This window comes from Pelobates fuscus, chromosome 5 (genome assembly GCF_036172605.1).
Source record: "Pelobates fuscus isolate aPelFus1 chromosome 5, aPelFus1.pri, whole genome shotgun sequence".
In the NCBI taxonomy this organism is placed as follows: domain Eukaryota; kingdom Metazoa; phylum Chordata; class Amphibia; order Anura; family Pelobatidae; genus Pelobates; species Pelobates fuscus.
In genome coordinates, this window is record NC_086321.1 from 192,722,610 (window position 1) to 192,794,698 (window position 72,089).

A 72,089-nucleotide genomic window follows, 5' to 3' on the forward strand; every position below is an offset into this window, starting at 1 on the left:
AGTGAACACTGAGTCCTTCTGCTTGCCTGCGGACAGCTCAAGGCCACCCCATTCCCTGAAATAGCTCCTCACTGTCACTGCCTATTGTCCTGGGCTCAGGAATGTACACAAGTGGATCCTAAATCCAGCTCTTGTAAAGTTCAGGGGGGTCAAGGAGTGGAGGGGGGTGAAATGGTGTGAATTTTTAAGAGGTCCCTGTCTGTCCTTACATGGAAAACCTGCTTTTTTTGAGTCTCTGTCATCTCTGCACAATCTGTCCTGTGTCATTCAAGGGTTGTGTTACACACACGCACCAACATACGCACACAATCCCCCCTCCCTAAAGGCAGAGACAATGCCCTGTAGGTGAATGGTGAGGGGTGTATAATGGGTTTATAGAGGGGGGGGGTGGAGGGCGGTTGAGCTGACAATAGAATTAGACAGAGGATATGCTCCAAATAAGGTAGAGAGGTTTGGATATAAAAGAACAAAAGGGGGCACAGCTCCTATTGTCACCAACACAGAGAGAACATCCAGCCCTGGGGTAAGTTAAATGAAGGATCTTGGTAGGGACATGCTTAGTATATGTAGGCTTCAGAACTTCCTTAAGACCTGAAATAGCGGATACTTACATTACTTCCTATAATGATAAAGACTGGGCTTACATTTTATTAATTATACAAAGCCTCACAATATTTCACATTCACTAGGTAATATAGCCATTTGCATTAAAATAAAAAGTGCATAAGGGTCAAGGTCATATCAGGCCAGACTTGCAGAGCCTCAAGGTCACAAAGGCAGATAGGATAGGAAAAGTGTGAGGATAATGGGATCTAGAATAAATCTTAGCACAGGATAAGTTTCATGTCCACTTCTTGCTGCCAAATAACTAGGCTTGATTTTATTCCCTGTAAATCCCTGAGTCATGTCAGCGTGCTTGACTCCTGGCACTGACCTCACAATGCTGCCTAATTTTTTATAGGGCTTGCAGCATCCCATTCACGAGACATGAGCACTTTTTTTTAAAATGTATTATTACTTTTGTGCTTTGTATTGAAAAACAAATGGCTTTTTCATTTTTTTTATAGTTTAAGAATAATACCTGATAATTGGAGATTTTCTAAAATCCTTTTGTTTTTATTTTTTTATATATATATCTTTATATATATAGTGCCACCAAGACGAGTAGTTAATTAATACATATTATACATACATTTATTTATTTTTTTTACAGTTTATTTATGACCTATCATATTTCTTCCTTTTCTAGCTTATTCTGCATCTTTGCAACAATGTGATTAGTGCACCTGGATTTAATTTCTTATGTATTATAATTTGCAGACATGCTTGTCAGCATAATTTTGGTTATAATGTTTTATATATATATATCTGCATTAATGATTATAGTTTAATAGGCTATCAGGTTATAGATTTACAACTGGAGCACAGTTTATTGGGATATCTTTGGTAAAATAAGCCCAGTTTAAACGTTGCGGTAATTAAAATTAACTACTCATCTTGTTGGCACTTTATAAATATTAATAGTAATAATAACGAGAGCATAAACTCCCACTACCTACAAGCAGATTGCATATGTGCATAAATCTTTATTAAAATGTGTAATTTGTACATTAGCTGTTGAGATCCCTGTTAGGTCAATATTAGATCACTATGTAAAATAGCAGTTAGGGACGATTCTGTGGATTGTGACTCCTATTTGAATTATGGGAATTACAGTTCACAGTAATGTCACAAGGGCTATTCACTACAGAGATCATTTAAAGGGCATTTCAAATGTAATGTCAAAATAGACAAACGGGAAACATTCTCCAAGCCTGCTAAGTTTTCAGTTTGGCTCATGAGGCCTTAAATTTTAAATTTACTTTGAATTCTCACTTTAGTAAATAGGTAATGTAAGGTTTGGTTTTGGAGTGCACCTCTCTAACATTTTTTCTAAGGAAATTAGGTTACACTGCACTGATCTACCACACAGTGTAACAACACACATTGTACTGATGCAGCTCTCTAGAGAATGCAGCTCCATTCCAAAGGTGATGTTGTGGTTGTGCGAACATCTTGCTTTTAACCTTCACATTTTATAAACATGTTATCATTCTAACTAATGTAGCCCTAAAATATGCATTGTGCATAGACATACCTAAATGAATGTATGGTTTCTCTGCCAACATCCAGTACAGCCAGAGCAGGAGGAAGCTTTTCTATTACCCTCACCTCTATACAACCACTACCTTAACATCACTACCATCCACAGCCCTCATGTTACCCTGCTTGCTACGCACAGCCATTCTATTACCCTCACTACTATCCACAGCCCTCATCTTACTCTGCTTGCTACCCACAGCCATTCTATTACCCTCACTACTATCCACAGCCCTCATGTTACCCTTCTTACTACCCACAGCCATTCTATTACCCTCACTACTATCCACAGCCCTCATGTTACCCTGCTTGCTACCCACAGCCATTCTATTACCCTCACTACTATCCACAGCCCTCATGTTACCCTGCTTGCTACCCACAGCCCTCATGTTACCCTGCTTGCTACACACAGCCATTCTATTACCCTCACTACTATCCACAGCCCTCATGTTACCCTGCTTGCTACCCACAGCCATTCTATTACCCTCACTACTATCCACAGCCCTCATGTTACCCTGCTTGCTACCCACAGCCATTATATTACCCTCACTACTATCCACAGCCCTCATGTTACCCTGCTTGCTACCCACAGCCATTCTATTACCCTCACTACTATCCACAGCTCTCATGTTACCCTACTTGCTACCCACAGCCCTCATGTTACCCTGCTCGCTACCCACAGCCATTCTATTACCCTCACTACTATCCACAGCCCTCATGTTACCCTACTTGCTACCCACAGCCATTCTATTACCCTCACTACTATCCCAAATACTCATGTTACCCTGCTTACAATCCACAGCCATTCTATTACCCTCACTACTATCCACAACCCTCATGTTACCCTGCTTACTACCCACAGCCATTCTATTACCCTCACTTCTATTCACAGCCCTTGTGTTACTCTGCTTACTACCCACAGCCATTCTATTACCCTCACTACTATCCACAGCCCTCATGTTACCCTTCTTACTACCCACAGCCATTCTATTACCCTCACTACTATCCACAGCCCTCATGTTACCCTGCTTGCTACCCACAGCCATTCTATTACCCTCACTACTATCCACAGCCCTCATGTTACCCTGCTTGCTACCCACAGCCATTCTATTACCCTCACTACTATCCACAGCCCTCATGTTACCCTGCTTGCTACCCACAGCCCTCATGTTACCCTGCTTGCTTCCCACAGCCATTCTATTACCCTCACTACTATCCACAGCCCTCATGTTACCCTGCTTGCTACCCACAGCCATTCTATTACCCTCACTACTATCCACAGCCCTCATGTTACCCTACTTGCTACCCACAGCCCTCATGTTACCCTGCTTGCTACCCACAGCCATTCTATTACCCTCACTACTATCCACAGCCCTCATGTTACCCTGCTTGCTACCCACAGCCATTCTATTACCCTCACTACTATCCACAGCCCTCATGTTACCCTGCTTGCTACCCACAGCCATTATATTACCCTCACTACTATCCACAGCCCTCATGTTACCCTGCTTGCTACCCACAGCCATTCTATTACCCTCACTACTATCCACAGCTCTCATGTTACCCTACTTGCTACCCACAGCCCTCATGTTACCCTGCTCGCTACCCACAGCCATTCTATTACCCTCACTACTATCCACAGCCCTCATGTTACCCTACTTGCTACCCACAGCCATTCTATTACCCTCACTACTATCCCAAACCCTCATGTTACCCTGCTTACAATCCACAGCCATTCTATTACCCTCACTACTATCCACAACCCTCATGTTACCCTGCTTACTACCCACAGCCATTCTATTACCCTCACTTCTATTCACAGCCCTTGTGTTACTCTGCTTACTACCCACAGCCATTCTATTACCCTCACTACTATGCACAGCCCTCATCTTACCCTGCTTACTACCCATAGCCATTCTATTACCTTCACTACTATCCGAGCCCTCATGTTACTCTGCTTAATATCCACAGCCATTCTATTACCCTCACTACTACCCACAGCCATTCTATTACCCTCACTACTATCCACAGCCCTCATGTTACCCTGCTTACTACCCACAGCCATTCTATTACCCTCACTACTATCCACAGCCCTCATGTTACCCCGCTTACTTCCCACAGCCATTCTACTACCCTCACAACTAGCCACAGCCTTCATGTTACTCTGCTTACTATCCACAGCCATTCTATTACCCTCACTATTACCCACAGCCATTCTATTATCCTCACTACTATCCACAGCCCTCATGTTACCCTGCTTACTACCCACAGCCATTCTATTAGCCTCACTACTATCCGCAGCCCTCATCTTACTCTGCTTACTATCCACAGCCATTCTATTACCCTCACTATTACCCACAGCCATTCTATTACCCTTACTACTATCCACAGCCCTCATGTTACCCTGCTTACTATCCACAGCCATTCTATTACCCTCACTACTATCCACAGCCCTCATGATTCCCTGCTTACTATCCACAGCCATTCTATTACCCTCACTATTACCCACAGCCATTCTATTAGCCTCACTACTATCCGCAGCCCTCATGTTACCCTGCTTACTATCCACAGCCATTCTATTACCCTCACTACTATCCACAGCCCTCATGATTCCCTGCTTACTATCCACAGCCATTCTATTACCCTCACTACTATCCACAGCCCTCATGTTACCCTGCTTACTATCCACAGCCATTCTATAACCCTCACTACTATCCACAGCCCTCATCTTACTCTGCTTACTACCCACAGCCATTCTATTACCCTCACTACTACCCACAGCCATTCTATTATCCTCACTACTATCCACAGCCCTCATGTTACCCTGCTTACTATCCACAGCCCTCATGTTTCCCTGCTTACTACCCACACCCATTCTATAACCCTCACTACTATCCACAGCCCTCATCTTACTCTGCTTACTATCCACAGCCATTCTATTACCCTCACTACTATTCACAGCCCTCATCTTACCCTGCTTACTACCCACAGCCATTCTATTACCCTCACTACTATCCCAAACCCTCATGTTACCCTGCTTACTACCCACAGCCATTCTTTTACCCTCACTACTATTCACAGCCCTCATCTTACCCTGCTTACTACCCACAGCCATTCTATTACCCTCACTACTATCCCAAACCCTCATGTTACCCTGCTTACTACCCACAGCCATTCTATTACCCTCACTACTATCCACAGCCCTCATGTTACCCTGCTTACTACCCACAGCCATTCTATTACCCTCACTACTATCCCAAACCCTCATGTTACCCTGCTTACTACCCACAGCCATTCTATTACCCTCACTACTATCCCAAACCCTCATGTTACCCTGCTTACTACCCACAGCCATTCTATTACCCTCACTACTATCCACAGCCCTCATGTTACCCTGCTTACTACCCACAGCCATTCTATTACCCTCACTACTATCCACAGCCCTCATGTTACCCTTCTTACTACCCACAGCCATTCTATTACCCTCACTACTATCCACAGCCCTCATCTTACTCTGCTTACTACCCACAGCCATTCTATTACCCTCACTACTATCCACAGCCATTCTATTACTATCAACATTTTTCTTCCCTTCACTACTTATCTCCAGTCTTTGTCTTATCCTCATTACTGTCCAGTCACTATCTCCCCTCACTTAAGTAACACTTTCTATAAATATCACATATCTTTTGACTCTTCTCTTTGTCTCCATTGCACTGTCTCATGTCTCTTCCCACTTTTACCTCTCTCCTTTCTCTCTCAGTGGAACCCCTGGGCATTATCTTTCCTTTCCTCATTTATCATCTGATATGTTCTTGTTTTTATCAGAAGCTTTCCAACCCATCTTTGAATTATTTTCATTACTCGAGTGAGTCCGTATTTTTATTAATAAATTATTTTTATTTTCCATACAGAATACATCCTCTCTCTTGCTCTGCTTTTATATAGTAATAAGGTAAGAGGACGTGTTTCTGGGTGCTCTTACTCACTGGGAGCTCTTAAGTATTTAACATTTAACATTAAATCTCTTTCTTTATAGCATTCACCATGGGTGATGCAGCAATGGCAGATTTTGGGGCTGCTGCCTCATACCTTCGGAAGTCTGATAGGGAGCGTCTAGAGGCTCAGACCCGGATTTTTGACATCAAGACTGAATGTTTTGTCCCTGACCCCCAAGAAGAGTTTGTGAAAGCCAAAATTATAAGCCGTGAAGGAGGGAAAGCTACGGCTGAAACTGTAAATGGCAAGGTATGAGATAATAATTACGAGTTTGTGTTTCCGTTCTGTGTATGTGTGTGTGTAGTTGAATGTGTGAGATCTAGTTCCTAAGCTGTATTATCAAATTTTGTATATTATAAACTTGAAGTCTGCAAAGAGCAGAGATAGGTATGAGTTAATAATGATCATTTCTTGTCTACGTGGTGATATATATTGTAACAGAGAATTACATTTAAAATATGCACAAATGTTGTGCTCGTATACATTCTGTTTAAAAGTCCTGCAAAGTGATTAATTTCTGATAGCACATTGCAGGCTGTTAATTCATTGACGGGCAGCGTGTCCATCTTCATGTTTCCACATTGCATCCTTTCATGTCTTCTGATCTTTTGGTTCCAGACGGTCACTGTGAAGGATATAGACATTCACCAGCAGAACCCGCCCAAGTTTGATAAAATTGAAGACATGGCGATGCTGACTTTTCTGCACGAGCCAGCTGTGCTGTATAACCTCAAAGAGCGCTATGCAGCCTGGATGATCTATGTAAGAGTCCATAAGCTTGTGTTTATAACTTCATCTTCTAAGTGTTCCCCTAATAATTCCCTCTACCCGTTATTCACTCTTCTCTTTTTACCAATTGAACCATATATCCTTTTCTACTTAGACATACTCAGGCCTGTTCTGTGTCACCGTGAACCCTTACAAGTGGCTCCCTGTGTATAATGCAGAGGTTGTGGCTGCTTATCGTGGGAAGAAGAGGAGTGAAGCTCCACCTCATATCTTCTCCATCTCTGACAATGCATATCAGTACATGCTGACAGGTATGGGAGTTTAGTCTGTCTACCTTTTCTCTGATGCATATAGCTTTTGGGCACATTTTACTTATATTCTCATTCGTGTGAGTCATATATTCTATATTTCCCCCGTAAATACCAATTTTATTTAAGTCTGTGTTTTTTTGTGAATATGGTTTCAGTTTAATAAGCTTTCCAAATGATTCAATAACATTAGAAAAGTTTCCAAGTGATTTATCTATACAAGTCACAATTAAAGTCTTTAGGAATTTTTGTAGATAAATCATTTGGAAATGTTTCAAACAGTGTTAAATCACTTGGAAAGCTTATTAAAGCGAGGCTTTCTGTCTAACTCGTAGGTTGACCACATACCTAAATCGACTGCAAGCACAGGCGAATATTAGAGATATATAATATGCATTATGTAAAGCGTGTAGTTAGTCTGTCAAAGAGACACGTTAGATTTTGAATAATATATTGAATCTTTTTGTTTGTTTGGTCTTCAGATCGTGAAAATCAGTCAATCCTGATCACGTAAGTTTACATTTTAGATGTTCAATACTTTCTCTGTTTTATGTTGCTCTGGTTTTTATCTTGTTCACTCCATCCTCTTTTACCCTTTCTTTCTTGAACGTTCCTCCATCTCCACAGTGGAGAATCTGGTGCTGGAAAGACTGTGAACACCAAGCGTGTCATCCAGTACTTCGCTAGTATAGCAGCTATTGGAGGCAAAAAGGATGCTGCTGGTGCAAACAAGGTAAAGAATGAAAGGGGAGAGGTATCTATAGAAATTCTGACATAAGAGTCGAAGAGTAATAGAGAAGAGTATCACAAGGCTAAAAATAAAATTAGCCGTAAAAATGATGAAATAAAGTAAACGGAAGATATAATAGGGTTAAATTTCATAATGTGTGGTTCTCTTTGATGTTATGGTCAGAATTATAGTACGCTAATGTAATGAGATTAGTTTGCTTGCACTCCTTATTGACATACCTCTTACTCATCCCAGGGAACTCTGGAAGATCAAATCATCCAGGCCAACCCAGCACTTGAGGCTTTTGGAAATGCCAAAACTCTTAGAAATGACAACTCTTCTCGATTTGTAAGTACTTAACCTTCTAATATCTCTGTTAATTGCCCCCCCCCCCTGTTCTTATTTGTGAGCCCCTTTCTAGCTGCCAAATCTTGTCTGCTCTCCATTGCTGTATCTGTACTTTCCTTATCTCCATCTATTGCTCCTTTTATCTCTTACACTCTCTACCATTCAGGGTAAATTTATCCGAATCCACTTTGGTGCCTCTGGAAAATTAGCATCTGCTGACATAGAGACCTGTGAGTTGAATCCCTTCTTTCCTCTAATTTATGTTAAAATTTTCCACTTACATACCTGCAACCCACATCCTCTCTTATCTCCACAGACCTCCTGGAGAAATCTCGATGTATCTTCCAGCTGAAATCTGAAAGAAATTATCACATTTACTACCAGATCTTGTCTAACAAAAAGCCAGAGCTTTTGGGTGAGATTACATTTTTTCTTTAACCCCTTCGTGAGTGCGCCACCGGGGTTACCCCACGTGGCGCCCGGCAGTGTAGTGGCAGTGTAGCAGAGCACCCCTCCAGGACCATGGACATACCTAGGACGTCCGCGGTATTCCTATTCACTTACCCGATCGCTGCCTTTTCCCCGCCGGTGATCGGTGTTCCTCTCTGTCTGGGGGGACTGTCTGACAGCCCAGACAGTCCCCCCTCCGCAAATTAGGATCCAAGCGATCGCTCTGAAAGAGTGGTCACATGGCCGCAATAGGTGTCCATAGTGCTGACTGCACGGTGACTGCCTGAACTGGTAAAAAAGTTTTAAAATAAAAAAATAATGTTAATAAATTACAAATAAATAAATATATATATATATATATATATATATATATATATATGTTTATATATGAGATATATATGCATATATTATATCTATATATAATATGTATATATGTTTATCTTATATATAATGTCATACTAATTGTATTTTTTTATTAATACACATATATTAATATAAAAATACACTTAGAGTAAAATTACACACATATATATCATATATATATATTAACTATATATATTATTATAAAAAATAGATAAAAATTAATTAAATATAAATAAAAAAAATAAAAAAAAATTTAAATGATACGTATATATATATATATATATATGTCATTTTATTCTAACTGTATTTTGATATTAATATATATATATTTATATCAAAATACACTTAGAATGAAATTATATATATATCTATGTATATATAAATAAATAAGCAAAAATAATACGAAATATACATAATTACATAAATAATTTCATAAATATACATGTAGATTTCAAATATATAAATATGTATATTTATTTAAATTCTACGTGCATATTTATAAGTAATTTTATTGATTGCAATTTGGGGGACCTGCCTGACAACCCATGCCGAAAGTCCAGAGAATTTAACATGCTAGCACTACATTTAACCCTGTAACTTTCCAAGACACCCTAAAAGCTGTACATGGGGCATACTGTTTTACTTGGTAGACTTCAATGAAAACAAATATTAGTGTTTCAAAACAGTAAAACATATCACAGCGATGATATTGTCAGTGAAAGTGAAGTTTTTAGCATTTTTCACAAACAAACGGCACTTTCACGGATGGTATCATTGTTGTGATATGTTTTACTGTTTTGAAACACTAATATTTGTGTTCAGCGAAGTCTCCTGAGTATAACAGTATGTACAGGTTTTATAGTGTTTTTGAAAAGTTTGAAAGTTACAGGGTCAAATATAAGACTTGATTTTCTATTTTTTTCACATTGAAATTTGCCAGATTGGTTATGCTGCCTTTGAGAGCGTATGGTAGCACAGGAATGAGAATTACCCCCATGATGGCATACCATTTGCAAAAGGACCAAGGTATTGCAAATGGGGTATGTTCAACCTTTTTTAGTAAACATTGGCCAAAGTTAGCATTCATAATTGTTTTTTTGCATTTTTAACACACAAACAAATATGAATGCTAGCTTTGGCCAGTGTTTGTGACTAAATGGGTACTAAAAAAGACTGGACATAACCCATATTAAATACCCTGGGTTGTCTACTTTAAAAAATATGTACATGTGAGTTGTGATTCAAAGATTTATGACAGATAACAGTGTTACAATGTCTCTATTGATAAATTTAAAAAATATATATTTTGAAACAGCAATGTCCTACTTGTACTTATTAAAATTTGAAACTATTTAGCATGGGTGTTTTTTGGAGGTTGTACATGCGTAACAGATGTTGGGGGTCAAAGTTAGAAAACTTTTTATAGTAAATTATATGATATGATGAAAATAATGGTATCTTTAGAAAGACCATTTAATGGCGAGAAAAATATATAATATGTGCGGGTACAGTAAATGAGTACGAGCTAAACACAAACACTGCAGAAATGTAAAAACAGCCCTGGTCCTTAACAGTAAGAAAATTTAAAAACGGTCTGGTCACTAAGGGGTTGAACCATTGATCATAATTAACCAGCAACTGTTTCTTTTTTAACTGTTCCAACTTTGTAAAGTAATAAAATGTGATCAGGATATTGCTTTGCTGCAGATGGATTTAGATAGATTGGGGGATTGGGCACTAAAATGGCAGATTAAATTTAACGTAGAGAAATGCAAAGTTATGCACTTCGGGGTCAAGAATGCACAAACAGCTTACACCCTAAATGGTAGTGAATTAGGGATAACCACACATGAGCAGGGCCGGTGCAAGGATTTTTGCCGCCCTAGGCAAAAAAAAATTTGCCGCCCCCCCATATGTCCAGCCCACCATGTGACATCACAATGCCCCGCCCATATGCTCTGCCATATGGGCCAACGCCAGTCTTCACAAAGTGTCTTATCTGAAAAGACAGTGTGTTTACATTAAAAAGCCTACAGGCACAGGCTATAGACACCAGAACCCCTACATTATGCTGTAGTGCTTCTGGTGACTATAGTATCCATTTAATGTGAGGTAAATTAGAGATTAGTGCCACTTATAATATATTGGATTGCCTACTTACCACCAGATGAGGACAAGAGGCTGATGATGGGCTCAGTCTGGCTCCACAGGTCTGGTGTAGAAGAGGCTCTCTGGAGACCGTTTTTAACAGTGCTCACAACAATTAACGAACAGGAAGCAGCTCCATTTTTTAGGGCCCCTTACACAGCTCAAGGTCTGGGCCCCCAGGGGGCATACACCTACAATGCCCACCCATAAATCCACCTACATGGCCCATCCATGAGTTGGGGATGTTTTATGTGTGCAATTTGTGTAAGGGATGTAGTGTGTTTATAGGGGATGTAGTGTGTGTTTGCGTGTAAGGAATGCATTGTATGTTTCTGTGTGTGTGTGTGTGTGTGTGTAAGGGGTGCAAGGTTTGTTTCTGTGTATGTAATTGAATGCAGTGTGTGTCTGTAAGGGGTGCATTAATTATGTAAGAGAACGTAAGGGATGAATTGTGTGTTTCGGGTGTGTCTGTGTGTGAGTAGGAATGCATTGTATGTTTCTGTGTGTGTGTGGGGGGGATGCATTGTGTATGTGTGTAGTGTAAAAGAGAGGGTTTGTGGGGTAGGATAGGGACTGAGATGGGAACAGCTCTTTCTTTTTTTAAAAAAATTCATAGTGCTCTCCCCTCAATTATTGATTTCCCCTTCCCTTCTGTCCCTCTGTGTTCTCCCCTTCTGTCACTTAGTGCTCTCCCTTAGCCCCCTGTCCCTCTGCAGTCCCCCTTGGTGGTCTTCTCACTCCCCCCTCCCCCCTTAGTGGTCCTCCCTCTCCCAAACCCCTTAGTGGTCCTCCCTCTCACAAACCCCTTAGTGGTCCTTCCCCTACTCCCCCCACCCCCTTAGTGGTAATCACCCTCCTCCCCTCTCCTTAGTAGTCCTCCCTCCTTACCCCCCTTTGGTGGTCCTTCCCCCCCTTAGTGGTCCTTATCCCCCCTCCCCTAGTGGTCCTTATCCCCCCTCCCCTAGTGGTCCTTGTCCCCCCTCCCTCCCTCCCCTAGTGGTCCTTATCCCCCTCCCCTAGTGGTCCTTATCCCCCCAACCTCCCATAGTGGTCCTTATCCCCCCCAACCTCCCATAGTGGTACTTATCCCCCCCAACCTCCCATAGTGGTCCTTATCCCCCCCAACCTCCCATAGTGGTCCTTATCCCCCCTCCCTCCCATAGTGGTCCTTATCCCCCCCCCCTCCCATAGTGGTCCTTATCCCCCCCCATCCCTCCCATAGTGGTCCTTATCCCCCCCATCCCTCCCATAGTGGTCCTTATCCCCCCCATCCCTCCCATAGTGGTCCTTATCCCCCCCATCCCTCCCATAGTGGTCCTTATCCCCCCCCATCCCTCCCATAGTGGTCCTTATCCCCCCCATCCCTCCCATAGTGGTCCTTATCCCCCCCATCCCTCCCCTAGTGGTCCTTATCCCCCCCCATGCCTCCCCTAGTGGTCCTTATCCCCCCCATCCCTCCCCTAGTGGTCCTTATCCCCCCATCCCTCCCCTAGTGGTCCTTATACCCCCCCTCCCCTAGTGGTCCTTATACCCCCCCTCCCCTAGTGGTCCTTATACCCCCCCCTCCTTTAGTGGTCCTTATACCCCCCCCTCCCTTAGTGGTCCTTAACCCCCCCCTCTCCCTTAGTGGTCCTTATACCCCCCCTCTCCCTTAGTGGTCCTTATACCCCCCCCTCTCCCTTAGTGGTCCTTGTACCCCCCCCTCCCTTAGTGGTCCTTATACCCCCCTCCCTTAGTGGTCCTTAAACCACCCCTCCTCCCTTAGTGGTCCTTATACCCCCCCTCTCCCTTAGTGGTCCTTTAAACCCCCCCCTCTCCCTTAGTGGTCCTTAACCCCCCCCCCCTTGTGGTCCTTAAACCCCCTCCCTTAGTGGTCCTTAACCCCCCTCCCTTAGTGGTCCTTATACCCCCCCCCTCCCTTAGTGGTCCTTAAACCACCCCTCCTCCCTTAGTGGTCCTTATACCCCCCCCTCTCCCTTAGTGGTCCTTTAAACCCCCCCCCCCTCTCCCTTAGTGGTCCTTAACCCCCCTCCCCCTCCCCCTCCCTTAGTGGTCCTTAACCCCCCTCTCCCTTAGTGGTCCTTAACCCCCCCCTCCCTTAGTGGTCCTTAACCCCCCCCCCTCCCTTAGTGGTCCTTACCCTCCCCTCCTGCCCATGTAGCGTGGCCGGGCGGCGCGGAACGCGGGACAGGAACCTCTGTTTCCTGTACCCGGCCGCCGGCGGAATGACAGGAAATGCTCACTGAGTGAGCACTTCCTGTCATTCCGTCGGCGGCCGGGTACAGGAAACAAAGGTTCCTGTCTCGCGTTCCGCGCCGCCCGGCCACGCTACATGGAGAGACCGGCAGGAGGGAGCGCTCTGCGCTTCCCTCCTGCCGGTCACAAACCCGGCCGCCCTCCATGCAGCAGTGCTGCGCCGCCTGGGGCTTGCTAAAGCGCTCAGGCGGCGCAGCATGAGGAGGCGCAGCGGGGACAGGGATCCGGCGCCCCCTGGTAAGTTGCGCCCTAGGCGGCTGCCTAGGTCGCCTTACAGGTGGCGCCGGCCCTGCACATGAGAAGGATTTGGGAATTGTTATAGACACCAAGTTAGGCAGCAATGTCAATCTGCAGTTGCTAAGGCCAGTAAGGTTTTGTCATGTATAAATAGGGGCATAAATTCTCGGGATGAAAATGTAATTTTGCCTCTTTATAAATCACTGGTAAGACCACACCTTGAATATCAATTTTGGGCACCTGTTCTAAAGAAGGATATCATGGCACTAGAAAAAGTGCAGAGACGAGCTACAAAATTGATAAAAGGAATTGAGCATTTTAGTTACGAAGAAAGGCTAAAAAATTTAAATCTCTTTAGTTTGAAAAAAACGGCACCTCAGAGGGGATATGATAACATTATACAAATATATTCGGGGCCAGTACAAACCATTATCTTGAAAAATCTATTCATAAACAGGGCTATACATAGGACACAGGATCACGCATTTAGGCTGGAAGAAAGGAGATTTCATCTAAGGCAAAAGGTTATTTTACAGTAAGAGCAATAAGGATATGGAATTCTCTGCATGAAGAGGTGGTTTTATCAGAGTCTATACAGATGTTTAAACAGCAATTGGATAAATACTTGCAAAAACATAACATACAGGGATATAATTTCTAATTAATGGGGTAATAGCTGCTTGATCCATGGAGACATCTGACTGCTATTTTGGGGTCAAGAAGGAATTTTTTCCTAGTTTGTTGCAAAATTGGAAGCGCTTCAGACTGGGTTTTTTGCCTCCTTTTGGATCAACAGCAAAAAGATATGTGAGGAAGGCTGAACTTGATGGACGCAAGTCTCTTTTCAGCTACGTAACTACCGTATATACTCGAGTATAAGTCGAGTTTTTCAGCACATTTTTTGTGCTGAAAAACCCCAACTCGACTTATACTTGAGTCAATGTCTGTATTATGGAAATTTACATTGCCATAATACAGACAATGGGGCTGTGTGCGTTTACTTACCTCTCCTGCAGCTCCTGTCAGCTCCCTTCTCCTCCGCGCCGGTCCGGTCAGCACCTCTGTCAGCTCTGTCAGCTCGAGTATATACGGGTATATATTTCTGTGTGCTATTTGCTTGCTGAAATATCACTTATTCTATAGCCATCTGATTGCCTTGGAACCCATATCTAAAAGGAATCAATAGTGCACACGTTGTATAAGCATGCTTCTATTTACATTTGCCTATGTGCATAAAGTTCAGTGGTTTTTATTATTGTAGTATTGCATAATGTGCTATAAGTAGTACTTTTTCAGCGTTTTCCTCCATGAAAGAAATGTGAATTCATTTTAAATATAACATATCTGGCAAGCTTGCTGAGCACTTTGGATTCTGCTGGGAATAATTATGTTTTACAAAGGCCAACTCTTGCTATAAGGCACTTTAATTTTAATTACATTATCCTAAGTATTGGCGAAACTGTGGAGTCCATTATCGTTAATATTCTGATTTTGCCAGCAGTACCCCTTAAGCATTAGCTGTGAGAACAGTGTCATTCACATGTACGTACTTATTTTGATCCTAAATGTAGAGGTTTAGTGAAAATATCTATATGTTGGAAATTGGGTTTATCTGGGACATTGAGCAGCACCTAATGATTTTCATGAAGGACAAGGTAAAAATAGTTCTTTTAGACATCCCTATAAAAAAAAAAATCTGAAAACTCTGGGTTTGCCATTCTGTAATAATTTATTTGTAGAATGGAAGTAAAAAGGCCCATGTTGTGAAGAAGGGCCTTGTTTAACGTGGTGTTCTGGTTCAGTATTTCGTGTTTTTCTGTTGCAGACATGATGCTGGTCACCAACAACCCGTATGACTATTCCTTCATCTCCCAAGGAGAAGTCACTGTCGCCTCAATCGATGATGCAGATGAGCTTATGGCCACAGATGTAAGGATATAAAATGCTCTCTTTACTGGGTTCTGAAGAAATGCATATTTACAATCCAGAATAATAGATAAGAATTATGTGACTCCAGAAAGAGCTTTCAAGTCAATGAGAAATATATTTATCATAAGATTTGAAATTATATTATCTCTTTCTAAAGTCGGGAAAGTATACGTGACAAATCCTAATACGATTTATTCTGATTTAACTCTTTTTTGCTCTTTACTTACTACTGTTCATTCAACCTCTTATCTTTCCTTCTATTGAAAACATTGTTCATTCTTTAACTTCGCTAAATCTCATTTATTCTTTAACTTCGCTAATCTCAGAATGCTTTTGATGTCCTGGGCTTTACTGCTGAGGAAAAGGCTGGTATATACAAGCTGACAGGAGCCATCATGCATTCGGGGAACATGAGGTTTAAGCAGAAGCAGAGAGAGGAGCAGGCAGAGCCAGATGGAACTGAGGGTGAGTTGTGTGTGTTGTTAGATTACTGTGCATAGCATTCATGGTATGTTGGAGAACAGAAGTGATGGCATATATATGTACTATATCCTCAGTGAATGTTTAATACACAATAGTAATTTGTGCTTTTTCACAGAGGCTGATAAAGCTGCCTACCTTATGGGCTTGAATTCAGCTGACTTGCTGAAGGGCTTGTGTCATCCCAGGGTCAAAGTGGGCAATGAATATGTCACCAAGGGGCAAAATGTCCAACAGGTATAGAAAGCATAGTACATTATTGACCCATTTTTCCTACATTATTCTTCTACCATCTTTTTCTATCTTTTTCTATACCGTCTTTCTCACTTTAACTTGGTTTTATTATTTAGGTAACTTACTCTATTGGTGCACTGGCCAAGTCAGTGTACGAAAAGATGTTCATGTGGATGGTGGTCAGAATCAATGCCACGTTGGAAACCAAACAGCCAAGACAATATTTTATTGGAGTATTGGACATTGCGGGATTCGAGATCTTTGATGTAAGTACAGTAGTGTGTTAAATGTCTGAAAACATGTGTTTGTAGCTGAGTGCACACAAGCAACACTAAGCAAGAGTGTTCTAGAAGGATGGAGCATAAAGGGAAAAAAAGAAAAGTATACAACACATTGCATATGAAAGCGAGCTAATCATTTAATGAATAATACATGTAGAATAATAATGAATATAAATGTTGATTTTCTGAGAGCATTGGTTAGGCATACTGATCAGGGGCAGATCCAGAACCTAACCTTAGGAGGGGCTAGGGTAGAGTATTTGCAGTACTGTGTGTGTACATTTTTAAATTAAAAAATGTTGCTTCGTGCACATACATGCACAAAGACAAGCTACACACAAGCTCACTGATATACACACACAAAATCACACAGCTCACTACAGACAGCTTGCTGACATGAACACAATGTCACTGCACCCAAGCTCACTTACATATTCACAAGCTCACTACACACAGGTTCAGACACACAACAACTCCAGAAATATCACTACACACAGCTCACTACAGAAATCTCACTACCCACAACAAGCTCACTACAAGCAGCTAACTACACACAAACTGACAAGATTATACAGTGACACACACAATTCACCACAGAAAGTTCACTGACACACACAGGGCCAAAATGGAAATACATTTTGGCATGTGCATTTTTTAATCCCAGCAGCCCAGTGAGAAGGGGATGGAGCAAGAGATGGGAGTGTTTCGTCATAACCAATGACAAGCATGTCCTTCGCAAAGTGAGCATGTTGGTTCAATGCTCTTCCAGGGCAAACGATGTGCAGAGCCCTGTTGAAGAGTGCTCAGATAAGAAAAAGGTGCTGTGTTTGTTCTGCACAGCACAAGCATATTGATTGACACCCTTGTTTGCTTGTGACTTGTCTAAAGTGTCTCCATAAGTGGGATAACAGAGGACAAAAGGAAAGTGTATTGTGCATGTGTTTGGAGGCTGCTTGTGGCATTGTGTGTGCGTAGAGTGAGCTGATTTTGGCGTTTTGAGTAAATAGGGGGGTTTCAGTCATGTTGTGTTTGTGGTGTAAAATTTGTGGATAGTGGCTGTAAAGAGTATGTGTTTGTGTATATAGGGGCAGTGGCGGAACTACTGCGGTAGCAGCAGTGGCGTACTAAGGGGGGGGCGGGGGGGGCGGCCCGCCCCGGGTGCCACTGACTAGGGGGGTGCCATGACTTCCAGTGTCATGTGTCACCCCCCCATCATTACGCTGCGCACAGCCGCAGCACCTTTGCGGCCAAACACCGGTGGGACTTCCTTCTTTATGAGGAGGAGGGGGAGGAGCGTTGCGGGCCGCGGCGTCGCGCAACGTGATGACGTGCGCAGCGCCGTCAGTCCGCCTTCACGGATCTTCAGCGGAAGGATCCATTTCCGGGCGGTGAGGCACCCAGTGGTCGGACTCGGCGGGCAAGCAAGGCATCATCAAAATGTAAGTATAAAGTAGTTATTTATGTCTGGGGCTGAATTAATTAAAGGGGGGGGTGTATTAATTAGAGGGGGTGTATTAATTAGAGGGGGTGTATTAATTAGAGGGGGGTGTATTAATTAGAGGGGGGTGTATTAATTAGAGGGGGGTGTATTAATTAGAGGGGGTGTATTAATTAGAGGGGGGTGTATTAATTAGAGGGGGGTGTATTAATTAGAGGGGGTGTATTAATTAGAGGGGGGTGTATTAATTAGAGGGGGGTGTATTAATTAGAGGGGGTGTATTAATTATGGGGGGTGTATTAATTAGAGGGGTTGTATTAATTAGAGGGGGGTGGATTAATTAGAGGGGGTGTATTAATTAGAGGGGGGTGGATTAATTAGAGGGGGGTGTATCAATTAGAGGGGGGTGTATTAATTAGAGGGGGGTGGATTAATTAGAGGGGGGTGTATTAATTAGAGGGGGTGTATTAATTAGAGGGGGGTGTATTAATTAGAGGGGGGTGTATTAATTAGAGGGGGTGGATTAATTATGGGGGGTGTATTAATTAGAGGGGGTGTATTAATTAGAGGGGTTGTATTAATTAGAGGGGGTGTATTAATTAGAGGGGGGTGTATTAATTAGAGGGGGGTGTATTAATTAGAGGGGGTGGATTAATTAGAGGGGGGTGTATTAATTAGAGGGGGTGGATTCATTAGAGGGATGTGTATTAATTAGAGGGGGGTGGATTAATTAGAGGGGGGTGTATTAATTAGAGGGGGGTGGATTAATTAGAGGGGGGTGTATCAATTAGAGGGGGGTGTATTAATTAGAGGGGGGTGGATTAATTAGAGGGGGGTGTATTAATTAGAGGGGGTGTATTAATTAGAGGGGGGTGTATTAATTAGAGGGGTTGTATTAATTAGAGGGGGGTGGATTAATTAGAGGGGGGTGTATCAATTAGAGGGGGGTGTATTAATTAGAGGGGGGTGGATTAATTAGAGGGGGGTGTATTAATTAGAGGGGGTGTATTAATTAGAGGGGGGTGTATTAATTAGAGGGGGGTGTATTAATTAGAGGGGGTGGATTAATTAGAGGGGGTGGATTAATTAGAGGGGGGTGTATTAATTAGAGGGGTTGTATTAATTAGAGGGGGGTGGATTAATTAGAGGGGGGTGTATCAATTAGAGGGGGGTGTATTAATTAGAGGGGGGTGGATTAATTAGAGGGGGGTGTATTAATTAGAGGGGGTGTATTAATTAGAGGGGGGTGTATTAATTAGAGGGGGGTGTATTAATTAGAGGGGGTGGATTAATTATGGGGGGTGTATTAATTAGAGGGGGTGTATTAATTAGAGGGGTTGTATTAATTAGAGGGGGTGTATTAATTAGAGGGGGGTGTATTAATTAGAGGGGGGTGTATTAATTAGAGGGGGTGGATTAATTAGAGGGGGGTGTATTAATTAGAGGGGGTGGATTAATTAGAGGGATGTGTATTAATTAGAGGGGGGTGTATTAATTAGAGGGGGGTGGATTAATTAGAGGGGGGTGTATTAATTAGAGGGGGTGTATTAATTAGAGGGGGGTGTATTAATTAGAGGGGGTGGATTAATTATGGGGGGTGTATTAATTAGAGGGGGTGTATTAATTAGAGGGGGTGTATTAATTAGAGGGGTTGTATTAATTAGAGGGGGTGGATTAATTAGAGGGGGTGTATTAATTAGAGGGGGTGTATTAATTAGAGGGGGGTGTATTAATTAGAGGGGGTGGATTAATTGGAGGGGGTGTATTAATTAGAGGGGGGTGTATTAACTAGAGGGGGGTGAATTAATTAGAGGGGGGTGTATTAATTAGAGGGGGGTGTATTAATTAGAGGGGGGTATTAATTAGAGGGGGTGGATTAATTAGAGGGGGTGGAATAATTAGAGGGGGTGTATAATGTATTAATTAGAGGGGGTGGATTAATTAGAGGGGGTGTATTAATTAGAGGGGGGTGTATTAACTAGAGGGGGTGTATTAATTAGAGGGGGGTGTATTAATTAGAGGGGGGTGTATTAATTAGAGGGGGTGTATTAATTAGAGGGGGTGGATTAATTAGAGGGGGTGTATTAATTAGAGGGGGTGGATTAATTAGAGGGGGTGTATTAATTAGAGGGGGGTGTATTAATTAGAGGGGGGTGTATTAATTAGAGGGGGGTGGATTAATTAGAGGGGGTGTATTAATTAGAGGGGGGTGTATTAATTAGAGGGGGTGTATTAATTAGAGGGGGTGTATTAATTAGAGGGGGTGTATTAATTAGAGGGGGTGTATTAATTAGAGGGGGGTGTATTAATTAGAGGGGGTGGATTAATTGGAGGGGGTGTATTAATTAGAGGGGGGTGTATTAACTAGAGGGGGGTGAATTAATTAGAGGGGGGTGTATTAATTAGAGGGGGGTGTATTAATTAGAGGGGGGTATTAATTAGAGGGGGTGGATTAATTAGAGGGGGTGGAATAATTAGAGGGGGTGTATAATGTATTAATTAGAGGGGGTGGATTAATTAGAGGGGGTGTATTAATTAGAGGGGGGTGTATTAACTAGAGGGGGTGTATTAATTAGAGGGGGGTGTATTAATTAGAGGGGGGTGTATTAATTAGAGGGGGTGTATTAATTAGAGGGGGTGGATTAATTAGAGGGGGTGTATTAATTAGAGGGGGTGGATTAATTAGAGGGGGTGTATTAATTATGGGGGGTGTATTAATTAGAGGGGGGTGTATTAATTAGAGGGGGGTGGATTAATTAGAGGGGGTGTATTAATTAGAGGGGGGTGTATTAATTAGAGGGGGTGTATTAATTAGAGGGGGTGTATTAATTATGGGGGGTGTATTAATTAGAGGGGGTGTATTAATTAGAGGGGGTGTATTAATTAGAGGGGGTGGATTAATTAGAGGGGGTGGATTAATTAGAGGGGGGTGTATTAACTAGAGGGGGTGTATTAATTAGAGGGGGGTGTATTAATTAGAGGGGGGTATTAATTAGAGGGGGTGGATTAATTAGAGGGGGTGGATTAATTAGAGGGGGTGTATAATGTATTAATTAGAGGGGGTGGATTAATTAGAGGGGGTGGATTAATTAGAGGGGGGTGTATTAACTAGAGGGGGTGTATTAACTAGAGGGGGGTGTATTAATTAGAGGGGGGTGTATTAATTAGAGGGGGGTGGATTAATTAGAGGGGGTGGATTAATTAGAGGGGGTGGATTAATTAGAGGGGGTGTATAATGTATTAATTAGAGGGGGTGGATTAATTAGAGGGGGTGGATTAATTAGAGGGGGGTGTATTAATTAGAGGGGGTGTATTAATTAGATGGGGGTGTATTAATTAGAGGGGGTGTATTAATTAGATGGGGGTGTATTGATTAGAGGGGGTGTATTAATTAGAGGGAGGTGTATTAATAAGAGGGGGTGTATTAATTAGAGGGGGGTGTATTAATTAGAGGGGGTGTATTAATTAGAGGGGGTGGATTAATTAGAGGGGGTGTATAATGTATTAATTAGAGGGGGGTGGATTAATTAGAGGGGGGTGGATTAATTAGAGGGGGGTGTATTAATTAGTGGGGGTGTATTAATTGGAGGGAGGTGTATTAATTAGAGGGGGTATATTAATTAGCGGGGGTGGATTAATTAGAGGGGGTATATTAATTAGAGGGGGATATATTAATTAGAGGGGGTGGATTAATTAGAGGGGTTGGATTAATTAGAGGGGGTGGATTAATTAGAGGGGGTGGATTAATTAGAGGGGGTGGATTAATTAGAGGGGGATGGATTAATTAGAGGGGGTGGATTAATTAGAGGGGGTGTATTAATTAGAGGGGGTGTATTAATTAGAGGGGGTGTATTAATTAGAGGGGGTGGATTAATTAGATGGGGGTGTATTAATTAGAGGGGGTGTATTAATTAGAGGGGGTGGATTAATTAGAGAGAGGTTGATTAATTAAAGGGAGGGTGGATTAATTAGAGGGGTGGATTAATTAGAGGGGGTGGGTTAATTAGAGGGGGGTGAATTAAAGGAGGGTAGATTAATTAGGGGGGTGGATTAATTAGAGGGAGGGTGGATTAATTAGAGGGGGTGGATTAATTAGAGGGAGGTGGTTTAACTAGAGGGGGTGGGTTAATTAGAGGGGGGTGGATTAATTAGAGGGGTGGATTAATTAGAGGGGTGGATTAATTAAAGAGGGGTTGTGGATTCAGATTTTTGTTTTTTATTAAGGGGGTGTGCAGGGTTTTTATTAAGGGGTGTGTGCATGTTTTTTTGTTAGGGGGGTTGTGAAAGTTTTTGTTTTTTATTAAGGGGGTGTGCAGGGTTTTTATTAAGGGTTTGCAGGATTTTTTTTAATTAAGGGGGGTTGTGCAGGGTTTTTTTTTCTTTTAAGGGGGTGTGCAGCTTTTTTTTTAATTAAGGGGGATGTGCAGGGTTTTTTATGTGTAGGGAGTGTATGAAATTTATGTGATCGGGGTGCAGGGTTTTTATGTGTAACAAGTGTATGAAATTTATGTGATCGGGGTGCAGGGTTTTTATATGAAGGGCGAAGGGCAGGGGTTTTCTAGAAGGGGCGAGACCAGGGGCTTTGTAGAAAGGGGCAGGGGAGGAGTTTTCTAGAAGTTTCTCACCAGCCCCTTTCTACAAAAGTGGCGCATTTATACAAAATCCCTGCCCTGGCCCCCTTCTACAAAACCTCTGCCCTAGCCGCTACATCTTTTGAACTCAAATCCCTTTCCTATGCTATTTCTAAGGATCCGCTCAATAAAGTGGTATGGGTGCCAGGTCCCTCTAGTTTTAACCCTGCAGCTGAAAACATATGTTTCACTGAGGGTTAATCCAGCCTCTAGTGGCTGTCTCACTGACAGCCGCTAGAGGCGCTTCCGCAATTCTCACTGTAAAACTCAGTGAGAAGACGCTGGACGTCCATAGGAAAGCATTGAGTAATGCTTTCCTATGGGCAGTTTGAATGCACATGTGGCTCTTGCCGCGCATGCGCATTCGGATCTAACGTCGGCAGGGGGAGGAGAGGTCACCAGCGCCGAGGGAGCCCGACGTTGGAGAAAGGTAAGTGGCTGAATGGGTTTTAAGGGGTGACCTCTTCTCCCCCGCCGACGTCAGCTCCCGAGTGGAGCCGAATGCACATGCGCGGCAAGAGCTGCGCGCACATTCAAACAGTCCATAGGAAAGCAAAAAATTGTGGGTGTTTTCTTAAATTTTTATTATGGGCGGGGGGGGGTGCCACACTCAGGGTCCGCCCCGGGTGCCAAATGCTCTAGGTACGCCCCTGGGTAGCAGGGGTCGTAGCTGCAACCGGGCCACGCCACCATGTGTACAACCGCCAGGGCCGCACGTTAAAGGTTCCATCGGGTGGCCCATGCTGTTAGGGACACCCGATGGAATGAATTTTCAGGGGGCCCAGTCAGCGCTGCGGTGCTTTAACAGCGCCACCTGGCCCCCTGTAATGATGTCAGATGCTGGGAGGAAGTGACTGCCCCGGTCACACCCCCCCAGCATACACAGAGCATTCCTTTCTTAGCATGCAATTTGCTTAAACTGCCTATTGTGTGAATGTATAATATGATAAAATTCAAGTTGGAATAGCTGTATGCTATCAGGATACTGATTGTAAAGTGCACATGCTGTATTGAGTAGGGAAACTGTAATAGAATTACTGGAGTGCAGCAATCTGTTTGTGTGACACTGAAATAAAAATGTATTAAAGAGGTTTAATGTAGGCTAACTGAACAGGACAAATTGCAGCATATATGTGTGATATCAATAAGATATTTCTCACTTTACCTATCTTATCCATATCTACGTTCATTACTTTTAGTTATTATTTTTTTTACTCCTTCTCTCTATCAACAACATTTCCATGGTCCATTCATTCCTCACAGTATCATTTTCTCTTCTCTTACCATTTGCAGTTTAACAGTTTTGAGCAGCTCTGCATTAACTTCACTAATGAGAAGTTGCAGCAGTTCTTCAATCACCACATGTTTGTGCTGGAACAAGAAGAGTACAAGAAGGAAGGCATCGAGTGGGAATTTATAGACTTTGGGATGGACCTACAGGCCTGCATTGATCTCATTGAGAAGGTGAGGAGCAAATTACAGCATTTCAGAAAATAAAATAAAAAATCGATCTTTGTTTTTCTTTACTCTGTACCTTGCTATTTCTTTGCTACTTTTGTGACTTTGGTAGCAATTCATTATTATTATTGTTTTTTTGTTTTTTTGACAATCGTTATTAAATTGTAGATTTAAGATTTTTGCTACAGGAAAATATCAGGAACAAGATTTTATAGGGAAATAGTAATACTGCATTACAAAGACGAATCATACGGAGGTATCCTTAATATTTATATAAGACAAGATATGTAAGAAAATGCCAATTAAAGTATAGAGGATGATTCGAAGTCCATTGACAGTCTGGCTTGCTGAGGTCATATTAGATCCAGGAGTTAAAAAGTCACTGTCATTCAACCGGACTTACGTTAAATACATCCCTGATTCACCACCCTAATGGCAATGGTTTGTTACTACACAAAGAAAGCCTTGAGACTGTTCCTTATTTAAGATACCGTGTTAACTTGATGCAACGTAAACCCTGTTTGCTGTAAACCTACCTCTTTCCAAAAACTCAGTTTTGCCCTGACAAAGTCGTTATGCACTCTCGCTATCTTTCTCCACAGCCAATGGGCATCATGTCCATCCTGGAAGAAGAATGCATGTTCCCAAAGGCCTCAGATACAACTTTCAAGGCCAAACTATATGATAATCATCTGGGAAAGTCCAATAATTTCCAGAAGCCCAGGAATCCCAAGGGAAAGCCAGAGGCTCATTTTGCCCTGGTTCACTATGCCGGCACTGTGGACTATAACATCCTTGGTTGGCTGGAGAAAAACAAGGACCCACTTAATGAGACTGTGGTGGGGTTGTACCAGAAGTCTGCTCTTAAACTACTGGCTCTGCTGTTTGCTAACTACGCCGCCTCTGATGCAGGTATAAACCAACTCATTTGAGATGGGAAAAATAATTGCATAGCGTATATACAAAATAATTAACTTTTTTCAAATTCTTTTTCTTTCTTGTGAAAAAAAGATGGTGGCGGCAAAGGAAAAGGAGGAAAAAAGAAAGGTTCTTCCTTCCAGACAGTATCTGCTCTGCACAGGGTGAGAGACTTCTTTACATTATTTATTTTATTGATGCTTAAAGAAAGTTAAGGGAAAAAAATTTCAAAACAAGAAACAAATTAAAAACGTCATTACACTCTCGAAGAGAGATAAAATTCCAGATGATCTCTAGTACAAGCGAGTAAAAAGAACATGCACATTACATTATCAGCATATACTGAATTGAGACACTAGTCAATACCTCCCCCCCCCCCAAAAAAAAGTTAGTTAACTTTGGGATCTTAGGGGATTGTATTGGAACATAATTTGGGAGATTCATGCACAGGAATAGTTAACTAATCCACATAGTACATAGTATTTTATGTTTAGTTTGCGCTTAAGGATGGAAGATCGGCATATTATCAAGTCTCAGAGAAGAGTCCTTTCTTTTTTTTTTTTCAATATCTGCTTTTATTTGGTTTTTCTCTTCGGCCGAAGAGTAAATTACGACAATGGGGTACAGAGAAAGAAAAAGGGAGATTAATGAGGGGATTTCCACGCGCAGGTGGTGGGGGGGGGGGGGGACATGTACAGACATTGCTGTATCCGCAACATGGAAATCACATACCATTGCATGAATAAGATAGTGAGCAGCTACAAGCAAGGATCACTGTGTACCATAGCTCTCATGCGTTAATATTGGCTTAACCTTTTTCAGTCACAGTTGCAATATAGTGTTGATCACATCTGCTTTGTACCCTACGTGATGGCTTTGCTCCACTCTGATATAAGCCTGAAGCACTAGTAAGCCACAGTTATGTACGTCTTTCATATTGGTATATCATATTTGGTTGTCGCTGCGGTTAAGCAGGTATCGGGAGGTTGCGTGTATGTCTTGTTGTTGTCATGGTTAAGAGGTTAACCTCACCCTCGCCTGTCATCTGCCACAGCCAGTCGTGACCTGCGGGTATGATCCCCCTGCGTGGACTCCGTGACTAACAGGTCGTCTCCTGGGGTGGGTGGGGTAAACAGGGAGAAAATAAAGGGAGAAAAATTAAGGGAAGGAGGGGGGGGAGTAGAGAAGAGTCCTTTCTAAAGGTAACATTCCCTTACTTAAATTTCAGACTACATATAAATTTGTAAACTAAAGACATTCATTTTTTTTTTTAGTATTTATGGGCATATACAGTGTATTTACAGAATAATGTGTGTAGACTGCATGCACTATACAGCACATGAACTTACAGCCATACCCTTAATCTTTTTGCACAGGAGAATCTCAACAAGCTAATGACCAACTTAAGGACCACTCATCCTCACTTTGTACGCTGTATTATCCCTAATGAGAGAAAAGCTCCAGGTAAGTAACTGGGTAAAAATGACAAGGGTCAACATTTAGCAAGGCAACATCAAGTGTGTTACATTCTTTAGAATGCTTCTGGGATACTTTCCTCTAAAAATATAAAAATGGTTTAGTCACTAGATGCAAGTGTTAGCAAACAGGCAAGTACATTAGATTCAATACCTGCTGTGTACCTGTTTTAGAGTACCAACATCAACAAAAGTAAATGTTTTAAAGTTAAGAAAATTAAAACTGAATATTTCACCCAATTAAGCTATTTAATAATTACATCCTTTCACTTTTACCTATGTTTTTGATTCTGTCCCCTGTAGGAGAGATGGACAATCCATTGGTGATGCATCAATTGCGTTGTAATGGTGTACTGGAAGGTATCAGAATCTGCAGGAAGGGATTCCCCAATCGTATCCTGTATGGAGACTTCAGACAGCGGTAAGACTGCCATCTATTGTTTTTTGTGTGTTCATTTGCTAAATAATAGTTTTTTTATTTTTGCTCCTTTTTCAGCAAGATATTTTTGATGTTTTCATGATTGTTTGTTTCATTTTCCTCAGTTACCGTATCTTGAATCCTGCCGCCATACCTGAAGGTCAATTCATAGACAGCAAAAAAGGAGCAGAAAAACTTTTGGGATCACTGGAAATTGACCATACTCAGTACAAATTTGGGCACACTAAGGTGTGATATATTTCCTCACTTCAAATTTCAATGTGTATTAAATTGTATATTGTAAAAAACCTTTAGTTATTTCAGCGGTGCTTCAATTATTTGCCAGATCTCATTGTAAATTAAACAGGAAGATCATTGGATGACTGTTAAATTTAGAGATTAAAAGATTTACCAACCATAAACATGATTAGGATCCACTAAAATAGTAGTACTTTGCTGTAGTGGTGGGCTATTCAGGACATAACCAACTGGCAGTAGTGAATGCTTATATTTTTCATTAGAGATAGTATGTATGTCTCTTTTAAAATATGTTTAGGTTGTATAATATGGAGCTGTTTTAAGTCTAATGTGTATGACTGAAAAGACATAAATATGTGCTATTTTACCCCATAAAGGTATTCTTTAAAGCTGGCTTGTTGGGTCTACTGGAGGAGATGAGAGATGAGAGGCTCTCCAGAATTATCACACGAATACAAGCACAGTCCCGAGGATTGCTAATGAGAAGAGAGTTTAAAAAGATTTTAGAACGCAGGTGAGGGGTTTATAGTCCCATAGAAAACCTGAATTATTTCTTTTGTGAGATAGTAAACTTTTAGAAGTCAATGTTACACATAAATATCACTCTTCTCCATTATGTTTGAAATGTAACATACGTAATTCTTAAATTAGTCTTTATGTTCCTGCAAATCATGACTATAATATATACTCATGACTATCATAGTAATGCTTATTCTTGTTAAACAAATGCATTCATGTCGTATGTCTACGTCTTTAGAGATGCTCTCTTAGTGATCCAATGGAATATCCGCGCTTTTATGGGTGTCAAGAATTGGCCTTGGATGAAACTTTACTTTAAAATTAAGCCTTTATTGAAGAGTGCAGAGACTGAGAAGGAAATGGCAAACATGAAAGAAGAGTTCCAAAGGCTAAAAGATGCTCTGGAGAAATCTGATGCAAGACGCAAAGAGTTGGAAGAAAAGATGGTTTCTCTACTGCAGGAGAAGAATGATCTGCAGCTTCAAGTCCAATCGGTAAGTCTATATCATAAGGTGTTGAGGCCCACTTATTATTTCAACTAGCAATATGAAAAATATTCTCATCATCTTCATTGATGGTGCATGAATCTGTAAGTAAATGAATATATCAATCTACAAATCATGTCATAGTTAACTTGATTAAAGTCTGTTTTAGTAACAATATATATTTTCTGCCAAGGAATCTGACAATCTAAATGATGCAGAGGAGCGTTGTGAGCAGCTTATTAAAAACAAAATTCAGCTGGAGGCCAAGTTAAAAGAACAGACAGAGAGGCTTGAAGATGAGGAGGAAATGAATGCTGAGCTGACTGCTAAAAAGAGGAAGCTGGAGGATGAGTGTTCCGAGCTTAAGAAAGATATTGATGATCTTGAGCTAACACTGGCCAAAGTGGAGAAAGAGAAACATGCCACAGAGAATAAAGTAAACAATGGTCTTCTTTCCATTTCTCTTCTCAATATAATCCCACTAGTAATTTCTTCTTCATAATAGTTTTCATTACCTGTTGAATTTCTAATTCATAGGTCAAAAACCTAACTGAGGAGATGGCTGGTCTGGATGAAATTATTGCTAAACTTACCAAAGAGAAGAAGGCTCTTCAAGAAGCCCATCAACAAACTCTAGATGATCTCCAGGCAGAAGAGGATAAGGTCAATGTGCTAACTAAAGCTAAAGCAAAGCTGGAACAGCAGGTGGATGATGTAAGTAGTGTCTACCTGGCATCAATATTATATTCACATTTGATATGTGTTTATTCCTAGCTATATTGACAACAACTGAATTAATCTCTGTAGCTAGAGGGATCACTAGAACAAGAGAAAAAAATAAGAATGGATCTAGAACGAGCTAAGAGAAAGTTGGAGGGTGATCTGAAACTAACCCAGGAGAATGTAATGGATCTGGAAAATGACAAACAACAGCTGGAGGAAAAATTGAAAAAGTAAGTGTGTTTTTTTAGGCTTTATTTATTGCCTGTGCTGAATGAGTGTAAGTTAAAAAAGCTATATCCTCTTCATCTTCATTTAGGAAAGAGTTTGAAATAGCACAACAAAATACCAAGCTTGAGGATGAACAGGTCATGGGAATGCAGTTCCAGAAAAAGATAAAAGAGCTGCAGGTATATGTCCTAATCTGATAAAAATATAGAAACAAAAAATAGTTTATTTTAATTGAATTTAGAACATACCCAACTCTCTTATGATTTCCAAATTGGTCCTATTGCATGTACAATAAATGTTTAATTTGATGGGAGGGAAGCATATGACACCAAAAAGACCAAAAGTTACACATATCCCCTTAATAAACATTTTAAGGAACAATTAAAATTTGGGAAATCTCAAATTAAAAACAAAACAAAACTAAGAAACCACTTGACATTGCACATAAGACCAATGTATTTTTCTACTTTTTCCTCCCCAAGGCTCGTATTGAAGAACTGGAGGAAGAATTAGAAGCTGAACGGACAGCTCGAGCAAAAGTTGAGAAGCTTCGCTCTGACCTATCACGAGAGTTGGAGGAGATCAGTGAGCGCCTGGAGGAGGCCGGCGGAGCCACCTCTGTTCAGCTGGAGCTCAACAAGAAAAGAGAGGCTGAGTTCCTCAAACTCAGGAGAGACCTGGAGGAATCCACTCTGCATTCAGAGGCCACAGCTGCAGGTCTGAGGAAGAAGCATGCAGACTCTGTGGCAGAGCTAAGTGAGCAGATAGACAATCTCCAGAGAGTCAAACAGAAGCTGGAGAAAGAGAAGAGCGAATTCAAACTGGAATTGGATGATGTAGCATCCAACATGGAACAGATTGTGAGAGCCAAGGTAAGTTAAGGCTCGCAATTGGCATTCATACTTGCAGATTATATTTTATGTCTCAATTTTTGTCCTATTTATAGCTTTTACATCAAACATTCTATTGTTAATTTGCCCTTGTCCTCAGTGTGTTTTTATTTTGTTGCATTTTACTGAGTTATTTACAAGGATATAGATTTCATGGAAGAAATAGGTTTGAAAAAATGTTTTCATTGCATATGCGTGTTTGTCAAAGTTATAGTCACTAACCTAAATATTTCCAGTGGTAAACTTTGTGGGTGAGAACATTGCATATTGTATGTATTTATTTATTTTCTGATTGTGTACATTTGTATCTCCTTACTTAAGGATTTAAAATATAAATTGTTTTTTTTTTTTGCTAGTGGTCAGTCATTTTATTAGAGTGTCTTAATCTTAGTCCTTTTTCCATTATTCTATTATGAATAGATTGCTAGATTCTTCGATTCAGAAATATACTTTCATATCTAGCCCAGTTATGTGTAATTACTACTTCAGTATTTGTTTTCTTTCAACCTAAAGTATTTTAAAGTTAAGATATAAATTCTTGTTTTGTTCTGCACGTTAAAAATAATACACAAAATCACATCTACAGTAATGGTACTTTTGTCCTGTGCCCTTCCTCTTCAACTGTCTAGCTGTTATCATATCAATACATAACTTTGTTTTCCAGGCCAATCTAGAGAAAATGTGCCGTACACTAGAGGACCAGATGAATGAGCATAGAACCAAGTATGAAGAAACTCAAAGATCTCTAAATGAATTCAGCTCAAGTAAGGCAAAGCTCCAAACAGAGAATGGAGAATTGTCCCGCCGGTTGGATGAGAAAGAGGCCTTAGTGTCACAGCTGACTCGTGGAAAACAGACGTATTCCCAGCAGATGGAAGATCTTAAAAGACAATTGGAAGAAGAGACTAAGGTAATGGGAATACTCATTCCTATTCCAAAAAAAATCCAGTATGTAAAAAAATATAAAATACAGCGAATTGTACAGACAAACCACAAGTATACATTTGCTTTAACAACTTCTCTCTTGTTTCTCTCATCACACAAGGCTAAAAACGCCCTGGCCCATGCCCTCCAGTCTGCTCGCCATGACTGTGACCTCCTAAGGGAACAGTATGAAGAAGAGCAAGAGGCCAAGGGAGAGCTGCAAAGGGTGTTATCTAAAGCCAATTCTGAGGTGGCCCAATGGAGAACAAAGTATGAGACGGATGCCATCCAGAGAACTGAGGAGTTAGAGGAGGCCAAGTGAGTGACATGTACTTTCTCTATTGTTGCATCCTTTTAGGAATATCCTGTAATGGCACCCTTCCAACCCTCCATGCTTTATTTCTTACACAAGAGCATTGCTATACTCTCCTTACTTAAATATTTCCCTATTCATTGTGTGGCATTGATTCTTGCCCCTCTCTGGTTATGTCTTGCTTTTATTATAACATCTGCTTAGGTGCATCGTGTCTGTACAATTCCTTTCAACAGAGAAGCTTTTTGCTTGGATTATGTTTCATACTGTTGTATAAGACGAGCATAAAGCTTGTTTGTTAGAAGGCTCTGCTTCAGTTTTTGCTACAAAGGTGGGTGAAAACAAAAACGTGTGGTCAGTGCACAATAACTTAAACATTTACACTCCCACTGCTTTTGGCTGATTTCCTCTTAAACTCATAATTCCTAGTCCTGCTTGGCTGTTTTCAACCTCTACTTAATCCAATAAAATGTGGTTTTCTCTATATGACCATTTTAATCTGCCTTGATCTATGGTAGAAAGAAGTTGGCCCAGAGGCTACAGGAAGCGGAAGAGGCTGTAGAAGCTGTAAATGCCAAATGCTCATCCCTGGAAAAGACAAAACATCGGCTGCAGAATGAGATTGAAGACCTTATGGTGGACGTTGAGAGGTCAAATGCTGCAGCAGCCGCACTGGACAAAAAGCAAAGAAATTTTGACAAGGTAAGATACCAAATTTCTTGGGGGTTCAGTTTTTTTTATTTTTTTTTTATTTCATGAAACAAGGCTGGAAAGGACGGTAACCATATTGTCACTCTCTCACTTCAGATCCTTGCTGAATGGAAACAAAAATTTGAGGAGTCTCAGACAGAGCTGGAGTCTTCTCAAAAAGAAGCTCGTTCACTGAGCACCGAGCTCTTTAAGTTAAAGAATGCATATGAGGAGTCTCTGGAGCACGTGGAGACTTTCAAGAGGGAGAACAAAAATTTGCAAGGTGAGAAAGCAGGGATCACTGGAGTAGGCTTCCAAATATATCCATGTAAATTCCCAGATAATCTATTCAAAAATATGTATTCTATAAAAAGTATTAGCTACCACACTTATCATGAGGTAATGAAGATATTAAAGGTGATATATTTGCAAGCATCAGATAGATATGATAGTGGTAAATGAAAGTGGTGATAGCTAAAAAACTAGCTTGAAGTAATGCATATAAAAATGAATTACATAATGGCTCCACAGAGGAAATCTCAGATCTGACGGAACAGCTTGGGGAGAGTGGAAAAAGTATACATGAACTAGAGAAAATTAGGAAACAACTGGAACAGGAGAAGATGGAGCTTCAGTCTGCCTTGGAAGAGGCAGAGGTAAGGTTATGAAAATTCTCAGTAATCCCCTTATCGTCCAAACAATTTATTATATTACATGCCTGGGATATAAGATGGATGGATCCTAATGTTTTTAATATATAAAATGTCTCCTTCTAAGGCCTCGCTGGAGCATGAAGAGGGCAAGATTTTGCGCACCCAGCTAGAGTATAATCAGATTAAATCAGAAATTGAGCGCAAGTTGGCAGAAAAGGAAGAGGAAATGGAGCAGGTGAAGAGAAACCACCAGCGTCTGGTGGATTCACTACAGACATCACTGGAGGCTGAGACCAGGAGCCGCAATGAAGCTCTCAGAATAAAAAAGAAGATGGAGGGTGACCTGAATGAAATGGAAATTCAGCTTAGCCAGGCCAATCGTACAGCAGCTGAGGCTCAAAAGCACCTTAAGGTGGCACATGGAAGTCTCAAGGTACATAAAGAATCATCAAAAATACTGGTTCCATCCTGGTTTGTGTTTATATGTAACCATAAATACATCCCTCATGCTTCATTCTTATATGCGGCTTTCACAGGACACCCAAATACAACTGGATGATACACTGAGAGCTAATGATGATCTTAAAGAGAACATCGCCATTGTGGAGAGAAGAAACATGCTTCTTCAAGCTGAGCTGGAGGAGCTGAGGTCCTTGGTGGAGCAGACAGAGAGAGCACGCAAACTTGCAGAACAAGAGCTGATAGAGACCAGTGAGAGGGTGCAACTCCTCCACTCCCAGGTGAGGAGGGAATGTGAATTATATCCACATATATATCAACCACAATAATGATATCAGAATAATAAAGAAAATTGTCAATTTTGGTCCATTCCTATAAACATGACTTTTTTGCTGTTCTTATGCTGCTGCATCAAGCACACCAATACTTATTCCTTTTTTCATACCATGAATACTTTAGTACAAATATACATGTTGTCCATCACACATCAATTCTCTATCTTTCTTTGGAATATTTTAATTTTGTATTTGCAACACTCCTGATGAATTATAGTCTGTACTGTAAAGTGGGCACAGTATTCTCTTGAATTTATGTATAACATTTCTTCTTTTGCTTTTTGAAGACTGTAAATAATTGATTGATTAGATGAGACATATAAGTGGTGAACATAAAGCAGGAACACACATTGTAATAAAAAAAAAAAAACCTTGAAAAATCAGATAAATATTTCCTTTTATTTAAATTGGTTTATTGAATAAATTAACCCCATTTGGAGAATTTTGTTTTTGTTAAAATAACTCTTAAGTATCCATTGTCACATGTAGAACACCAGCCTAATAAACCAGAAGAAGAAGATGGAGTCTGATATTGCTCAACTGCAAACAGAGGTGGAAGAGGCTGTGCAAGAATGCCGAAATGCAGAGGAAAAGGCCAAGAAGGCCATAACCGATGTATGTATCCAACATTACTTAGTCAACACATCCCAGACCATCATATTCTGTGCCTTCATTGTGTGCCTATAAACTTACACTCCTCTCCTTAAAGGCTGCCATGATGGCTGAAGAGCTGAAGAAGGAGCAGGACACAAGTTCTCATCTGGAGAGGATGAAAAAGAACATGGAGCAAACCATCAAAGACCTGCAGCAGCGGCTGGATGAGGCAGAACAGATTGCCATGAAAGGAGGGAAGAAACAGCTACAGAAGCTGGAGGCTCGAGTCCGAGAACTGGACAATGAGCTGGAAGCTGAACAAAAGCGCAATGTAGAGTCTGTGAAGGGCATGAGAAAGTACGAGAGACGCATTAAGGAGCTTACCTACCAGGTATGAAGGTTAAAAAGAAAATCTAGAATCAATTAATCAAAAAATAGGTAGCAGGCCTGTAGATCATAACATGGAAAGTTTTTTTTGAATTTTTCTTTTTTTTATATTCTTTATTTTTTCTGTGCAAGATATAACAAGCATGCCTGCGATGCCACGACGGCAGTTCCAGGCTATTTGAATACAAACATAGTTGAACATTTGCGTGGCATTTAGAGAAAAGGCACAATTTTATAACGTTTATAATGCAAGCTGAATATAGGCTAGATAAGTACGCCTTATGTGGTGGGTCGCGTTGAGGTCAGCAAGCTTGAGTCATTATACATATATTGATTCTTGAATACATAAGAGTCAGCTTTCAAACATGCATGGGTACTCTTAGCTTAGGAGGTCAGGTTCGCTTAACTATACAGGAATAAACAATTAGGTCATATTGAGCAGATACTTAGTATGAGTGTGCAGTCTAGCTGTACTATTCAGTAGGCTCAGGTATATGGACATGTCACATTCTATGTTAACTGTTCACTAAGTGCTACTGCTGGTTTGTGAAAGATTAACAGGGTGAAACTGGAAATTAAGCACGGTTTGCATAAAATGGAGTAGATGAAGGGCCCTGTGCCCATGTGTTCAGGCTTGTGAACGATGCCAGTGTATGCTGAGAGAATAGGGCCACTAAGCTATGCAAAGATTGGGTGTACATTTCTAACCTATATGTTGGTTGCCAGTGGGGGGACATATAAAATGCAAATTAAAGTTAAAATTGAAATCATAGTAAGATCGAGACATGTATAACAAAGAGCTAGGCTCTTAGCAAAGCAACAAGCTGAATAATACTGGCACCAGGAACTGCCTTGTGTGAGAGGTGAGTCCTGCAGCCACCAAATGGGTCAGAGTCTGTGGGTCACGGATCAGACCCTCCAGGGTCACAGAGTTGCACAGTCATCCCTTACCCGTGCAGGGCTTAAGTCTCAAGCTGGTATATTGAGCGGTAGGGGGAGGCTCAGATGAGGAGCCGTCCCCGCTCCGGTTTTGTCGGCTAGCAGGCACCGTCCCCTCGGGAGTTTGAGGTCTTGCAGGGTCCAGATTCCTCCTCAGTGGGGCGAGACGTTGGGGTCTGTGGGTCCGTCATGTGGGTCTCTTGCATTGTCTGACCCCCAGGGCGATTATGTGGTACGGGCTAGCGGAGGCCTCAATCCCAATCCCATGCTTTGTGGTAGGTCAGTATCTTCTCTCCGCAGGTACGGTGACTCCGTGAGGCCATGACCCAGGTTTGTCTCGGTGAACGCAGCATGGCTCGCTGAGCGGGAGTCCTCCGACTACTCCTTAGGAGTCCATGGGCCCGACTGCCCCCGAGGGGTTGTGCTGAAGCATGAATTTGTTTTTGGAGTCTGCGCTTCTGCCTCTGTAGGGGCTGCTTTGGGTGGCAGATCCCGCTGGCTCGCTGCCTGGGTGGGCTGAGTTTGTGCGGCTTAGGTGCTCGGTGAGTGAGTGCGCCCGACGGGGCCTCTTGCACCCCATCTTGTGAGTGTCTCTGATTGCCCCTCTGACCCCCTTCCACTGCATTTGCACGTACCTCAAACTTCTGCCATAGCTTGGCAAAGAACTCGTTTAGGTGCTGCAGCATGAGGTCTACCGCAGCACACCCGTCCTGCTCACCGCGTGGGTATCATGCGTCCGCCATTTTGAGTGATGGAGTTGCTTCTCTGGCTTATGCGGTATCAGCAGCCCGTTGTCAGCAGGGTGAGTGAGGCTACTATATGTGGACCGGGATGACCCCTGCCGGTCCTGGGGGGGAGGTGTTTTACCGGGGTCCCGGTCTCTGCTTCTGTGCCTGGAGAGCGGCCGTCTCTCCGTGGCTGAAACTCTTGTAGGCCGCAAGCCTCGGTATGTCCGGGCGGTTGTGCAGGGGCTCGAGAGAGGCACTGTTCAATGCAGCAGCCTCTCCCGGTTACAGGTATTGCGGTCTGCGGCTTGTGAGTGGCTATGGCTGGGTATAATACCCTGTTTATTATCTCCAGACGCTGAGCACGTCTGGGCTGCTTGGCTCCGCCCACCCCCCCCATAACATGGAAAGTTAATTTCCAAAGATATGTGGTGAAAGTAAAATGCAAGTATGCTGCATGTGTCTTTGTTTTATATGTTGTCTTTCAGGTCCTATATTGACAAGTATGTTGTGTTTCCTTACTTTGTAGACTGAAGAGGACAGAAAGAATTTGGCTCGTCTTCAAGACTTAGTGGATAAGTTGCAGCTCAAAGTGAAAGCTTATAAAAGACAAGCAGAGGAGGCGGTGAGTTATAGTAGTTAAAAAAACAAAACTTTTATTTTATTTAAGAAACATCGTTTTTTATATTTATATCTCATAGTTGCCTTATTTTGCCCTGTTATGGATTCTTATTTTCCACCTCAACATCTATCTATTTTTCTCTGGAATGTCTTCACCCCAGGAGGAACAGGCCAACACTAACCTTGCAAAATTCCGTAAAGTTCAACATGAGCTGGATGAGGCAGAGGAACGGGCGGATATTGCAGAGTCTCAGGTCAACAAGCTTAGAGCAAAGACCCGGGATGTGGGGGGCAAGGTAAGTGCTTACATATGTGAACATTAGCCACTGAGCATGTAAGGGATAGATAACTAATGGTACAGTGACTAGACTTTTTACTAGCTATCTTCTGGTATCTTCTGCTTTTTGCCGTCTGCTTTACATTATGTATTTTTATGTGTTCTACAGCAGAAGCTCCATGATGAGGAATAAGGAGAAGAAATGGCCAACACGTCTTCCCAACACTTTATTTAATTGTATATAAACTTCAAATAAAGATGAGAGCAAAAATTGTTACCATCATCATTTGTTTTCTCTCTAATTTTGTTCTACATACAATATTGGTGTCATTTGGTATATATTGATGTGACTCCCTTTTGTAAGATCCACACTTTTTACACTTTTCACTCCTTACTGACATTTTGTGCACTGTATTTATATATATATATGTCCATATATATACAAGCTACATGTATTATGGGAGTTGTAGCAATGCACTCTGCTATTTGTGTACATGTGAGTTGTATGTATGTATTCTGTTCTTTGTGTACATGTGAGTTGTATGTATTCTATTCTTTGTGTACATGTGAGTTGTATGGTAATCTTGATGACTGTACAGATTTTTGTCAATTAGAATGACAGAATATTTACTTCTTGCTGGGCAGCATCATTTAATTAATTGAATGGGAGAATTAATCAAGGCAAAAACAGGTGCTAAATAATGAGCAATCACCATAGTAACCAATAGAGTGTCTCTCATCATTTAACACATTGCACCCATTTGTCCTTGATTAATTTCCACCATCATGTTTAAAGTAAAGGCAATAGATCAAATAAATTAGGTCCAGGCACTCAGGATTGCTGCCGGAAGGCAGGTTTATTGGAACAAAAACTGCAATGTTTCGGCCTACACAGAGGCCTTGATCAAAGGGGAGTGGTGTCCATCTTTACATATCAAAATGTCAAATGTTTACATAAGTAAAATATAATACAGAGCGATAAAATTCATAAGCAAAAATGACTACAACAGTTACCTAATGTGGAAGCACAGGGTGTGTGGAATTGTTTAAATGTGATACTTCTATTTTATTTTTATTGTTGTCCTAGTGAAACCTTAATAAAGCAGAGTGCAGGAAGGTTGCCTCAATACCAGTTCATACCTTTTGTTGTCCAATACTAAAAGTAGAACCTCCTTAATAGATTGAACATTCTGCGATTTCCAATAGCAGGGTATGACTGATGTTGCTGCAACAAGAATGTGACCAATCATAATTCTATCTAAACACCATTCATACATTTTCCATAAGATGCAGCCATTTAGATATTATTTTATACTGGGATAGTTCTAAGATTTTACATATGCCTTTCTGCAGCAAATATTAGAGATTTTATTTTACATATGTTAAAGGAACACTCCAAGTACCATAACCACTGTAGTGTGCTGTATTGGTTATGATGCCAAGAGTGCCCTGGCTCCCCCAATGTAAGTAGTCCGTTTATTTAGTAATGGTTTAGTAGCACAAGACTTTTTAAAGTTACCTATCTTAGCAAACACATATGAAGATTTTGCAATAGTAGTGTCAGCGCTTAGTCAATATTCCCCAAATTCCTTAACATGGGGATAAATAAAAAAAAAAAGGTAGATATAATTCGAAAGTTCCAGAATAGAGTTTAACCACCTCCACAGTGGTGGATTTTAGGGTATATAATGTTATAGTTCATCTTAGGTGGTATCCACTTGAAAGGATACTAAATGTTCAGTGATATTCCGATGTACCTTAAAAAGATACAAATGAACAGAAAATAGTGTAACACTGTTATGTTTATTAACGAACAAAAAAAACCTTCCCCTAAATAAGAACTCTTACAGGATAAAATATAGTGGCGATAAAATCCAACATCCACTAAAAGATAGCATCAATCCAACGGTTAAACCACAAATAGGCAGTTAGTTCACAGCGATATATTACCACACCGTCGTGGTGGCTGGTCCTTGATACGTCCTAGAAACCAAGCTGCATAAAGAGTCTGTAGGACCGGAGGGACGCCGTCGTGCAACATCGCTCAGTTAGTCTGTGTTCTTTGTGGTAAATGTAGGCCAAATTCCGCTCCATGCGTTTCGCCCGAGTTTGGAGGGCTTTCTCAAGATAAGATGGTAGCCATGTCTATACGTTATTATAAACCCTTCCCGCTCAATTTCTAACATCAGAGCTACGTTAAAGTCACTGTTTGTGATGTGGCACAACTTTTCATGTGTTTTACCACATTTTTGTGTCACATATGCTTTGATGTATTATGGTATGTAAGATTACTTCAAGATAAAGTGTTTCAAAATCATACAATTATTCTAGAATAAGATAATACACTAAACTTATCTAGTACATTTGTTAAAATTTATACAAATGAGTAAAAGAGGGATCAGTGTAAATGAGAACTTTGCTGCATTTGCATTTATATTATTTTTAGGATGATTCACATTATACAATACATATTCTAATAAAAACTATTAAAATACTTCTGTGGGGGGGGGGGCGTGGCTAGCCGAGAAACAGAGCGGACGCTCACTGCTGGAGCTCCGAGAGAGAAGCTAAATACAATTGAACATCAGCAACATAGAGACCCCACAGGCGACATACCCACTCACCCTCCACCAGAGACTACCATGGGGCGCAAAAATAGAAAGAACCAGCCGCCGGCGATCCTGAGACTGCAAGATATCAGGCTGTTCTTTGAGAGACCCTCAGCCGCAATCGCGGCGCCCGCCAAAATGGCGCCCGTGGCCTGGGAAGCAGAAGAGGCCTCGGACGCATCCCACGAGGAGGGAGACATACTCACCTTCCCTGAACCAGAAGACAACGCACCAGAAACAGACTCCGATGAGGACTCCTCCCCAGTGACTAAAGGGGACATCAAACACCTCCTGCAGGACATAAGGCAGGTCTGGAAATCAGACCTGAAAGAGGCTCAAACAGATATAAGGGTGCTCCACAAGAGGGTCTCCGAAATGGAGAATAAGGAACAGTCCAGGGAGAGCCAGATGCAGAACACCCACAACCAAATAGATGACCTGACCACACAAGTGCAGAAACTCGCCTGATCAGTGACCGCACTGGAGTCCTGCCACAGGTGCAAAAACGTACGCATGCGGGGAATCCCCGAAACAGTGAGTGACGAAGCCCTGTTACACTTCACCCAGAGACTGGTGGCCTCGATGGGCCTAAAAAATAAAGATACCAAGGAGATGGTGGTCTCAGCGTTCAGAGTACGCAAGGCGGCGGCCGCACCTCCGGGAGCGCCGAGAGACGCAATTGTCATCACCAGAGATATAGCGGTGAGGACCGCCACCCTCAACAGATCCAGAGAGCTCAAGACGGTCAGACTGGAGGGCTGCTGTGTGACGATATATGGAGATATTCCCTTCGGAGCGCTAGTGTCGAGGAGACAGCTGGCGCCTGTGGCCAAAAAACTGAGAGAGGCTGAGGTCCGCTACCGATGGGGAGAAGATGGATCGCTGAACGTCCAAAGGGGGAGTGAGACAGTTACCCTGTCGTCTGGGGAGGACCCCACGGCATTCTGGCAGACCATGAATATACAGAGCAGGGAACCTAAGAACACTGGAACCTGACATAAAACACGTCAACAGAGATAAACTGAGAACCAGCGGGCAGAACGGCCCATACCATGGACTCAACCATTACTTACCTAACCCCACGTTCAGGCTACATGACATACAGACTACACACGGCTTACCCGACCAGCGACACATATAGCTCCACACTGTGACACACAGGATGGCAAACTAACGACACTTGGCCCCTCAAACACATTATCAGACGCTGACTCACATAATCCTGACGCTCACCATTGACAACATAGGCACACTGGCACCCACAGAAAATAGGCCACACGAGACCAAACAGGTTAGACAACGCCTCACAACCCACGAGACCAGACCATAATGAGACACAATAAACGTAGACTATGTGACGCTGTATGAAAGAGCCGCAGAACCTTATACTATATGACCTGTAGAAGAGACAAAAGCACAATGCTTGACACACTGACATACTCTGAAACTGTTGTATTTTTGATGCAAAATCTTTAATAAAATAAAAATAAACAAATAAATACTTCTGTGTATATGTTATTCCTTCCACCAGATGTCTCCATTCTTTTAACGCTAAAATTATAGCAAGCAATTCTCTATTCGCATAGTTCCTCTCTTCCGGCAATGACTTCTTAGAAAAGAAGCCGCAGGGGTGTAGTGGTTTATCATGACTTTCTCTCTGTGAAAGGATGGCACCTACCCCCGTTTCAGAGGTATCAACTTCTAGCAGAAACGGTTTGCTAGGATCAGGGTGAGAAAGGATAGGAGCTGATGCGAACAAGGCTTTAAGGTGCTCGAAGGCATCAACAGCCTCCTTCGGCCATGAGTGAATCTTAACATTTTTACGTGTCAGATTAGTTATCGGGGCTATTACCATGGAAAATCCCTTAATAAATCGCCGGTAATAATTGGCAAAACCGATAAACCTTTGCATAGCCTTTAAACCATGAGGTATAGGCCATTTTAACACTGCCAAGTCTAGTTTCTTAGGATCCATCTCAAAACCAGAAGCGGATATAGTATAACCAAGAAACTGCACTTCCTTTTGGTCAAAAAGACACTTTTCCAGTTTGCAGTAAAGACCGTTCTTTAGCAAGGTTTGTAAGACTAATTTAACCTGAGCATGATGAGTATTTTCATCAGGTGAGTACACTAGTATATCATCCAGATATACCAATACAAATGAATGAATAAAGTCCCTCAGGCTATCATTGATAAGATCACTGATAAGGAAAACAGTGGGGGCATTACATAACCCAAAAGGCATAACCAGGTATTCGTAATGCCCATTTCTCAATTAAATGCTGTTTTCCATTCGTGACTTTTCTTAATCCTAACAAGATTATATGCACTCCTTAAATCTAGCATAGTAAACAATTTAGCCCCTTTTAACCTCTTAAGGACCAAACTTCTGGAATAAAAGGGAATCATGACATGTCACACATGTCATGTGTCCTTAAGGGGTTAATCTGTCAAACAGATATAAGTGGTATAGGGTAAGCATTTCTGATGGTTATTTTGTTGAGAGCCCTGTAATCGATACATGGGCGTAGATCACCCTCCTTTTTTGAAACAAAGGAAAACCCCGCTCCTGCTGGAGATGAGGATTTACGAATGTGTCCTTTAGTCAAGGATTCCTGTATGTACTCCTGCATAATTTAACTTTTTAAGGGAAACAGAGCACAGACTCTTTCTTTAGGAGGCATCGTACCTGGCAGTAAATCTATGGAACAATCATATGATCTATGCAGAGGTAGAGTATCCGCATGTACCTTATTAAAGACTTCCTTTACCTCCTTATATTGAACAGGAACTGTAGTAGAAAGTAGAGGGGCATAGGCTTTAAACATTTGTTACTACACTCCTCACTCCACTTTAGTATCTCCCCTCTCCTCCAATCTATACATTGACCGTGTTTGGTTAGCCATGGAAAACCAAGCACAATGGGACAAGAAGGTGAGGAGATAACCTGAAGAGTGATCTGTTCCTTATGCAGGGCCCCTACTTGTAATGAAACAGGTAAGGTCCCATGGGAAATGAGCGGTTTCCTAAGAGGTCTACCATCTATGGCCTCAATGGCCAAAGGTTTAACATAACACCTTAGGCCGGTACCCTATGGAACTTAGGTGCAAGAGTTTTCCGGGCGAATTGGGCAATTAACTCTCATGTGTCCTTTCTTGCCACAATACATACACAGACCCTCACTCTTAAATTGTCTCTCTGCTTCAGATAACCTGATAAACCCCAACTGCATAGGTTCAGGTTCGGCAGCTACAATAAGCGGGGAGCGAGGAAAGTGCTATTTTTTCTAGGTCTGTTTCTGATCCTTTCCCTCTCTCTAAGCCTGTTATCTATGTGTATCATATAAGTAATATACTTGTTGAGTTTTACTTGTAAGTCCCTGGCAGCAAACTCATGAAGAGTGGTATTGGACAGTCTTTCAGCGAAAGCGGTGACAAGGCCACTGTTTGTCCAATCCACCTCTGAGGCAAGGGTCCAAAATTCAATTGCATCATCAGCCACAGAGCGATTGCCTTGTCTTATGTGCATGAGGGCTTTTTCCACATCCTTCTCCTTACCTAATGGCTCAAAAGTTAGCTTGAACTCAACTAGGAATTCTGCATAATAATATGCGATAGACTTGTTGCTCTCCCATAAAGAATTTGCCCAGGTTAATTCCTTCCCAGTTAACTGATTAATCAGATAGCCAATCTTGGATCTATCGGAAGGAAAGGATCCAGGGGAGGCCTCAAAGTAGTATTCGATTTGGTTAAGAAAACCACAGCATTCCTGAGCATAACCATCAAAATGAGGGGGTGGTGAGAGATAGAGTTCAACAGTGACAGGAGGGGCTGGAGGAGGTCGGTGATCCTCTGGTTGGAGGTGGGCGGTACGAGCCAACAAAGTTTGAAAGGCCTGGGCGAATTGATCCATACGGTGATCATTATCTTCCAGCCTTCTTTCGCATGCCAACATGTGTTGACTTCATTCTGCAGGGTCCATGGCCCTGTCGTAATGTCAGGTGGGGGCTGTGGCCCAACACGCAGAATCAAGTCAACTAGAAAAACTTATTAATGGTCCTTAGAATGGCCAGATTTAACGTAGAAAGAATAGTCAGAAACAAGCCGAAGTCAGGGGCACAGACAGGAGCAAAAACGAGAAGACAAAGCCAAAGGCTCAGGGTTACCAGAAATACGGATAGTCAGACTAAGCCAAGATAAAAAAACAGGAATCAATAAACCAAACGCGCTCTTGGATAACCAAAGACGTGGAAACCACAACAGGGCAAGGAGGAAATATAGAAATGGCCTTATATAGCCCTTCCCAATCATTCATTGGTGGACAGGGGTCACCTGACTCCAGAACGTACGTGGAGGCAGGGCTATAAATTGTGCTGCTTTTACAGCAGCCGGCGTCCATAGGAACGCCGCGCTCGCGGGGGATGGATGCACCGGCAGATCTGGCTGTGATCCAACTATTTTATTTTTTAAGTGTCCGCACCGATCTACCTTTTTTGAATTTATCCCAATGTTAAGGAATTTGGGGAATATTGACTAAGCGCTGACAGTTTACTATTGCAATATCTGTGTTATTGGGATTGAGGAAAACCCTTTGTTGTGATTAGCAGCTTTTTATTAATAACTTTTTTAGTGTTTTATTTTAATTTTATTTCTTAATATTGTTGCACTCTTTTGATTTATATTTGTACATTTGAAGATTTAATCAGACCATATGACCAAACATAGTTTATGTACACCACTTCTTCAAAGTACCCCATTATTTGTAGGTCCCACACTCATTTTAACATGTTAACTGCAATATGTACTGCTTTAAGAGGCTCTCATCAAATGTATGCTTTCCTTTGGTCACTTATGCTGAAGTGGAGAGCTGGAATCTGATCAGGGCTTCAAAAAAGAGCTCTTGAAAAAAAAAGGGGGAACTGGTAAGCACACAACAGAGCATGTACTCCTAATTTCTGAACTTGATAACTCTTGCTCTAAAATCTCATTATATAGCTACACTTATTAAAACAATAGTACACACATTGTAGCAACATAGAATGTAACGGCAGATAAGAACCATTCGGCCCATCTAGTCTGCCCAATTTTTGAAATACTTTCATTAGTTCCTTGCCTTATCTTATAGTTAGGATAGCCTTATGCATATCCCAAGCATTCTTAAACTCCTTTACTGTGTTAAACTCTACCACTTCAGCTGGAAGGCAATTCCATGCATCCACTACCCTCTCAGTAAAGTAATACTTCCTGATATTATTTTTAAACCTTTGCCCCTCTAATTTAAGACTATGTCCTCTTGTTGTGGAAGTTTTTATTCTTCTAAATATAGTCTCCTTCTTTACTGTGTTAATTGCCTTTATGTATTTAAATGTTTCTATCATATCCCCCCGTCTCGTCTTTCCTCCAAGCTTTACATGCTAAGTTCCTTTAACCTTTCCTTGTAAGTTTTATCCTGCAATCCATGAACCAGTACTGCGTACAATACTTCAAGTGAGGTCTCACCAGTGTTTTGTACAATGGCATGAGCACTTCCCTCTTTCTACTGCTAATACCTCTCCCTATACAACCAAGCATTCTGCTAGCATTTCCTGCTGCTCTATTACATTGTCTGCCTACCTTTAAGTCATCAGAAATAATCACCCCTAAATCCCTTTCCTTAGATGTTGAGGTTAGGACTCTATTATCTTGCACTTATCCACATTAAATGTCAGTTGCCACAACTCTGACCATTTTTCTAGTTTACCAAAATAATTTGTCATTTGGCTTATCCCTCCTGGAAAATCAACCCTGTTACATATCTTAGTATCATCAGCAAAAAGACATACCTTACCATCAAGACCATCTGCAATATCACTAATTAAAATAGTAAAGACAATGGGTCCAAGTACAGATCCGTGAGGTACTCCACTGGTGACAAGCCAATGCTTCAAATATACTCTATTGACTACAACTCTCTGTTACCTGTCACTCAGCCACTGCCTTGCCCATTCAACAATATTGGAATCCAAAGTTAAAGATTGCAGTTTATTGATAAGCCTTCTATGTGCAACAGTGTCAAAAGCCTTACTGAAATCTAGGTAAGCAATGTCTACTGCACCACCATGATCTATTATATTAGTTAACCAATCAAAAAAATTAATAAGATTAGTTTGGCTTGATCTCCCTGAAGTAAACCCATGTTGTCTTCATTACTTTCCCCACTACTGAAGTAAGGCTTACTGGCCTACAGTTGCCTGACTCCTCCCTACTACCTTTCTTGTGAATGGGCACAACATTCGCTAACTTCCAATCTTCTGGGACTACTCCTGTTAACAATGATTGGTTAAATAAATCTGTTAATGGTTTTGCTAGTACACCACTAGGCTCTTTTAATAACTTTGGGTGTAGTCCATCAGGTCCCATTGACTTATTTGTATTTACTTTTGACAGTTGAAATAGAACCTCTTCCTCTGTAAACTCACATGTAACAAATGACTCATTTGTCCTTTTTCCAAACTGAGGCCCCTTTCCTTCATTTTCATCTGTAAATACTGAACAAAAATATTCATTGAGGCAATCAGCTAGACCTTTATCCTCTTCTACATACATTCCTTCTTTTGTTTATGATCTAACTAATCCTTGTTTTACTTTTCTTTTCTCATTTATGTATCTAAAAACTGTTTTGTCCCCCTTTTTTTACTGACTGTGCTATTTTCTCTTCTGTGTGTGATTTGGAAGCTCTTATAACTGGCTTAGCCTCTTTCTGCCTAATCTTATAGATCATTCTGTCTTCCTCACTCTGTTTCTTTTTATAATTACTAAATGCTAACTTTATGTTTTTTACTATTTTGGCCACATCTGCAGAGTATCTCAGTGGTTTCTTGAATTTCTGCTTTTACTGACAAGCCTAATGCAATTTTCTGTTGCCATCAGTAGTGCAACTTTTAAATAATCCCATTTCTCTTGGACTCCATTTAAATTGCTCCAGTCTGATAATGACTCCTTTACACATATCCTATTTTTAGAAAAGTATGTTTTTCTAAAGTCTAAAACTTTTGTTTTTGTGTGGTGTGACTCAGTCACTGCTCTTATATTAAATAGGGATGTGCATGGGGAAAATATTTGGTTTGGTTCAGCATTCCGAAATTCGGGACTTCAGCAATTCGGAACTCCGGGACTTCGGCACTTCATAACTTCGGATGTTATCTTGCAGCCGCTTAGTAGATAACTTCCCAGTTCCCACGGTATTAGGGAGCTATCTACCAAAAGGCAGAAAGACCTAAATTGGTCTTTCAGCCAAATTTACTAATACTAAGTAAAAAATACTTAGTATTAGTTAATTCTGCCCCTACTCACTATACCGCGAGTAGGGGCATGTCTATTAAACAGTGAGCAGCCTGTGTCCCCCCTCCCGAACCCCCACCCGTGCCACGCGAGTGGGGGCTTTTAAACTGAAGGGGGGACCTATTCCCCCCCCGGCCCCCACCACTGAGCGGCGGGTGGGGGCCCTAAATCAGAAAAACGGGGTTGGTCTATTTTCCTCCCCCCTGCCCCCACCCCTGAGCGGTGGGTGGGGGCCCTAAAGTAAAATATATAAAGCCTTGCCCCGCCCTGCAATTTTTAAGCCATCCAATCAGAGTGCTCTGACAGGTAAATGAAGAGACTGACAGGTAAGTCTCTACATTTACCTGTCACGGCACTCTGATTGGTTAGCTTGAAATTCAACCATTCAGAGTGCTCTGTGTCATTTTACACAGCGTGGAAAAGTTCTTTGGAATTTTACCACGCTGTGTAATTTGACTCATAAAAACACTCTGATTGGTTGATTGAAAGTAACCAATCAGAGAGTTATGAGTCAAATTACACAGCGTGGGAAAATTCCAAAGAACTTTCCCAGCCTGTGTAAAATGACATACAGCACTCTGATTGGCTTGATTTCACGCTAACCAATCAGAGTGCTGTGACAGGTAAATGTAGAGACTTAATAAGAAAAAAGAGTGCACCTTCAAAGGATAGTATTATCGTAATATAATTGTTTTAAATATCTAAAATAATTATAGGAGTATATTTGTAAAAATATAAAATTGAACAATAAAATAATAAATAAAAGTCCAGGTAATTTAGCACTAGTCCAGAGAAGGTAATCTACCAACACTAGGAAAAGTTATTTTTAGGCCAACAAATGGGATGGGTAGTCACGAGTAGAGGCTTGTACTCACATGGAATATGTGGAGAGGAAACAGAAGAAAGAGGACTCCAATGGTATAATGTATAAAAAACATTGGGTATTTAAAATATAACATGGAACTACTCACAATATCCAGAGCTTAAATCCAGCTCTTATATGGAACACGAGAAGTGGAATAATCCCCACTGAAGGATATACAGGATATACAGGATATACAGCATTCCTCAGGTTTCCAGGAGTACGGGGTTTTTCATGTTACTAAATATGAGTAGTACACCCAAAAGAGAAGGGATAATAAAAGCAGCTATTTTGGTTTTCCAATTCACATCAGGAAGATTAAAGTCACCCATGATGATAACTTCCCCCTTCATTGTCATTTTAGCTATCTCCTCAACTAGTAGATTATCTAACTCTTCTATTTGTCCTGGGGGGCCTATAAATCACACCTACACGAGTTACTGTGTGATTGCCACATTCTAATGTAACCCAAACGGACTCTATGGTCACCTCACTAACTTTTATTAGGCTAGATTTTATGCTATCCTTCACATACAGGGCCACCCCTCCCCTTTTCTTGCCTTCTCTGTCTTTTCTATATAAAGAGTACCCTGGTATTGCTATGTCCCAGTCATTTTTCTCATTATACCATGTCTCAGTAACAGCAACTAAATCTACATTATCAGTTGCCATTATTGCCACAAGTTCATGGATCTTATTCCCTAAACTGCGAGCATTTGTAGACATGACTCTAAGCTTATTTTTTAACACACTTGCTGCAGGCACCTTCTGTCCTTGTTTTGGGGGGCAATTGGATTGATGTTTTATCACCCTTTTGCCCCCCCCACCCCACTTCTAGTTTAAATACATCCTAGCAAAACCTCTGAACAGGGCCGGCCTTAGGCATTTAGACGCCCTGTGCGAAAAATCTTCACAGCGCCCCCCCCCCGTCATCCATGTATGCTGTAATGTTTGTGTTGTCTGTGTATGTGATAGTAGGTGTGATGACGGTGTGTGATATGTATGCTATGTGTGATATTTGTAATGGGTGTATTAACAGTGTGTGATATGCGTGTATTGGTTGTATGTGACACACACACACACACACACACAGAGTCAGACGGCCATACACACACACAGGAAGACAGTCATACACACACACACAGACACACAAAGGCAGACAGTCTCACACACGCACACAGGCAGACAGTCAGTCATACACACAGACACAGACAGTAATACACACACACAGAGGCAGACAGTCATACACACACACACACACACACACACACGCAGACAGTCATACACACAGACAAACACGCAGACAGTCATACACACAGACACACACAGGCAGACAGTCATACACACAGACACACACAGGCAGACAGCCATACACACAGAGGCAGACAGCCATACGGTCAGGATCGGGACAGGGATCCAACACGCAGAGTACAAAGTGTAGTAGGTACGTATACCGGACCTTAGAATGGCCGGACTTAACATAAGGAGTAAGTAGAGAAAGGTCAGAGACAAGCCGAGGTCGAGGGAACGAGAAGACAGGTAAGCGAGAGACAAGCCGGGTCAAAGGATAACAGAGATAAGCAGAGTAATACAAACAAGCCGGGTCAGAACCAAAGAGACAATAGACATACAAGAGCACTGAGTGACTAGACTGGCTAGAACCACGACAGGGCAATGAGCAAATGCAGGAAGCTCTATTAAATACCCCGGTTCTAGGAGGTAATCACACCCCCGACGAGTCCTGGTTCGTGTTCAGGGTTTGAGTGACAGGTCGAGCAGGCTTGGCGTCATGACGTCGGCTACTGAGCGTCACGTCATAAAAGGGCGTGGATCCCTCGCGGCCGGCGTGTAACCGACCGGAGGAACCGCGAGGAACGGAGGAAACAGCCCTTCTGAACGGGAAAACGTCTAAGTCTCTCCTCTTATCAGAGGTAGAGACTACATGTACCCTGACAGTACCCCCCCTCTCAGAAACGCCCACCGGGCGGAAGCAACCGGGACGAGATGGAAAGCGGGAGTGAAAAGCCCTGCGGAGGCGAGGAGCATGTACATCCTCCTGAGGTACCCAAGTCCTCTCCTCAGGACCATATCCCTTCCAGTCGACAAGATACTGTAACCTCCCTCGAGAAATTCGAGAATCGATGATGGAGTTGATCTCGTACTCCTCCTGACCCTCAACCTGAACAGAGCGAGGGGAGGAAACAGTGGAGGAAAATCTGTTGCAAATTAACGGTTTCAGCAAGGAAACATGAAAAGAATTAGGGATGCGTAAGGCAGATGGAAGTACTAGGCGATACGCAACCGGGTTAATACGAGTCAGGACCCTGTAAGGACCAATGTAACGAGGAGCGAATTTCATAGAAGGAACCTTTAAACGAATGTTTTTTGTACTCAACCATACCCTATCACCAGGAACAAAAACAGGAGCCGCCCTTCTGCGTTTATCAGCGTGTTTCTTGAACAACAAGGAATTATGTAGGAGAATTTGTCGAGTCTGATCCCACAACTTCCTCAGATTGGCAACATGAACATCAACGACGGTACCCCTTGGGAAGGAGAGACCGAGGGAAGAATGGAAGGATGAAAGCCATAATTCATGAAAAAGGGGCTAGAGCGAGTGGAATCACAAACAAGATTATTGTGTGCGAACTCTGCCCAAGGAATCAAACCGACCCAATCGTCCTGATGTTCGGAAACAAAACAACGCAAATATTGTTCAATTTTTTGATTGGTACGTTCAGCAGCTCCGTTAGACTGAGGGTGATAAGCAGAAGAAAAATTCTATTTGATGCCTAATTGAGAACAGAAGGATCTCCAGAAACGTGAAACAAATTGGGAACCTCTATCAGAAATAATTTAGGAAGGTATCCCATGTAAACGAAAAATTTCTTTAGCGAATATTTCCGCCAATTCAGGAGAAGTCGGAAGTTTAGGTAAAGGCACAAAATGAGCCATCTTAGTAAACCTATCGACTACAGTGAGAATAACAGTCTGTCTTTTACAAATAGGCAAATCAACAATAAAGTCCATGGCCAAACAGGACCATGGTCTCTCTGGAATGCCCAAGGGCTGTAATAGACCACATGGAAGAGTATGAGGTTGCTTAGTCTTAGTACAGATCTCACACACTGCAATGAAATCCTTAATATCCTTTCGTAAAGAAGGCCACCAGAAATCTTTAGAGATTAAGGAATATGTCTTGCGAATGCCAGGATGCCCCGCCACCTTACTCTCGTGAAAACACTGTAAGAGCTCCCGTTGGAGTTCAGGAGGAACGAAGTGTCTTGCCACAGGAGTCTGCCCAGGTGCCAGATGTTGCAACTTCATGATTTGGTCAAGCAGTGGAGAATGAATTTTAAGACTTGTGTTGGCGATAATATTGCACTTGGGAACTATAGAGGATAACACTGGTTCAGATATAGTAGAAGGTTCATATTGGCGAGACAAAGCATCGGCTTTAGAATTCTTAGAACCAGGTCTATAAGTGAGTACGTAATTGAAATGGGTGAGAAATAAAGACCAACGAGCTTGCCTGGAGGACAATCGCTTGGCCTCCCCAATATAGGACAAGTTCTTGTGGTCCGTCAAAATAGTAACAGGATGTAAGGTCCCTTCCAATAAATGTCTCCACTCCTTTAAAGCCATGATAACTGCTAGTAGTTCCCTGTCACCAATGTCATATCTGCTCTCCGGGCCAGATAGCTTTTTGGAAAAAAAACCACATGGATGTAATGTTTATCCACACCTAACCTTTGGGACAGGATAGCGCCTACACCCGTCTCTGAGGCGTCTACTTCGAGTAGGAAAGGCAGAGTAGTATCAGGGTGAACTAAAATTGGTGCGGAAGCAAAAAGTTCTTTGAGAGTTTTGAAAGCAAGAAGTGCTTCAGTAGACCAATTCTTAGTGTCAGCCCCCTGTCTGGTCATATTGGTGATAGGAGCAATAATTGACGAGTAACCCTTAATGAAGCGCCTATAATAATTGGAGAATCCAATAAACCTCTGAATGGCCTTGAGACCCTTAGGTAAGGGCCAGTCCAAAATGGACTGGAGTTTCTCCGGATCCATCTTAAACCCTTCCCCAGAAATCACATAACCAAGAAAGTTTGTCTGAGACTGATCAAAACTACATTTCTCCAGTTTGCAGTACAAGCCATGTTGAAGAAGTTTGCGCAAAACCCTTCTGACTTGTCTGTGGTGAGTCTCAATGTCCCTAGAATGTATAAGTATATCATCCAGGTATACAATAACACAGTCATGTTGAAATTCCCTAAGAACTTCATTGATCAAGTCCTGAAATACTGCCGGCGCATTGCAGAGACCAAAAAGCATTACGGTATACTCGTAGTGCCCATATCGAGTGTTGAACGCCGTCATCCACTCGTGACCCTGCTGAATCCTCACCAAGTTATATGCCCCTCTGAGATCTAACTTGGTGAAAATCTTGGAACCCTTTAAACGATCAAAGAGCTCGGTAATCAAAGGAATCGGGTAGGCATTTCTAACGGTTATTTTGTTCAAACCTCGGTAGTCAATGCAAGGTCTCAGCGTACCATCCTTCTTTTTAACAAAAAAAAACCCAGCCCCGGCAGGGGAGGAAGATCTCCTAATGAATCCTTTGTCTAGATTTTCACGAATATACTCCTCTAGGACTAAGTTCTCTTTAGTAGACAAAGGGTATACATTGCCCCTGGGAGGCATAGTACCAGGGAGTAGATTAATCTTACAATCAAAGGTCCTGTGTGGAGGTAAAGTATCGGCCTTCTTTTTGTCAAATACCGCCTTTAAGTCCAGGTACAGTGGCGGTATTTGTACTTCTGTAGAGTCGGTAGACTGAGTGGATGTATTAACTATGCAAAGCGGTGAGACTTTCTGTAAACACTTCTCCTGACAATTCTGACCCCATGAGATTATCTCCCCTAATTCCCAATCAATAATAGGGTTATGTCTCTTTAACCAAGAATACCCCAGGACTATGGGAACAGAAGGAGATGAAATGAGTAACAGAGATATGTCTTCCTCGTGTAAAATACCAACAGTTAAGTTAATGGGTATGGTTTCACGAAAAATCACAGGCTCAACTAAAGGTCTACCATCTATGGCCTCAACGGCCAAGGGCGTCTCCCTTAACTGAGATGGAATAGTGTGTTTAGTGACAAAAACTTGGTCGATAAAGCTCTCAGCAGCTCCGGAATCTATCAATGCCACAGTCTCTACTACTCCCCTCTCCCACGTTAAGGAAACGGGTAGCAGAAGCCTATGATCTTTATAATTATGAGTAGAGGACAAAATAGAAACACCCAAGGCCTGTCCTCTAGAGAAAAGTATTACATCTGATAATCCGTTTAAAAATACGTCTATATAAGCCTGTTCATTCCACTTAACTTCTGCCGCCAAGGACCTGAACTCTAGTGCATAATCCACAAGTGTTTGGTTATCTTGTCTAAGGCGCAACAGTAATCTGGCTGCATTGACCTTTCTACCAGGAGGGTCAAAAGTTCTTCTAAAAGCAGCTACAAAGGCATTATAATTATATACTAACGGGTTATCGTTTTCCCACAACGGATTGGCCCATCTCAGAGCTCTCTCAACGAGTAAGGTGATAATAAATCCGACCTTCGCCCTTTCTGTAGGATAGGAACGGGGTTGTAATTCGAAGTGGATACTGATTTGGTTTATAAAACCTCGACACTTCTCAGGAGAACCACCATAACGTACAGGTGGGGTAATACGGGAGGAGGCACCTACAGTGGCTACCTCTAAACCTGAACAGGAGAGATAGAATTATTACGCATCTCTTCTGGTGGATTATTGGGACGAGATAATAACGCCTGTAGCGCTAAGGCCATCTGATCCATTCTATGTTCCATGGCGTCAAACCTAGGATCGGAAGGACCAAGCTGACTACTTGTACCTGCAGGATCCATTGGCCCTGTCGTAATGTCAGGATCGGGACAGGGATCCAACACGCAGAGTACAAAGTGTAGTAGGTACGTATACCGGACCTTAGAATGGCCGGACTTAACGTAAGGAGTAAGTAGAGAAAGGTCAGAGACAAGCCGAGGTCGAGGGAACGAGAAGACAGGTAAGCGAGAGACAAGCCGGGTCAAAGGATAACAGAGATAAGCAGAGTAATACAAACAAGCCGGGTCAGAACCAAAGAGACAATAGACATACAAGAGCACTGAGTGACTAGACTGGCTAGAACCACGAAAGGGCAATGAGCAAATGCGGGAAGCTCTATTAAATACCCCGGTTCTAGGAGGTAATCACACCCCCGACGAGTCCTGGTTCGTGTTCAGGGTTTGAGTGACAGGTCGAGCAGGCTTGGCGTCATGACGTCGGCTACTGAGCGTCACGTCATAAAAGGGCGTGGATCCCTCGCGGCCGGCGTGTAACCGACCGGAGGAACCGCGAGGAACGGAGGAAACAGCCCTTCTGAACGGGAAAACGTCTAAGTCTCTCCTCTTATCAGAGGTAGAGACTACAGGTACCCTGACACATACACACAGAGGCAGTCATACACACAGAAGCAGTCATACACACAGAAGCAGTCATACACACAATCACACACACAGAGGCAGACAGTAATACACACAGACACACACACAGAGGCAGACAGTAATACACACAGACACACAGTGGCAGTCATACACACACACACACACAGACACACACAGGCAGACAGTCAGTCATACACACAGACACAGACAGTAATACACACAGACACACACAGTCATACACACAGACACACACAGAGGCAGACAGTCATACACACACACACACACACAGGCAGACAGTCATACACACACACACAGACACACACAGGCAGACAGTCATACACACACACACAGACACACACAGGCAGACAGTCATACACACACACACACACACACACACACAGGCAGACAGTAATACACACAGACACACAGTGGCAGTCATACACACACACAGACACACACAGGCAGACAGTCAGTCATACACACAGACACAGACAGTAATACACACAGACACACACAGTCATACACACAGACACACGCAGAGGCAGACAGTCATACACACACACACAGGCAGACAGTCATACACACACACACAGACACACACAGGCAGACAGTCATACACACACACACAGACACACACAGGCAGACAGTCATACACACACACACACACACACAGACACACAGAGGCAGACAGTCATACACACACAGACAGTAATACACACAGGCAGAGAGTCACACTCACCTGACAATCCCACAGTTACCTGTGGAGTTCATTGTGGAGGCAGTGCAGCTCCTGGTGACTGTTTGGTGGGGAAGCAGGGACTCCTTCCTGCTTCCCCTGCAGCAGTTTTCCGGCGCTTTTAGCTCCGCCCCCGCCGCACGGTAAGCTCCGCCCCCGCTGCAAATGTAAAAAAAATAATTTTTTGTTTTTTTTTAAATCCCGGCCGGCTGTGCGGCCGCACGGCGCCCCCTGCTACATGGCGCCCTGTGCGGCCGCACAGCTCGCACACCCCTAAGGCCGGCCCTGCCTCTGAACATTTGTTCCCTTTTGAGAAAGGTGCAAATCATGTTTTTTGTACAGTTTATTTCCATTCCAAACAGAGCTACCATGAGAAATAAAGCCAAATCCTTGCTCCCAACACCATTCACCAAGCCACAAGTTAAAGTGCCTAATACGCATCCGCCTGTCGTTCAGAGTGTTATGCACAGGCAGAACTTCAGAGAATGACAGTGTGGAAGCAACCTGCCGAATATCAGTGACAAAAACACTAAAAACGTCCTTTACCTCTGAAACCTCATTGCAAGCCATGTCATTTGTCCCTAGATGGACAAGTACATCCAATTCCCCTTTCTGCTTTGCTCTCTTAACAATATTACAAATATGTCTCCTGTCTCTGTGAGCAGTAGCTCCGGGAAGACATCTCACAAGACCACCATTGTACATCTCCACACCTCCTATGATAGAATCCCCCAACAACAACTGCTTTCTATTAGGCCTCACCATAGTCTCCAAGCCTGTCTCCACAACACCACTAACCTCTGTGCCTGAGCCTGTCTCCACAACAACATAACCCCAGTGCCTGAGCCTGTCTCCACAACACCACTACCCACAGTGCCTGAGTCTGTCTCCACAACACCACTACCTTCAGTGCATGAGCCTGTCTCCATAACACCACTACACTTGGTGCCTGTGCCTGTCTCCATAACACCATTACACTCTGAAAGTGCAGAAAATTAATTATGTAGAGCAACAGACTGTGCAATATGCTTTTTATCCACAACTCTAAGTCTACCAGATCCTACAGTAATCCATCTGCCATTCCTAGTACATCTCTGTGGGAGTGGATTTGCAACAGTCCCAGCCTGAGATTGTTTACCAGATAATTTACAAATCTCAGACTTAAAAAATTAAATCTCCTGCCGCAATATAGAGAACTGTCTACAGACTAGACAGCATCTAAATCTCGAAAAAGTGGAACGTGGAACAAAGTGTGTGTGTGTAGACAGCCACTAGAGGAGGAGTTAACCCTGCAAGGTAAATATTGCAGTTTATGAAAACTGCAATAATTACACTTGCAGGGTTAAAGGTAGTGGGAGTTGGCACCCAGACCACTCCAATGGGCAGAAGTGGTCTGGGTGCCTGGAGTGTCCCTTTAACTTGAGCCAAGACTCCATCTTCAGCAACAACATTACATTTGAAAAATGACAGTTAGTTCCCCCAGATACCTCTGGCCCTGCCCCCTTTCTACGATGTCACCCTGGCACTCCTCACATGTTCCCCTTTGTAATAACAATAACATTTTTTTAACCCCTTCCCGACCAAAGACGGAAATTTTCCATCAAGCTTGTCATTGTGTTAAGGATCCTTGACAGAAAATTTCCGTCATTTACTAAAGTTAACCCCAGATTGCAGCGATCGCGGGGTTAATGCTCACCTGGTCTGTCTCGGTATTTGTGGCAGACCAGGAGCACCTGATTGCGCTGTCCCTGCAGCTGTGATCACTCTGACAGGCTGTCAGAGCGAGCACATGTGCTGCAGGGACTCACAAACCGCCTCCCTGCTCTTACTCGGTCAGTGTGAAGTGCAGGGAGATGGATCACTGATGATCCTCTTCATCCTGTTTGGAAAAAAAAAATCAAGTTAAATCCCACCCCCTCTTTCCCCTGATTTAATAAAATGAACCCATTTCCTACCAAATAATCACTGACTACAGTGATCAATTGGCAGGGACTACATTTTACTGTCATCTGATTATTTTTTTTTAACCCAGGGGTTAAATTTATTTTATTACTTAATTTAAATATTTTAAAATGATATATTTAGCTAGCTGTGGTGGGTGGAATTTAGTGGGGAATTTGGGGATTGGTGTTAGGCTAGCTAGGGGTTAACGTTAACAAAAGTTTTAAAACAAGCTTTAAAAAGTTAAAAACAAAAGTTTTAAAAAAAAGTTTTAATAACGTTTAAGTAAAAAAAAAATACCACCCCCTTTACCCAGTCCAAATAAAAATTAACCCCTTCCCTGCCAGTTGATCACTGCCTACAGTGATCAAAATACAGATCACAGTATTATACTATGATCTAATTTTTTTTAACCCCTGAGGATTAACTTTCAGGGGTTCAATCTATTTAAATAATTAATTTAAATATTTTTAAATTATATATTTTGCTAGCAGGGGTAGGTGGGAGTTATGGGACAGTGGGGAGTTTACTGTTAGTGCTGCTTACTGCTAGTTAGGGGTTAACGGTAAAAAAAAAGTTTATACAAATTTTTAAAAGTGTAAAAAAGTTAAGGAAGTTTAAAACATTTAATGAGTAAAAAAAAGTTTAAAAACAAATTTTTAAAAAGTAAAAAAAATTACAAAGTAAAAAAATGCATAAAAAATGCTCATTACCACTACACTTGGAACATACTAGCGAAAAAAATGATCCCACGCTAAGGTTCAAAATATGCCTTTTGAATTACCCCGTGGTGTATTCTTTAATAAATAGTATGTGTTTGTGGGGAAGTTTGAATAACCAGCCAGCTAATCTACTCCAAAATGGAACATGGACACAGCGTAAAACTTCAAAGTTGGAAAAAAACTGAATGGCTGTGTCTCAAATGTTCCCCTTCAATGTCCACATATACCTGGCAAAGGTACATACGGGGGTATTGCTGTACTCAGCTGACATAGCTGAGAAACATATGAAGTATTATAGTCGTAGCACACAGAAGGTTTGCAAAATATACTGTGCAAACTTACTTTGTGTGTCAAAAAGGCAGAAAAAAACTTGTTACCACTACACAAGGTTCAAAATATGCCTTTTGAATTGCCCTGGGATGTTCTTTAAGAAATGGTATGCCTTTATGCTGTAGTTGGAATACGTAGCCTGCTCAAGTGCTCAAAAGTGGGACACGGACGCATCAAAACCCTCCATGAAAATTCACACTTAAAAACCTGAACTTGTCACGTCTCTTTTACAGCACTGTGACTTCACAAAATAGAGTCTAGGACTAGGTCATACAATGGGCTTATTGTTTACTCAGAAGATGTACCTTAGCATAATTTGGGGGGTTTTATGACAGTGGTACATATCAAGTGTAAGAAATACTCAGCAAAAATGCAACATATATGTAAAAATACAACCCCCCCCCCCCCCCCCTCACCACAAACATTGACATAAATTGGTGAAAAAATGGTGACAAGTTAAGGCACAATATACACCATATAAGATACCTTGGGGTGTCTGCTTTATCAAATTAAAGCCCATTGTGAGGTTATTTGAACAGTCACACTGCTATAATACCCTTAAATGAAACATAGGCCCATCAAATCCATCTACAAAAATTCTAACTATTGAAACTGAAATAGCCTTGTCTATTATATAGCATTGTAGCTTCACAGAATAGTGCCAAAGGAATACAATAGGGGTATCGTTATAGTCAGCAGATGTAGCTGAACACAATATGGGTCTCTGTACAGGAATAGCACACACCAACTTTACAAAATACACATTACAAAAACCTTGTTATATGTGTATATGCCAAAATAAAGAAAAAAACACAATTTTACTCCAATATTTACCTTAGGTAAATAGCCTGTGATGTCTACTTTATATAAATATATACTTTTCTGTGGCAAATTTGTTTTCTGTGATGGTTACTAAACCTACAAGACATACCAACTTCTAAAATTGTTTCACATAAAAAATTTATTTTAGTCCTTGTATTTTGTGAGCCGTAACTTAGCCGTTATTTTGAATTACTTTTTCTAAGCTGGACATATTATGCACACGCTATTATTGCCTAAACTGTGAAAAAAAATATTTTCTTGTTTTTTTCCCCCCATTTTTTTTTTTTATAATTAAGGAGAATTTATCTATGTATATGTGACATAAAATGAAAGCTATGTTTACCCTCTGAAAAAAGGTATATAATATGTGTTGGTGCAATAAATGACAGAGATGCAAATTGCGTTTGAACACAAAATGCAAAAAATGGCTTGTGTCCTTAAGGGTAAGACAAGCTTTTGAAGCTGTGTGCTTAAGGGGTTAAACAGACACACAAAACAAATAAACAGAAAAAGTAACTATACCATAATACTAACTATACTATAATAATAACTATGCTATCTTGGAGTGGGGTACACTACCCTAGTCCACACTACGGGACTACGGGATTACTCTGCCTATTCTTCAAGTCACAGTTCTGGCTACAGTGCTAATCGTGGTAGCGCACTTGAAGATTCACACCACTCAAAGTCATTTTCCAAGGACCTTCCCCAAGTCCTTGCCAGACTCCACATTCAGCAACAGCATTACATTTGAATTATGGCAGTTAGTTTCCCAGCTACCTCCGGCCCCGCCCCCTTTCTGTGATGTCACTAAGGCTCTCATCACAGTCCCTGTGCAGCATAGTTCAGCACCGGCAGCCTATAGCTGTATGGAAGTGAAATCCCTTATTGCAAGCCTCCAAACAGACCCACTTTCAGCAGGACAGTCACATCATTAGACATGCACACATTATACTCAGGGCACTAGGACCCTGCAGAGGGTGCTGAAATAGTGCTCACTGCATGGTCCCCTCTTACTGGGGGGCCTGCTTGAATGGCAGGTAGCCGGGGTGTGCATACACTCTAGGCTGGCCTGTCAATTATTTGAGCGATTCACATCACTGCCCTGGCCCTTTACCCTGCCAATTTAACATTTAACCGATGTTGAGGGGTATGCTCATTGTCTGAGCATTAGAAGAGCCCTGTGTTTTTGGCACTGCACCCAGAAATTGTCTTACAAAATACAGAGGATCGAATCTGAAGATTATTTGCATTTAATAAACAGTGCAATGAAAACAATTTTCTTAACCCAATTTAGTAGCCCCAATGAACACATGCATGCATTTACAGTGAATTTTATTGTTGGGGTATACATAAAACAGTTTACAAAAGCTGCAGACCTGCTGTCTTCAGCCTTTGAAAGGTCACCCAGACTTTCAGTCAGAAGCTTCTCATTGGATGTCTGGGTGACACTGGCTTAGATTTCCAACTAAGAAACATTTAATAAAAAGGATTCAGTCATTAAAAATCCAGACATGCGGACCTTCTGCAGGATCAGAGGCGTAGCGCACAAACTCCTGATCAACGGGCCGGTTCAGGGGTGCTATCCCCGGCCCATCAGCTGTAACTAACGTTCCAGTGCCCCACGGGTGTAAGAGTTTCCCAGACCTACACATTAAGCCAACCCACGTCTCTCTAAGCCTTCGGGAACCCGAACACTTTTGCCGCGGCCTGTCGGGGGCTGAACTGGCGAGAGGCGGCCAATCTCTTCCAAGTACAGCCTTGCGGCTTAGCACTCTCTCCCCCGCACTCCGAATGGCAGGGGATATGCCGGTCCCCACTGAAGCTGGCCAGGCAACAATCGCTGCTACACTCACCCCTGACCCACAGTGGAATTCCAACCGCGAGTCCATTACCAAGCCTCACTAAGATGGAGGATTGGCCTACTACAGCCTCTCAAGGGCTTTGTCAAAAACAGAGTTCCCACAGCGGAGCTATAGAAACCATACAGCAATGCTTAGATGCCATATTCCAGAACTTCTGGCTCAAGATCTCTGTACATATAGCTGCCTCAGCAAGCTCATCGCATGAGGGCTGCCACAAGCCTAGTGTTCCTGAGATGGGCGCTACCACTTAAGGCTCCATGACTTCACAAGCACCTACCTTCATTACGGTACACCATCCCAGGCCGAGACCCTCAAGAGGCTATGCCTCTACATATCGACCACGTGGGCCGAAGATCAACCGCAGTCAGCGCCATGTGCCATCTGGATCTTACGACCAGCCCCAGAGGGGAATGACCTTGGCGCCCGTGGCTTGAAGATGCCTGCTCTCCATCGGGCCTGGGTCTGGAGAAGAACCCCGCTCTGGTGCAGCATTGTAGATACTCCCAAGCACCATAGAAGCTGTGCCCTACTATGGCTTCCTGTAGGGATCGGCTGACAAGAACTCTGAGGCATACTACTGTCGCATGTTGGAGAATATGACATAGCTGGCTACATAGATGGCATAAAGAATTCTCACTATTAGTTTGTATTAACCTTTGTTTCCCCTCTTTCTTGTTATTTCATCCAGTGCAGTGAGTTAGCAATGTACAACATTTCAGTGGCAAAGGCATATAGTTATCATACAAGTCTGAAAAGTTTCAGCTCTTGCATTAACCAAGCTTGCTATACCATCTTGATTTTATATTATAAAATGTGCAATGTTTTCTCATGACATTTTCAACTACGCTATGTCAATTACTATTGAATGTATTCCTGATGAAATGTCTTTCTAAACCTGTATATCTCACAAAGCATGCAAAAATAAAGAATAAAAAAATAAAAAATCCAGACATGCACTAACTATCCAGTGTCTCATTCCGCCATCCAACTTCCTCTTCTATGCATTAGACTCCTTGATATTCTCAGACACAGCGTCACATCTAGATTGAAGATAGCAGTGAAGTGTTTTGGCTCTTTTAATCTGTTTTCAATACCACATTTAAGTAATGTCCATATGGATCCCAAAGGGTTAAGCAAATTACTTGTATTCACAGAATCAGTTCTGGCTCTGTCCCAAATGATAAGTGCACCAAACGTCACAATCATGATCTGGATGAGTCATACCTATACTTAGCAAATGCATCCTATGTTGTATAAGATGTGCCAATCTTAGCTTTAGCACTGTGATATAGAATAATTTCTTTAGTTTTTATTTGCAATGTAGGGTTTTCCATGTACTAAGGTGCATATTGTGGCAAGGTAATATTACAGATAGGATCTGATTGTTCTCATACCTCCCAACGTTTCACATGGACAAAGAGGGACACTTTTAATTTTAGGGGTGTAAGTAAGGATGTGGCCAGGGGCGGGGGCTGTTCTGAGAGATTATAGGTGACTTACTAATAATAATTTATACCACTAAAATGTAATTTATAACATGAACAATGTACGTTATTTACACAGATTGATTTCGAAACATTTATTGTAGCTTAAAGGCACATTGCTGTGAGTATGCTTACTGCGGAACTCTGTTATACACTCAGGCACACCAACAATATGGAGCTCCTAGAAAAGAGGGATAGGTCGATTTGAGTCCAAAATAGGGACTGTCCCTCTTAAATAGGGACACTTGTAAGGTAAGCACTCTCCTCGTGCATTAGGGATGAAAGGCTATATAACTCATGGGTTTTCCTTGCCAAAATACAATATGACCAGGAAGGAGAGCCACCTGCTTTCTAACTATAATATTTGGCCAAATGACTGATAAAAGAGCCAATAAATGTCCAATCCCTGCTCCTAATGTTCAAGTCCTCTTTTCATAGTCTGCCCATAATGTCTAATTGTTATCTATAAAGAGTACTGATTTCACTAACCTTTAGAACTAGAATAACAATAATAATACAAAACCATTTTATACTCACTGATCTCCAAATGCAATGTATTGTTCGTAACATGACAGGAATTGCAAATGTTAGGCCAAAAAATGAATTAAAATTCCTATGATTCGTGGTTTAGTAGTGGATAATTCTAACAGTGTTAGAATGTTTTTATTAGGTGTTAGCACTACTTGTGTAGATCCATCAGAGAGGCTAATCAGACAACCAATTAGACAATCAATTAATTAGACAACTGAAGTAGACCACTAATTTGCTGTCTGGAAAATGCAGTTTACTATGGAGTGCATGGTGAGCAATAATAGAGAAAATTTATGACAAACTTACCGTAATTTTCTTTTCCTGGCTATTTCTCATGGCAGCATCACTTATGGGTAGCTCCTCCCTTAGCAGTCACAGGACAGGAATTAATTAGATTAATTAATTAGACCGATGGTATAAGGAATCCCTCCTCCCCTTACACCACAGTCCAATTATAAAGCTGAAAATAAAAGAATGGGCGGGAACCCTGATGCTGCCATGAGAAATAGCCAGGAAAAGAAAATACGCAGTACTTGGGCGAGAAGAAAATTCCATCCTGTAACCCTCTTTTATGATGGAAGTGACCCACACGTCTGTGATACTTGCGGCCCATACCGGGTAAAAGAACTTCAGCCTTCCTCCCACCATACCCGGATGGGCCTGAGGACCTTCAGAAGGTCTTCCTGGAGGTTCTGGCACCTCTACCTCTGGAAGCCTTATTGGATGAAGAGTGAGAGAAGGATTTCCACAAAGAATTTCTGGAATACTTCCTTCTGGGTTTGTAGCTTCTGCTGTCCCGAAAGGACCGATCCTTGAATCGCTTAGTCTTCCAGGAGGAGGAAAAGCTCTTTCTGCTCACTTGTGGCAAAAACGCTTTTTTCCCATCGGCAGCTTTTTGAATAGCATCTTCCAGAATCTTACCAAACAGGAGATCCCCCTGGAACGTAAGACCACACAAGGACGCCTTGGAGGCATAGTCCGCCCCCCAGGAATGAAGCCATAAGGCCCTTCTGGAGGCCACGGACAGGGCCATACTTTTGGCAATCATGCGAGTGATGTCCACGGAGGCTTCTGAGCAGAATTCAGTGGCAAGGCTTAAGTCCTTGAGACTCTCCAGGAGATGTTCTCTACAGACACCTTGACCAATGTCCTCCTCCAAATTAGCGAGCCAAACTCTCAAGGCCCTGGAGAGAGTGGTCAGTGCTACTGCCGGATGAAGGGCGGAGCCCAGCGCCAAATAGGCTTTAATCAGATCTCCATCCATACGCTTTTCCATAGGCTCCCTTAAGTACGCCATGGAGTCTATAGGAAGCGTAGTCTTCTTAGCCATATGGATCACTGCAGCATCAACCTTGGGAACCGAATTCCATAGGCAGCAGTCCATGACAGAATAAGGATAAATCCTCGTGAATTTGTTTTTCAAGGTGGACTTCCTTTCTGGCTTATTCCATTCCTGAAGGATCATGTCCCTAATTGAGGAATGTACCGGGAACGTTGGTCTATTAGGTTTCAAGTCCTCAAAAAAACTGTCAGCCTCTCTCAATTCAGATTTTTCTTCCGTGAGACTAAGAGTGTCTCTGAGGAGGGTAATAAGTCTATCGATAGACTTTGAGTCCAGAGACCTGGAGGCATATTCAACTTCCTCCTCCCCCTCATCCGAGACCTCCCACAGGTCAGGGTCCTCTCCAGAGCTGGAAGACTGAGGTTCCGCTCTGCGTCTCTTAGGTGGACCACCACATCCCGTGGTAGACTTAAAGCCCTCAGCAATAGCACGGGAAATCCAAAGTTTAAGGTCGTCCTGCGGAGAACCCCTACTGGGGACATTAGCCGCTTCCGACAAGCATTCCCTGCAAAGGTTCCTTCCATGTGGAGCCGGTGACGAACAATTAATGCATTTATTGGTCTTGTCCCTGGATTTGCTGGAGATTCCAATTGTTTGCTGGGGCTGAAAGAAAGCCATATATAACATATATTACAGGCTCAGTATGGCACTCTTTTTAACAACCCCCCTTTAAAAAACAAATGGCTCACCTATGTTTTCTAGAGAGGAATCTAGCAGAGGCAGAGGGAGAATCCATACTACAAAAGGAACAAAGGAAAAATCAAAAAACACAATCACCAAGAAATTCAAAAGCAAACTGGCAAGCAAACCCAAAGCCCCCAGCAATAAAACATAAAAAACAGGCAATCCTACCTCATAACTGCAGAAAAACCAAGCACTCCACAAACCTGCAAAAAACCAAAGCACTCCAAAAACCTGCACTCCAGGCAGCCAAGAGACAGCAGAACAGGAGAACCGGCTAGCACTCAGACCGCAAATCAGACGCCCTGAACAGCTGACACAGCGCACAGGCAAGTGTCAGCCTTCCCCTGTTTAAATATCGCCGCGTCCGGTCCGCGCATGCGCAGAGCACTGGAACACGCGCCATGCGTTCCAAGCCTCGCGGTCGACGCAAGGCACTTCCGGGTTCGCCAATTCCGCGGCTGGAACGCATAACGCGGTCAAAAACAACCCTGGACCCCCAGAACCGCCATGAAAGCTAGAAACAGCCCCCACAGGGACAGCTACTCCCAGCAAGCCCCCAGTAGGCAATCCAGGGAATGCAGATAGGAAATCCAAACCAACTGAGCACACATAACCATCCCTCAGGATGACTGCAGTATGGATTCTAAAGTACTGCCAATAAGGTAAGGGGGGATTTTGACCCCAATTACTAGGGGCACTCCAATAACCAGGGGGAATTTTTAAGGATAACCAACCCCATGAAGCTTAGGAACAGTGTCTCCCTCAGAACACTAGACATACATCCCACGCAGCAGTTCAGTACTTACTCTGAACCTGACCCAGTTAGTCCTGCTCATGCAGGCTGTTTACTGGGTCTTTCAAATGAAGAGAGGCTGAACTTCATTTGGAACGAACCCACGACAAACGCAGGAAGGTGGCCATAAAATAAGATGTCAAAAGTCCTGTAGAACTTGCTAAGGACAGGAAAAAAGACTGTGGTGTAAGGGGAGGAGGGACTCCTTATACCATCGGTCTAATTAATTAATCTAATTAATTCCTGTCCTGTGACTGCTAAGGGAGGAGCTACCCATAAGTGATGCTGCCATGATTAGCCAGGAATCAATATTTTTTCATTATACTAGGAGTACATTATTTGAGGCACCATGCAGAAATCACACCACCAACAAGATTAAAGGACAGCTGTCACCTCAAAACTATTTTTTAATATATATATATTAATATTTTCATCAAGTTTTCAGAAGATGTTTTTTGTTTTTTTAAATGATGTATATAAATTGAAGATTATGCTAGCTTTAGTATACTAATAATCAAAATTTTAATAATGACAGGAGGCGAGTTGTTTGCATAATCTTCCTTTACTACTCCATAGCAGCAAAGATGTATAGAGAAAAAAAGGAACCAATCAGAGACAGGCAGAGAGTATAAGATACGCCTTCCACTGAGTCACTTCCTCTTGATAACGGCGACATCACAAGCCACACGATCAACTGAAGAACCATACGGAATAACGAAGACAGTTCAAATTCCAGGAACGATGAGGAACGGTTGGATTCATTAAAAACGCGGAACAACGAATATCCTCCTAAGCTTGATGTAGAAGATCTCTTTGTGTCTTGTAAGCTGAAAGAGACCAAGAGCGCTTTAGTGATATGAAATGTAAACCTGAACAATATGAGTAACCCTCACATAAAAGGTGCGCAATCATACGGTACTTTCACAATCTATCTTGATCTATAAAATTTAACATACATACCATAATAGGGCTACCTAATATAGAATATCTATACATATATCAACTATGCTTCATATTTTGCATTTTTAACGCTAAAGTAATAGAGAGAAAGCTACAATGGAGGACGGGCAAGAGTAAAACGTCCGAAAGGTGGGCTCTTGTCACCAGTCTGCCGTGAGCAATATATCTGGTACGAGGCCCCCACTAGAAAGGCAGAAGAGGCCGCCGCAACCCAAACCAAGTGCGTGCCGAAGTAAGGGTCAATCTCGGCAAGAGATAAAAGGCAAAAGCCAATGTACCCAGCGGTTCAAGGTGGTAACAGAGATATGCCAATGTGGCTTAACGTAGGACACCAATAAATGTCGGGGTGAGGTAATCGTAGCGTGGCCGTAGCCGTACATAGTCGTGCAGTGTCTGTACCACGTAAAGTTGGGTTCCAATGGAAAAAATGGGTTAAAAAAATCAACGTTGAGTCCGTCTTGTACATCGAGACACCCGAAGAGTGACACCTTCCGGAGAAAATGAGAAGGTGTCAACATGGAATGCTCGACTGTCCAAAATCTGACCAATTGACCCGTGAAATCCAAGCTGAGAGGTAACACTTCCTCGTTCCAGGGGCCCATGAGTCCCAGAGTATATCTTCAGCTGTTGCCGATAAGTCATTGGTGCATCCAACACCGAAAGACTCCAGGCCACTAAAGAGAGATGTCCTTCTTGTAGCATGGGATGAGGATTCCCCATGGAATCTGTGAGTATCATCTGATCGTCTGTTAATAGCGGAGGGTCCTGTTATGACAGTGCGAGCATATCTGGGAACCAAGGTTGACTCTGCCACCGGGCGTCACCAGGGGGCTTGCCACTTCCAGTGATCTGATGTGGTGAACCACTCTTGCGATCATTGCAAAGGGTGGAAATGCGTAAGCCCCATCGGTAGGCTATGCCTACAGGAATACGTCACTTGCTGCAGCTTCTGAGTCTGGTAATCAGCTACAGAAAATCAACGTGGTAGGCCATAGTCGAAGATTTCCTTTTTAAGGTGCGTCAGTGTCTGAGAACAAATGCCACCTGGATGGTTGATGTGAGGAACTGCAGAGAAATCGTCCACGAGTAGCAGGATACAGCAATCGGATCTCCATTGCGTTAGATTTAAGATAGCAGAGACGTCTGACAGCAATTCCAGGCATGCATACCGTCGAGCCACCATCAAAAGTTCTTGTCGGATTTCTTACATCATGGGTACCGGTGAAAGAAGGTGGTTGCGATTATAGTCGGAGAGTAGAATGTCGTCCAGGAAAGCCAGGCATTGTATGTCCTTGGACTTTCCAGTTTATGTTATATGTTTACTCAATAAAGACTTTAAGTTAAGTGACTTTGCTTTGTCCCATTCTCTGCATACCGAGCCCATTCACTCCAAACCGTAACACAGAGGTTCTAGTCAACTGATGTGGAGTTGATGTTCATCTCCTTTCTTTGAAAATATTGCCTCAACAGGCTCCCCAGCCTTAATTGCTGGCATCCAATTTCATGACTATATCTGGTTTGGAACTGAAGATAGCTCTCCCATTCCACGTCTTTATGCATTTTTTTTTTTTAACAGTATTCGATTTTATTGCTTTTTAGATTATACAGTTCTCCATTTATGCTGCTTTAAAATCTGTGTCCCTGATACCCTTTTATACCCTTTTAGTTTCCAAGTAAAGTGAATGAAAATCCCTAGAATCCTTGTGAACTGTTATATAAGCATCCTTCAGGTTGAACTTCACAAGTCAGTCATTCGCTTGAGGCAGTGAATCTTAAAATGTTGATAATTTCACTATATTAGATTTTGAACTGAATGTATTTGTCCACCCTTTTTTTGAACTATGAAAAGACTGCTGGCATAGCCTGGTTAATGCACGGGAACGCTTATAAAGATGTTCTTTTTCACTATTTTACAGCTGTCGTGGGCAGTTGGTATTGGAGGATTCCCCATGATGTGGGCATGATAACCTGCTTAGTCTTATTCAAGTATAGTTGTTGACATGTTTGAGATTGTAGGGTCACCATGTGTAATTAGTTTTGGTACTCGGGCGATCTGTTGCTTACTTACACACTAAGGATGGTGGCCGTTGGGGAAGTTATATGAGGGGTTCCGTGGGTCAGTGTAAATTTGATTTCTCTGCCACTGCACTTCCTTGAGGATCTGCTATCGGCTTCACATCTGTCTGGTGAGCCCCTCAGGGGCTGTACTGCTCACCCCCACCAGGGATTGGGTGTGAAGTAATTGATTGTCAGCCTACGGGACAAAACCTGGCCCATCCCCCAGAGTTGGTTCCTCCAGACGCCCTCATCCTCTGGGTGAGTTATCTCGTAACTTGTATATACTTTGTATATTTGATTGTTTATTTGTTTTGTTTTGGATTTATTGGTTCTGACTTACACAAAGACTTAAACATAGGTACACTAAACCAGTAGACAACAATTTCCTAATCCAATTGGTTCTCGACACTACCTGGTGACCACCTATCTGAGACTCAATACTCTGATCGTGGAAACATAGCCTATTTTACTCTACCAGGTAAAGAAGGCACAATGTCATCAATCTCTACATTCAGGAGCACATCCCTTACCTTCCTCTCCATTAATACGAGCAGGTTTAATAAAAGGTGACAGACTCTCTGTTTTTTTCTAGTGAACTAGTGAATGATTGACTCAGTCATGGAACACGATCTTCATACACAGGAAATTCAACAGCAGCTTCATTTCACCAAAAGCAACAAAGCCAGAATATCCCTGTTTGTGTGGGAGGCACATTAAAGGGGCTTCCTGAACGCAAAACGGGTTGAACTTAAAAAGGCTCATGTGGTCCAAATGTCACACATTCTGCAAGAGATACAGAGACTTGAGTCTACACAAAAGCACACACATGACCCTACTCACTTACAAACCCTCACGAGCTTAAGACTAAACTTATCTAAACTTCTCAATGCTTCCTATCACAGGTCCTTACTACAGAATAAAACTGGAAGCCGATAGCAGACCTCCTACACAGAAACACAATCAGCTACACCTCGGGCCATCCCTTTAAATTGGTGGCCTTCCGAGGAGGCAGAACCCACACCTTGCTTCCAGGAAATGACCCAGCCAAGTTCCTACACGGTATGGGTGTTGACCCACCTCCAGACCTCTCCCTCTCACGTCCGCAGAGACCAGCACTGGTGGCCCTACCTGAGGAGTGGCGAGAGCCGCGTCACCTGAAGATAGTCGAACCATAGTCGACAGTTAGATGATTACCACTGACAACGGGACTGCGGCACTCTGGGACCCTCTCATTGGGACACTCAGCTAAGTTAACATCCCTGGGGGGATCTCTGGGGCCGGGAGGGACTGGGGTGTGTGCGGATATGGGGGAGATGATCCTAGGCCTAGGTATCTAACCTCCATCAGACTGACAGGTTTTTGAACGGGAAACCAGTTTATTTCACTCTATCCATATATATAGTTTCAGACATAATTGGCTTTTCTCTCATTCAAGCCGGCGGGGGGGCGGGAGGAACAGAGGTACCCTGCCACATCGTGCTACGCAAGGGGGATCAGGGGGGCCACTTGAGTTTGGGGGGTGCGAGGGTGGAGTGAGATACGGGCCACTAGTGAGAGGAGCCGCAGTGACTTCTATGACCCAGATCCTCTGACTGGTAAATAACGGGGGTCCCCAAACAATCCCGAACTTGCAGACCCTTCTGATGTACGGGCCCACCTCCCCCCGTTCCGCATTTTGCTAAACCTATCGTGGCTTGAGGGGACATAACAACTAATAAGAGGTCATGGTTGTGGCGGAACCAGCCTCGCCACTGGGCATTGGAAAAGACTGATTGCCAGCCTCCTGCCATGTGACTATGGCCCCTGGGAGACTTTGCCCTGTGTAAGCATTATTTGGGCTTATTGGATTTTGAAACACTTTTTCTGCCCCTGTAAATACATGAGAAGGTGTGCCCCTTCCCCGTTTCCTGTCTATTGTTTTCCAGCAGGGCGTTGTCCCAGGGACACTGCCAGACCAGTTGGAACCTGTTGCTAAACTTTAACCCCATGGCGATTTGACTGTGTTTGTGGGATCTGAGCGCTGTTCGGATATAGTGAGCGCTCAGATCCAAGCTATCCGGGCATAGGTTGAATGTCTGGGTTCTGTTCAGTATGATAGGAATTATGTATTTTTATGTGTTTTTACTGTTGTTGTAAATGGAGATATTTTCTGTATGCTAGAGATAATTGGCTTACCACAACCAAGCCATGCTTGCAGTTGTTCAAAAATAGATTTCCAACTAACTTTTGAATCACTGGACCAATTTGTATGATTTTGACATATGTTTGTATTTGGAGTATGCTGTTTCTGAAAATGTAAGTTTAAATGTGATGTATACTTTTAAAGTTATGAATATTGTGTAAAATTGTGTATTTTCCTGCCTGTGATAATTACGTTAGCCCATTGTGTTCAGTAATTATATCACAGGCAGAGGGGAGGAATTTGTGTGTAATTGCTGGGAGTGTCTGAGTGTATTGTACGTATTTATTGGTTGTTTTGCAAAACCCTGTGGGCAGTACTATGTGTGCAAAATTTGCATAAATGCAGAGTGTCTGATTAAAAGCTTCAGTTCTACTTCACCCTAAATTTGGAGTTCTGTCTCTTATTGGGGGAATCTGTCTCTTATTGGGGGAATATGCAGAGCATATTCCCTTGCTATAATCACTCCTAAGCTCTTTTAAGGGCGTGTTCCTGCTTCGCTCTGAAAGAAGAGAGGTTCGGCCTGCAGTGGTTGTGGTGTCTGCTAGTGCTTGGAGCCCTCAGGAAGCACTAGGAACATTCAGTCGGGGTGCCAGGCGATCCGTTACATTGGTGGCAAGCAGTGGGATGGCATCCTAGTGCAAGGTAAAGCAGCTCGGAGACACTGTTTGTGGATTTACAAAGTGAGGGCGACGCCAGTGTTCATACAGCGTCCAGGTCTACAGAAGGATTTGGGAAAATGTGGTTTGTTGACCCCTGGGCAACACCCACTCTGGAGGAAGAGAGGGAAATGGAATGGAGAGATATCGCTCAGAAAGAACTATGGTATGATGGTGCTTCTTGGAGAACAACCCGGAGGGGAGTGGGTAAGACAACTTGAGTACCTCATGGAAAGGGAACTGAACCTGGACGCCGCATACCGGGCACTGTGGTGGTGCACTGTCCAGCCAGAGACATGGAGGGCAGAGGGCATCCAGCCGGAGGGGGAGAACTACACTAGCCCTGGCCTGTTGTGGAAGGCCTTATCGAAAGACGTTGACTTCGGCAGTCCAGCAGAGTCACGGTACTGGGTAATCTTGCATTACTGGGGAGAGATGTTACAGGGCCCGAGATCTATTGGACTGGGAGAAGACCTCCACCGTTTCGTTGCCATGGAACGAGAGCTGGGGATGGACTATGTGGAACTACTAAACTCGAGTCAGCCGCAGAGCATGGACGCAGAACGGGAAAACTGGGTGGCAGACCCAGACCTGCCAGCCTACAGCTGGGAAAATGCGTCCGAGGTACCCCCTGCTTCAGTACCAGCTGCAGAAGTAGGGGACCTCATAGACTGGTCCTGGAGAGACCCACAGATGCCAGGT

General features: G+C 42.4%; 1 protein-coding gene across 2 annotated transcripts; it reads left to right on the forward strand.

Moving 5' to 3' along the window:
• Positions 1 to 464: 464 nt before the first annotated feature.
• Positions 465 to 37,272, forward strand: LOC134611232 (myosin-6). Of its 2 annotated transcripts, none has more exons than XM_063454885.1 (39): positions 465 to 523; positions 6,054 to 6,094; positions 6,179 to 6,387; positions 6,757 to 6,900; positions 7,022 to 7,178; positions 7,658 to 7,685; positions 7,803 to 7,908; positions 8,161 to 8,253; positions 8,420 to 8,483; positions 8,570 to 8,668; positions 15,533 to 15,636; positions 15,963 to 16,101; positions 16,235 to 16,353; positions 16,467 to 16,616; positions 23,994 to 24,164; positions 24,761 to 25,070; positions 25,170 to 25,240; positions 26,453 to 26,540; positions 26,855 to 26,972; positions 27,095 to 27,218; positions 27,605 to 27,741; positions 27,985 to 28,240; positions 28,425 to 28,667; positions 28,769 to 28,945; positions 29,039 to 29,184; positions 29,271 to 29,361; positions 29,665 to 30,054; positions 30,737 to 30,982; positions 31,118 to 31,314; positions 31,828 to 32,011; positions 32,117 to 32,282; positions 32,531 to 32,655; positions 32,777 to 33,085; positions 33,189 to 33,392; positions 33,936 to 34,061; positions 34,156 to 34,431; positions 36,621 to 36,716; positions 36,874 to 37,008; positions 37,159 to 37,272. In XM_063454885.1, exons 3-39 carry the CDS (start codon positions 6,187 to 6,189, stop codon positions 37,180 to 37,182), a joined length of 5,814 nt encoding a protein of 1,937 aa, XP_063310955.1. In that variant the 5' UTR covers positions 465 to 523; positions 6,054 to 6,094; positions 6,179 to 6,186; the 3' UTR covers positions 37,183 to 37,272. The 2 variants fall into 2 exon arrangements, with proteins under 2 accessions (XP_063310955.1, XP_063310956.1); XM_063454886.1 differs by having other exon boundaries at positions 37,162 to 37,272.
• Positions 37,273 to 72,089: the final 34,817 nt, after the last annotated feature.

Excerpts from the sequence above, each read along its gene's own strand:
- LOC134611232 (XM_063454885.1), top strand. The coding sequence starts at position 6,187 with ATGGGTGATGCAGCAATGGCAGATTTTGGGGCTGCTGCCTCATACCTT. Across the intron at positions 6,388-6,756 it reads CTGAAACTGTAAATGGCAAG|ACGGTCACTGTGAAGGATAT; the intron begins GTATGAGATAAT and ends TTTTGGTTCCAG. Across the intron at positions 34,432-36,620 it reads TTAAGGAGCTTACCTACCAG|ACTGAAGAGGACAGAAAGAA; the intron begins GTATGAAGGTTA and ends CTTACTTTGTAG.